This window comes from Micropterus salmoides, unplaced genomic scaffold (genome assembly GCF_014851395.1).
Source record: "Micropterus salmoides isolate LMB-PRFRI ecotype aquatic unplaced genomic scaffold, ASM1485139v1 Ms_hic_scaffold_20, whole genome shotgun sequence".
Classification (NCBI taxonomy): domain Eukaryota; kingdom Metazoa; phylum Chordata; class Actinopteri; order Centrarchiformes; family Centrarchidae; genus Micropterus; species Micropterus salmoides.
In genome coordinates, this window is record NW_024041151.1 from 28732231 (window position 1) to 28792810 (window position 60580).

General features: G+C 41.2%; 3 protein-coding genes across 5 annotated transcripts in view; all 3 read left to right on the forward strand.

The window, feature by feature from the left end:
* The window catches only part of LOC119915094 (histone H3.3), an 11131-nt gene extending 7457 nt beyond the window's left edge, over positions 1-3674 (forward strand). The window contains exons 4-5 of the mRNA XM_038734673.1: positions 1110-1184; positions 3250-3674. Coding sequence (XP_038590601.1) covers positions 1110-1184; positions 3250-3378 — 204 coding nt within the window. The 3' untranslated portion in view covers positions 3379-3674. The remainder of the gene's footprint in view (positions 1-1109; positions 1185-3249) is intronic.
* Positions 3675-6688: 3014 nt separating this feature from the next.
* Positions 6689-23094, forward strand: dcp2 (decapping mRNA 2). Of its 2 annotated transcripts, none has more exons than XM_038733936.1 (11): positions 6689-6957; positions 7185-7336; positions 7499-7626; positions 11201-11299; positions 11383-11535; positions 11634-11746; positions 12592-12696; positions 14152-14260; positions 18979-19068; positions 19202-19253; positions 21149-23094. In XM_038733936.1, exons 1-11 carry the CDS (start codon positions 6890-6892, stop codon positions 21277-21279), a joined length of 1200 nt encoding a protein of 399 aa, XP_038589864.1. In that variant the 5' UTR covers positions 6689-6889; the 3' UTR covers positions 21280-23094. The 2 variants fall into 2 exon arrangements, with proteins under 2 accessions (XP_038589864.1, XP_038589863.1); XM_038733935.1 differs by having other exon boundaries at positions 6691-6957; positions 18979-19083.
* A 689-nt stretch (positions 23095-23783) lies between these two features.
* On the forward strand, positions 23784-59839 carry LOC119914323 (3'-5' RNA helicase YTHDC2). Of its 2 annotated transcripts, none has more exons than XM_038733557.1 (32): positions 23784-24134; positions 24213-24312; positions 25021-25186; positions 25368-25458; positions 29481-29677; positions 30343-30545; positions 30967-31133; positions 32424-32526; positions 32700-32856; positions 33009-33116; positions 33237-33364; positions 35632-35767; positions 37200-37326; positions 37692-37757; positions 38825-39003; positions 39180-39276; positions 39416-39503; positions 40325-40405; positions 40499-40581; positions 40890-40995; positions 41705-41824; positions 41980-42252; positions 43259-43385; positions 44064-44269; positions 44794-44983; positions 46696-46784; positions 48381-48500; positions 49066-49208; positions 52242-52416; positions 52660-52869; positions 52993-53175; positions 59106-59839. In XM_038733557.1, the coding sequence occupies exons 3-32, from the start codon at positions 25027-25029 to the stop codon at positions 59175-59177; spliced, it is 4185 nt and encodes a 1394-aa protein (XP_038589485.1). In that variant the 5' UTR covers positions 23784-24134; positions 24213-24312; positions 25021-25026; the 3' UTR covers positions 59178-59839. The 2 variants fall into 2 exon arrangements, with proteins under 2 accessions (XP_038589485.1, XP_038589486.1); XM_038733558.1 differs by having other exon boundaries at positions 52663-52869.
* The last annotated feature ends 741 nt before the right edge of the window (positions 59840-60580 follow it).

The window sequence follows — 60580 nt, forward strand, 5'->3', positions numbered from 1 at the left end:
TATCACGGAAAATGCACAAAATAGTGACATTTTAAAATGTGTATTTCTCAACTTGAACAAAGTTAATCAATAAACTATTTATAACAGTAACTAGTAAAACAGATGTAAAACAGAACAAGGGGAGCGTGTTGTTCTTCGGAGGAGGCGGCACACTGGCACCAGCTCAATGTACATCTGTCTAATGCAGAGTCTCTATCCACAACCTGGAGGAGGAAATGTACATGATTGTATTAAATAAAGAGTAGAATGTTTAGTTAATAGTACACTGTTAGTATAACAATAATATTTTAAGTAGTACATTCATTAGAATTTCATATAATAATTTACTTTTTTTTTTTTTCAGTAGTTGAATATTATATCCAGTTACAGCTGTTTCATTTCTGTGGGTTGTTTTTATTCATTAAAAGGCTCTACATTGGTCTCTAGTTTGTTAATGCTAAGTACTAACTTCTCAATAATCAAATTGTTCAACATTAAATGATTTGCTGTAGCACATGAAACTTTTTTTTACCGTCCCGCCCCATCCAGGCTGTGATTGGTCGGTTGACAAAAAGTGACCCACAAGCACGTCGGCTCTGTGAGAAGTTGAACATGTTGAACAACAAAAAGGCACAGATACAGCTAACGTTAAGTGGACCGCAAGCCAAACCCAAACCTTCCTTATCTTCTGACCGCTTCAGCTGCTGACGATGTCTCTCTGTCACAGAGCGACCGGAGCACCTGCGGCGAGTCCGACTATGTTTTGAACTATTAGTGGCGCGGCAGGGAGGGGGGGGGGGGGTTATAGCAGGTTGTTGTCTTAGTTACTGGCACACTGCTCATAAAACATTTTTCTCAACTCTTTTTAGGGCCCCATGTGAGAGCCCGGTGTGGGCGGAGATAATGAGCATACTGCAGCGCACACACAGAAGAGAGTGTCACACACACTTTCTCAAGAGTAGGAATTTAACAGGGCTTATGTGCAGTTTTGCAAATGAAATCTGTTCCATAATCTTCAGTGGTACTGGGAAAGCAAAGTCTGAAAAGTAACATTTTCTGCTGCTACGTGTTTTCTGTGCAAACGCAGCCTTGGTTGATTTAAAAAATCTTGGTTCCTCCTCATGGTTCAGGTTCGTGAGGTATGCCAGAGTTTTTCCAGAGAGGCTCTCCGGTGGCAGGTCTACGCACTTCTGGCCCTGCAGGAGGTAAGTGGCTGCCTCCACCAACAAGCTAACATGCCGTCACTCATGCAGTGTTTACTTCTGGTCTGCATACTCATAACACCTCAGACATATTTCAGATTGATGATTGCACTCAAGGACAAAAGTATGAATGATTGTGTGGAGCATTTTGTATTTTGCATTTTGTGTGTTTCTCTCTCTCTCTCTCTCTCTCTCTTTCTCTTTCTCTTTCTCTCTCTCTCTTTCTCTCTTTCTCTCTTTCTCTCTCTCTCTCTCTTTCTCTCTCTCTCACCCCAACCGGTCGAGGCAGATGGCTGCCCACCCTGAGCCATGGTTCTGCTGGAGGTTTCTGCCTCTTAAAAGGAAGTTTTTCCTTGCCTCTGTCGCCTAGTGCTGCTCTTGGTGGGAACTGTTGGGCTTCTGTAAATATCATCACAGAGTACGGTCTAGACCTGCTCTTTTATGAAAAGCGCTGTGAGATAACTGTTGTTGTGATTTGGCGCTATATAAATAAAATTGAATTGAATTGAATTGAATAATTTGGCAGTTGCCTGTTGACACACTTAGCACACAGAGCAACATCAGCATTCATTTGGAGTGGTGTTTGTGTCACCTGATGGAAGCAATATTCACTCTTTTAGCTCTGTTTTTGGTCTCCACCACCTGAGAGAAATCTGTCTCTATAGCAGCTAAATGCTTATTATTTGACCATTGTCAATATTAAACACTGGTGTCAAAGGGTGAGTTGAGATGATCATTCATGCTTTTATTTCCTCTCATTTAGATTACTGTAACTGTCTTTTTACTTGTTTGAGCAAGAAGGAGCCTTTACCGTCTCCAGGCTGTTCAGAACTCCGCTGCAAGGCTTTTAACTCCCAGTAACAAGAGCGCACACATCACACCTGTTTTAGCATCACTTCACTGGTTACCAGTCCAGTATAGAATTCAATTTAAAATCCTGGTCCTTACTTTAAGAGCCCTGCACGGTCAGGTTCCTCCCTACATCTCTGAGTTGATACAGCTTCATACTCCCACCTGTAGTCTGAGGTCATCGGGTCTGTTAGTGGTTCCCCCACTCATTTTAAAACCAGAGGGGATCGATCATTCCAAGCAGTGGCACCTAGGCTGTAGAATACATCACCTCCTTTTCTACAATGTGTGAATTCTGTCGATTCTTTTAAAAAGCAACTGAAGACACTATGATTCAAGCAGGCTCTTAGTTAGACGTGGGGTTTTATGGTTGGTTGTTCTGTTTTCCATTTGTATTTAAATTTCCTTATGCATTGTATTTTACTTTGTTGTATTGTATCGCATTTTATTGTGAAGCACTTTGTGATGTAGAAGAGAAAGACAGAGAGGTGTTGTGCGGACGTTCAAATCAACCCCCCCGACGTAAATTCTTAGTCACCTAGTTTTTAGTGGAGCCTGACACTGATTTTTATAAGGGGAAAATTGATAAATTACCAACATGGTGGCTGATATAGTGAGTTTTTAGCTGGAATGAAAATAGACCTTTTCAATACGATTTTGTACTGACATGAGTATCCAAAGGAACTCCGAAGACTGGGGACGTTGTTTATTTACTTTGTAGCACTGTCTCTCACCAACTAGGTTAGAACATAGTGTGAAGTCAACACTGAACAAACTCAATCCACAACCACGCTGTCGTCTCTTAAGCTGCAGAATGAATGGGAAGAGATGCTCTGATGCTTACCTTTCAATCTTCTATGTTACTGACCAGCTGTAGCTGGCTAACATAGCAAACATATGGCTGTTGTCATTGACAGGGTTAACGTTATATTAGTTATACTGAAAGGGAACATTTGCATCTTTTAATGTTGATGGACTCTATTTAATAGCATTTTATAACTCAATCACAATAGCATTTAATATACAGATTATGCATTTATAAGGACATTGAGAGAAAAGATGAACAAAAACACTTTCAGTGTCACCACATGAAGCAGAGGAATGATTTTTAGCTCCTTGCGGCCACTTGCTTCCCCTGAAACATTACACTGGATTTGGTCTTTTAATAAAAAATGTTTCTTTGAGCTTATTTCACCTGCTTTCCTCCTTGTCCTCCCAGGCTGCAGAGGCGTTTCTCGTCATGCTATTCTCAGACGCAAATCTGTGTGCCATCCACGCCAAGCGGGTCACCGTGTTCCCCCGTGATATTCAGCTGGCCAGGAGGATCCGCGGCGTTGATAACCTGTGACAGCAACACAGAACAGGGTGGGCGAGCGAATACAAGCAACAGGAATGACTGACATTATTCCGCTGTAGTTTGTTCTGGCACTCTGATACTGCCTTTAATCAGTTCAAATGGCTTTATACCTAGTTTTAATGTTTTCTGAAGATGAAGCTGTATTTTAATACATTTTTAAATAATTTTATATGTTGTGGTAATGTGATCACTGCTCTGTGCTCTTTGATATATATCTGATGTGTACATATTGTTCCCCATTCAAGTAACCTTATTTTGTTAATAAACAGTAATTTTTTTCTATTATGTACCTGATGTCTTATTTTGGTTTGGAAACAAGTCAAGATTTAATCTGTTCATGATGTTGCCAGTAATGTTTTTTTAGCTAAACAAGTCACCTAGAGGAATCCAGTTTGATGCAAATGGAGAAAGGGATTTAGGAGAATATTACTTTTTTTTATGCTGGAGTTTTTAAGCCAGATGTCCTATTTTAAACACTCTTTGTTTTTGTAATTGGTCCCCGGGGGTGCAGATCAGTGGCCAATCGGATATGTTCTTACCTGCACCCTGAGAAACATTAGACACTGTCAGTTTTCTATTTATTTATTCATAAGGACAATGCAAATAAATCGAAATTTCTGTAAATGTGCCAGTGTTAGCCCGCTGGCAAATTTTCAACTGCAGTCCTTTGGCATATTTTGAAAGAGGTGATGGTTTAAATTTACAGACGGAGGAAAACAAGATGCCATAAAGTCAGCAACAAAATAAGCATTCTCAAAACTGTGCACAATTAGTACAATTTAGCAACAATATCCATTATTTGGTACACATAGCCACGTAAGCAGCACAAAGCAACAAAACTTAGCCAAGCAATACTGATAACCAATTTAGGTGTTAATGTTAGTTGTATGCAGGTGAGAGATCTGACCAATGACCATTTACCAGTTTATTCAGTAGGCCACTTGAAAAGCTTCCTATAAAACACCTTCATGTGTTTGCGCTAAGTGTAGGGAAGTATATACATTTAAATACAGACTACTTTCTCACAAAAATTATATATTTTAATATTGTAACAAATAACAATGTAGTTGAGTTAATTTGATGTAATCTAACCTTTTTTAAACTGTTAAACAATAAATGTTTGAAAATTGTACAAACAACATACATTAAAAAGCCATGAAATTAGCGGATTGTCTACCTGTCAGAGCATAAGCATAAAATATCAACAAATGTGACAACATTATATTCATATACACTGTGTGGCCTGTTAAAGTGGGACAGATAGGCTATGTTAGAAGCAGAGAAAATGGGCAAGCATGAGGATTTGAGTGACTTTGACAAGGACCAAATTATGATGGCTAGAAGACTGGGTCACAGCATCTCCAAAACTGTAGCTCTTGTAGGGTGTTCCCGGTCTGCAGCGGTCAGTACCTATCAAAAGTGAAAACCGGGGAACCGGCGGACGTAGGGAGCAAAGGCTGGCCCGTGTGGTAAGATCCAACAGATGAGACACTGTAGGTCAAACTGTTGTTCTGATAGAAAGGAGTCAGTGCATCACAGTTTGTTGTGTATTGGGCTGCGTAGACCCAGACCAGTCAGGGTGCCCATGCTGACCCTGGTCCAGCTTTTTCTTTTGCATCACATGGATGGCTGGGTGCACTTACCTGGAGAACACATGGAATCAGGATGCACGATGGGAAGAAGGCAAGTTGGCAGAGGCAGTGTGATGCTTTGGGCAATGTTCTACTGGGAAACCTTGGGTTCTACCATCCATGTGGGTTTTACTTTAACATGTACAACCTATCTAAGCATTGTTGCAGACCACGGACACTGTTTCATGGAAACAGTATTCCCTGATGGCAGTGGCCCCTTTTCAAGATAATGCGACCTGCCACAAAGAAAACTGTTCAGGAATGGTTTGAGGAACACAACAAGTTCAAGGTGTTGACTTGGCCTCCAAAGATCTCAATCCAGTCAAGCATCTGTGGGATGTGCTGAACAAACGTCCGATCCATGGAGGCCCCACCTCGCAACTTCAAGGATCTACCAACCTACTGCTGCCAACATCTTGGTGCCAGACACCACAACACACTTTCAGAGGTCTAGTTGAGTCCATGCCTTGACAGGTCAGGGCTGTTTTGGTGGCAAAAGGGTGACTTACACAATATTAGGCAGGTGGTCATAATGTTATGGCTGACCAGTGTATAGTATTGATCATGTGGTTAAGTTTGGATTAAGTGAAAAACATAGACAGAAACAGTTTATTAGTCCTTAGACCTCCCTCAAAGGGGGACTCAAAATTTGTGTTGGCTTCCATGTTTTCTCCGTTGTCCAATGAGATTAGGTGCGTTACCAAACACTGACATATTTTATCCCGTAACCCTTAAATAGACCATATTTTAAATATTTACTTATCTTTGCCGATCAGCACTCACACATTACAAACTGAGAGTCCAAGGGTAATTGTTTTGTAATTGTATTTATTTGATTTATTTTTCTATTTTAACCTCACATTGCCCTTCCTGCTGTTCTGAGTACACTGATGATGGCTCTCTCTCTCTCTCTCTCTCTCTCTCTCTCTCTCTATATATATATATATATATATATATATATATATATATATATATATATATATATATATTTTAAATGTGTGTGTGCTGGTTTTCTGTTCGTTTGGATATGATATTTCCAAAACAGGATTTTACACAGTGATTAATTATGTGTTTGGTGTATAATATTGAAGCAAAACCATCTGTATTTGGATAAATTATTTGGTTTAGGCAACAAAAATGACATGAGACATTTGTTCAAAATACTTTTAGCCAGCTGTTTTAAATAACTGCCATTTATTTCTAAGCATTTTCTGCGAACGTCTTTTACTGTGGGACAGACACCTCAAACAAACTTGCTAGATATCGCTCCTCATTAACTGACAGACATGAAGATCAACCAATAGTGTTTCGTCTTATTTACTCGCGCCCTCATCCCAAGCTTTTGATTGGATGGTTTATTTCCGGTTGTGAACTAATGCCGCGTTCAGGTCATCTCGTAATTATGATATTCAACCGTGAAATTGATCTTTCCGAAAGCTCCGATTCATCCGACTTGGCACTTAGTGGTACGGAAGTGCCTCAAAACTAAAAATGCATCACATCAGCCAAAAATCCCTCCAATGTGATTAAACGTGCATGGTGTTATAATGTCAACGCGCCGTATTTGAATCCTCACACAACTCAACTTTTCTTTCATCACACGACCAACTCTGTAACCATCATGAAAACGGTTGATGCGGTGAACGCTCGGAATCCCTCCGTCCGTATGACCTGAACGCAGCATGAAACAACAGTCCGGTTTCGGTGGCGGAGTGAGAGCTGTTACTAGTTGATACCTGTGGTTGATACTAGCTAAATTACTTGTCTGTAGCCAGTATAAAGCTTTGGTCCACTGACTTGAAAATGCGGGTGTAGCTTGCTGCTCTTATGGCTTTTGCGTTTGCGCCTGAATGCTCTGAGATAGAGTCGGGATGTTTTCAACCAACATGGAAACAAAAAGAGTGGAGATCCCCTCCGGAGTACTGGACGACCTCTGCAGGTACGTTAACTGGACGCTTTACCGACCTTTACCGTCGTCGTTTGGTTGCCATTCCACTTTCAAGTGCTGTCATAAAGACTGTGACTTCACTGTGTTTACTAGTAAGCGAAAACTGTTCGTCGAAGATCAAAACTAGCACGATGCGCGTAGTTATGTTGTTGTTGTCGTCGTCAACGTTAGCTGATGTTGGACCTGGTCCTGATCCAGCCTCTCCTGTGTTTCTCCAGCCGGTTCATCCTGCACATCCCCAGTGAGGAGAGGGACAACGCTATCCGGGTGTGCTTCCAGATCGAGCTGGCCCACTGGTTCTACCTTGACTTCTGCATGCAGAACACTCCAGGGGCCCCTCACTGTGGGATAAGAGACTTCGCCAAAGCAGATATCCTTACGTGTGAATGATGACGTTAAATGACCTAATAGCTTTTTTTAAATGTATCTTTTACATTAGTTGCACGCTGATATTCATATGCTCTGTACTGTACTGCACACAATGCAAAGCATGCCATAAGTGCCTATGTTAGTTTCCTTGACAGCTGCAAACTCTTCCATCACTGTCCTTTTCTGTTGCCTCATGGAGAGGATGTGCAGAAAGTTCTGGAACAGTGGAAGGAGTACAAGATGGGTGTACCTACTTATGGAGCAATCATTCTCGATGAGTCGCTAGAAAACGTGAGTTCTTTTTGCACTCATACACCACAGCAATATCTGACAAAGCTTTTATTAAATCATTTAAAGGATATTTCTGGTTTATGAATTTCATCATTTTAATAAGTGATATAAACATTGTACTCACCAAGTTAATTGCTGAGATCTATCAGGCACCTGATAGAACCTTTCGCCCCACCAGACTCCAGCACACACAGACACACACATGCTAAGGCCCACCTTAATCAGGCTATTTGAATTTCCAGCCAAGCTGACATGTCAAATCACACACATATTGGTGAAATATTGAATGACTAGTCCAGCTGAGCAGGCAGCAAGTATTCCTGTCCAGTTCAATAAACCAAGTACTGCCATCTCACTCACAAATCACAATACAATGATACAATGAATTAAATCATCCCAAGGCAGTGTGTGGCTCAATACTATGGCAAAATAGTGTTCACTGAAATCACCCAAGCAGAAAGTACACTAGTAATCCTGAAACATGACTGACTGAAGATACAACAATGTCATAACACAACACTGCTGAGTGCAGTTTTTCAAAATAACAGTCACTAAGTGAGCTGGGCAACTTCACACACTCCAAAAGCCAACATATACTCGACTGACAAACTAACTCTCACACAGGTTTTATAGCAGCATCACACCATAATGATGCAAGACACATGCTATGCAAACAGCATATAAACTAAGAAAAAAAAATGAATTATCTGGTCACACAATCAGATGACTTCACAAAGTAGCTGATCAATCCTCAAAGTCCAGCTAGCAACAAGCAAAGCAAGATATGTTTCTGGTGGACGGTGACTTTGTAATAATAATATAATAGCGTGTCTTTTCCCGTTCTTGTTCTTTTCTCGTTCCCCCTCCGTGATACCGGATAGTTAGCCGCCAGAGACTGAAAGGCTGAAATCCTTTTGAGAAGAATTTCCTCCAGGACGCTCTCTGTAATCAATCCCCATAGTGCAGGCTCTTAAGAGATGATGGTACCTGCCACTGCCGATGAGCTTGAGGTGGAGTTACCTCGTTCAGTGTGCGGACCGGTGTCTTTTTCCGTTTCTTTCCTAAAGTTAGCTGCAGTTATTCTGAATGTGCAGAAAGTTTTGAACATGAGCAGTAAACCGACTGAAACACAGGAGCTATTGAAGTCCAAGAGTTTATAACTGAATTAATTTATCATTGAGGTGAAGAGGTGCTACCTATTTAAAGAGGTTACTGCTTTACACCACTGCATCCGACGCTTTGCGTTGCACTTGGTGATGTAAGCCTTGGATGCACCTGCTCGGCCATGGAAACCCATTCCAGGAAGCTCTCTACACACTGTTCTTGAGCTAATCCGAGGGCCACAAGACGTTTAGAGGTCTGTAGCTTTTGACTCTGTAGAAAGTTCTCTGTGATTTTATGTGTCCTACCGCTTCGTGGCTGTTGTTTCTGTTGTTCCAAATCGCTTCCACTTTGTGATAATACCACTAACAGTTGACCGTGGAATATTCAGTAGTGAGGAAATTTCACAAATGGACTTATTGCACATGTTGCAACTTATCATGGTACCACGCTTGAATTCACTGAGATCCTGAGAGCGACCCGTTCTTTCACAAATGTTTGTAGAAGCAGTCTGCATGCATAGGTGCTTTATTTTATACACTTGTGGCCTTGGACAGGGCTGGATTGGTAATCTGGCATACCAGGCAAATGCCCGGTGGGCCGACGCACCTTTGGGGCCTGTGAAACGTAAATTATTTATTTATTTAACATTTTTTTTAAAAACTAGGCCAATGACTGGCCCACAAAGCATGGACAGCAGCCCATTGGGTAATTTTCTTTACTGACATTGGACTGGCCCAATCATATCTCTTACTAGTCTTAGAATAAGTTACAAGTCTTACAAGTCTTGATGAAGTCAGATGGCTGCTGCCAAATGCGCAAAATAACTGATATGTTTGCTACGGAGGCTGCAGTAGCGTCAACATCAGCTGCAGTACCCTACTTAGTGCAAGCACAGGCACTAGAGGAGTAAAGGAGAGCCGTGGCCACTGCCAGGCACAGGAGGAGGCGTGTGTTAGCAGAGCAGGTTGACAAAGTGACAGGGCCGAGGGGGAGAGAGAGCTGGAGGAGAGTGGAGGTGAAGCGGTAAGCATGGAGTAGCTCAGTCTGCATATATACAGTAATGTTAATTATTATAATAACAATAATAACCGTAGGACTAGTAAGTGAAACAGCCCTCTGGCCTCTTTCGGACTGGTTTGTTTGGTTTGACAGATATTTCCTAAGCTGACTGCTTTAATCTTGGGTGTCATATGACCAGAGTGCCTTTGCGATTAGAAAAAATGCAATGCAAATCGCAAATGCAATTAATTGTTCAGCCCTAATTTCCAGTGAATCAACACTCACTGTTGTGCCAATACTATAAATTGCCAAAATATCTGCTAGTGCAATCTCTCCAGGAGCTCCACCCTAATATTGCAGTTGTCAGTCGTATCTCCTACAGAGAGTAGAAAATGTTTACAAGAGTTGATCCTGGGAACATCTGAGCTGGTTTACTTTTGCAGAAGTGTAGTCTCTGTTGACCTAATTCTTGAAACTGCTGACTGCCAGACTTGGTCAGTAATTTCAATACCAAAGTCTTTTGCCCATTGCTCCCTAAGGTGATTCTAAGAAGGAGAGACCATTTCTTGAATAGAACTGTATAATCTAGATATCAGTCGCCTCGAACTTAATCCTGTTTGATCAGGTTCTGTTATAAAGTTTACAACCTTATCAAGCCTGGCTGCAAGGACCTTGTTTAGAATTATATAGCCAATTGAAAGCAGACTTGCAGGTCTATATGATTCACACCTCAGACGGTCCTTTCCCTTTTTATGTAGAACTGGAATTTCAGCTTTTGTCATGGTTGGCAGCAGTGACTTGCCCTCACGTATTGCTGCAAACAATTTTTGTGATGATTGGTTTCATTAAAAAGGCTTAAGGCCCCATCCACACAACTGCGTTTTGGTTTTAAAACGGAGACCTTTTGCTACGTTTGCACCTCCCGTCCAGACTAAAACGGAGAAATTTGAAAACGCAGCCAACCCCGTTTTTTGTTTTGAAACACCAGAGAGCTAATTGAAGATAAATTGGTAACAGCATATAAAGGACTATTTAAAAACAAAACAGAGAGAAGGAAGACGGATCCTTCAGTCATGTTATGAGTGTTGTCGTAGCATAGTTTCGTTGCATAGTTTATCCACAAAAGGCCACTCTGTGACTCCCCATTTTGGCAACACAGTTTGGCTGATATATCGTTTTTTTTAAATCCTCAATTATCAGAATCGGTCTTTAAAGTCCCATATCAACCGGGCTCTACTATGGATACACAAACACACAAAATACTTGTTAGCTGGATACATTCATTGTTTGGTCTCTTTGTGGGATTTGTCAACAAGAAAGGAAAACATAGAAAATAACCTTAACCTTTGAATTTTCACACTAATAATATTGTTGATATGAAGCATGCCATGACACACCCTTCATCAGTGTACACCTGTTATGAAAAACCACATCACTTGCTGCAACTAACCGGTGCATCTTTTCTCCTCAGGTACTGCTTGTTCAGGGCTACCTTGCAAAGTCAGGTTGGGGCTTTCCAAAGGGGAAGGTTAATGAGGATGAAGCTCCTCATGACTGCGCAGTTCGTGAAGTGAGTTTGTTTTTCAACTTTGACCAGCGGGAAGCATTAAGAGCCGTGTATATGTGTGTATCAAAATACTGGGTGTTTTCTAGGTGTTGGAGGAGACGGGCTTTGACATCAAGAATCGCATCTGCAAAGACAAGTACATAGAGCAGAAAATCACTGACCAGCTGGTGCGGCTCTACATTATACCAGGGGTGTCAAAGGATACCAAGTTCAACCCCAAAACAAGGAAAGAGATCAGGGTAGGAATTCATTTTTTATACATTTTCTCCTCAGATTGATTTCCAGCTTTTAGTAGCTGACAGAAACATTTTATGATCTTGTTCTTCTTTTCTTTTAGAACATTGAATGGTTTCCTATTGAGAAGTTGCCTTGTCACAGGAATGACATGACCCCAAAGTCTAAACTTGGACTTGCCCCCAACAGGTTTTTCATGGCCATCCCATTCATAAGGTGCGTGTGTCGAAGGTTGCAATTCATTATTTCCATTATTGAAATATCTGTTCATATTTTCCATTAAAGGAATATGCACATACACACTTTCCTTCTGAGAGATCTCATATCAGGACGTGGCACATGGCACATTTGCAAAGTGCCTACACAGGGGATTAGGACCCAAACGCAAGACACCTAGCCAGAGCAGGTTCTGTTTCTCATAATATATTAATATAACACAAAAGGTGAAAACACTTTCAAAGGGAAGAGGCAACCAGGGGTCCAGAACAGGAGAGCAGTCCACATCAAATCCACAATCCTAAAAATAATCCAACAACACAGGTATGGTAAGCAGGCAAAATCCAAAAAAGAAATCCACAATACAGGCACAGAATACAGTCAGGGACCCTTGGCAAGGAATGAAGACGACGCACTGAAAATAGGCAGAGCAAACACCAAGACTAATGTACAAAAGGGAGGGCAGGATGATTAGACACAAGTGAAACACATTAGGGCAGTCAACACAATCAGACAGGCATACATACATAAACTTCACACAAACTTCAGACACCTGAGGCAGAATATTTTCAAAGTAAAACAGGAACTACCAATTCTCAAAACCATGACAGGTTAACCATTTAGCTAGGTAAATGAAGCAGGGCAGAGAGCCTGGCTCTGTTCAGAGTTCAACAATACAACTATCAACGCCTGTTGTTGCTCGTTTGCTTAATCTGTTCATACGTGTAAACACATCTAGATGAGGTTTCCTCAGTGATGTTGAACTTTTATGTGCTCGACTTGATAAATGTGATTTAGTTTCATTCGCTGGTATTGATGGCGCACTTCCTGCTCCACCTGTACAGACCGCTGCGAGAATGGATCAGCAAGCTGAAAGGCGAGTCAACAGACAGCGATGAGGACTTCGCAAACAACGGCAACACTCCATGCAAGTCTTCAGACAATACTCGGTAAAAACACCTTATCAGTGCTTGGTAGAATGTACCGTTATTTCTTAAATAAAAGCTTTGTGATACCGGAATACCTGAGTTAAGCCCAATAATCTCACTTTGTGGTACAGGCTCCAGGTCACTTGTTGCTAACCAAGCAGCAATCTTTGGGGCTAAAAATTTAAGCCAGCCTAGAAGTGTCAAAAACATTTGATTGAATGGCCACTTGAGGCGAGCTAGTCCATCCCCATAGACACCCAAATAAACATGTTAACAACCTGGTACAAAAAACAATTTTTGTCTCTATAGCTAATTTCCTGAACAAGGGGGTGATTTTTATAACTTGCCTGTTTAAATGATATTAAAGCTTAAAGTTATGCATAATTGGCTGCTTTGCGTGACGGATGGTTGCTGACACAGCAACCAGGCTTCATTGGTCCCACATCAGCTCCACCTCTTTACCCATTTTTGGATTAGCCGGAGTCAGGCTCTGCCAAGATGGCAACTGCCGGGATCGAGCCACACTGAGCTTTACAGTGGCTCCTTAGAAGCCTGTGGGTGACGTCAGACGTAACTACGTCCATGTATTTTACAGACTGTGGCGTAGACCCACTTTTTTTGCAATTCACTCCTCCTTACAAACTCTAAATTCTTGCAAAATCGCATCACGTTTGGTGTAAAGATGTTTAGTGCATCTAATTTTTCTGTGAAATTTTGGGTCATTTATCTGCATCGTACTTGGTGTGTAAAGGCGGTAAATGGGACACTGCATTTTAGCTTTAGGTGGTTACTATGGTGTGTTCGGAGGTGGGAATGACGTCACACCCGAGTTGACGGCGTTCCAGTTAACAAGTCGGAAAAACACACTCAGCCAGCTGTTGTTAACAACTAGCCAGTTTAGCTATTGTTACGCCGGTTGATATAAAAAAACGCATTGTGCAGTATTTACTCATACTAAACACTGTAACAACACGTTCACAGACAGCAGTTGGATATCAGCGCTAATAAACAGCATAAACTACAGCTTTCACTAACTGTTGATACTCAGAGCCGCCATCTTGGATCACAAAGTCGGGGTAGTGCAGTTCTCCCGACTTTCCAAGTCAGAAATCCGACTTAAAGAGGCGTTCCCTTTAAAATTTCTGACTATGAACTTGGAAATTCCGACTTCCCATGTCAAATGGAATGCACCACTAGATTCCACTGTAGGCTGTCTGTCTTTTCAACAGTCTGGCAACCTTTGTTGCTCTGTAAAAGAATGGGGAATTTTGAGTGCTTGTTGGGATTTCACTTTGGAAAAAAAAAAATTGTTTTTCTCTGATTATTATTTGGACAAACACTGCACATAATAACCACTGTTGCTAATTTGTTATTTATAAGAATAACAGCTGGGTATTGGGTATGATTTTTTTTTAATGAATGTGTTGATCATCCACCTTTTACAGTAGAAAATATCCACTTTCTTCCATCTCTTAGGTCAAAATCCCGCCGCCTCACAGGTACTGATGCATTTCCAGGAGACAGCTGGTCAAAGCACAAGCAGCAGAAGGCTCTGGGCCAGCTGAGCCAGTATGAGCTGAACCAGGTTAGAAAAGATTACTCTGCTACAGTTAATCATTATGTTACAGTTGTAGTTGCTGTTACCAAGAGTAAATAGATGCATGTTTGCTAGACAGGAAAACAATGGCGGAATTCTTCCTAGTTTGAAGCTTCCAGAAGCACTATACAAATAAAAAAAAATTTGAACAGGGGAACCAGCACCCCAGTCTGCCACTCCTTGGGCACTGTACCCGACTTCCACGCAATGTTAAAGAGACGTGTCATCCAAGACAGCCCCTCCACACCCAAAGCTTTTAGCATTTCTCTCATCAATCTCTGGGGCTTTGCCACTGTGGAGTTGTTTGACTACCCTAGACAGCAAATCCCGGAAGGCCTCCTTCTTCAGACGGCTTCCCTGACCACCGGTGTCCACCACGGTGTTCGAGGGTTACCATCCCTTGAGGCACCTAAGACCTTGAGACCACAGCCTTCCGCTGGGGCTTCAGCAATAGACTCCCCAACCTCCACAGGGATGCCAGAAGATCTCTGTCGGAGGTTTGAGTTTCAAGATCTTACGGACAGGGGCCTCCTCCAGACGTTCCCAGTTCACCCGCACTACCCGTTTGGGCTTACCGGGTCTGTCCAGAGTCTTCCCCCACCCCCAACTCACCACCAGATGGTGATCAGTTGACAGCTCCGCCCCTCTCATGCGGCCTCAAAACAAAATTGATCATCGATCTTCAGCCTAGGGTGCTCTGGTGCTCTGGTGCACGTACACTTGTGAGCATCCTTATGTTCAAACATGGTGTTCGTTATAGAATCCATGACTAGCACAAAAGTCTAACAACAAACACCCACTCCACCTGTTTGGTGCATATGTAAATGCTCTGTACTTGTATAGCGCCTTTCTAGTCTTTTCGACCACCAAAGCGCTTTTACACTACATCTGCATTCACCAGATACGCATTCATACACTGAGCCTAAGTGCTCAAACGGAAATTGCCCGAATTGGCTATTCCGCCCCTACGCGGGGTTCAGTATCTTGCCCAAGGACACTTCGACACGCAACCAGGTGGAGCCAGGGATTGAACCGCCGACCTTCCGATTAACGGCCAACCCGCTCTACCTCCTGAGCCACAGCCGCCCGCACAAACAACAGTCAGAGTCGTCCCCCCCCCCCCCCCCACTACCCGAAGGCGCAGGGAGGCGACCCTCTCGTTCACCGGAGTAAACTCCAACGTAGCGGCGCTTAGCCGGGGACTTGTGAGCATCCCCACACCCGCCTGGCGCCTCACACCTTGAGCAACTCCAGAGAAGAATAGGGTCCATCCCCTATCCAGGTGTACGCTTCCAGAACCGAGACTGTGCGTGGAGGTCAGCCCCACCAGATCTGACTGGTAGCGCTCCCATCTCCCACACAAGTTCTCCTTGCCCCTCAGAGAGGTGATGTTCCACGTCCCCAGAGCCAGCCTCTGCCGCCCAGGTCTGGTTCGTCGAGGCCCCTGACCTTCACTGCCACCCTTGTGGCAGCGCACCCGACCCCTACGGATCTTCTGAAGGATGGTGGGGCCAAAGGATGGAGAGGGGGGTGCCGTGTTGCTTTTTCGGGCTGTCCCCGGCAGGGCTACGTGGCAAACCCAGCCACCAGGCGCTCCCCGGCGAGCCCTCCCTCTGGGCCTAGCTCCAGACAGGGCAGGGTCTCTCCTCCTCTTCCTCGTAGTTTCATCAGGGGTCTTTGTGAACCATTCTCTGGCCCCCCACCTGGAACCACTTTCCCTTGGGAGACCCTACCAGGAGCACTAGGCTCCAGACAACACAGCCTCCAGGTCCCCGGGGCACACAAACCTCTCCACCACGATAAGGTGATGGTTCCCGGAGAGGTAATTAATATTACTTTGTTCCTAATTTAGCGAACGTTACATAAATAAACAAATATTTTTAGCGCCTTTCGCGGGATAAGGACGGTTTACACATACAGTGACAGAACAACAAAGTCATTCAGGATTGAATGCCTTGGTAAAGAGATGGGTTTTAGTAGATTTTTTAAGTGTCCAGACAGGGAGCATTTCGGATGTCTGTGGGGATGAGCTCCAGAGGGTGGGGGCTGTGAAGCTGAAGGCTCTGTCCCCAAAAGTCCAGAGTCTGGTGTGGGGGACAGAGAGCAAACCCTTGTACAGGGGAGATGTTAGCTAGCACTAACAGCCTTCACTTATCCAGCAGTTGGGGAAACTACAGACTTTTATTAACGGACACACAGTGACCTACGCTGCATGTTTACTACCAGACTGAAACTTACTGCTAATATATTTCTCCGCTAACTTTCACCGTCATGTTTTGCCGCCCGCTCTCTCATTCACTCGGCCTCACACACAAGATACATAGAGAGCTGCCGAGCATCGAGTGTTACCATGCCCACAGTGTGCGAGTTAAAATCATTACTTGTGCACTGATATTAATGATTGTGTGACATTTTAGAAGGGTGATTATTGATTCCACAGCGATGGTGTGCCGAATACAGGGGAACACTGCTGGTCTCTGTTGTGTGCTCTCCACAGATGGTCAGGGCACTGTACATCCGCAAGTTCTGCCTTTTGCGTTCCGTCAACATTACGTTATAAATTACCATTTCAATAATCGATTTTTAAACATTTATTAATCGATTCATAATCGTCCACGTCTGCATCGCAATGCATCTAAGAATCGATTATTTCTCCCACCCCTACATGTCACTGTGTTGGAAAGTCAGTGAGCCTTTGAGTGTTCACGCTGCAGTTAACATAATCTTTGGCGTTGCATTTTCTCTCAAAGTACTGGTGGACCTGTACCATCAAAAGCCATTTAGTTTTAATGACTAACAACATATAAATATGACCATTGTAGTTTGGGCTGAAACTAACGACTATTTCGATCGTCGATTATTCAAAACGAATAATTGACTCGGGTGTGACTATTTTGAATCACAAAATTACACAATGGCTCTTTTTTATCTATCAGCTTTTAAATTAAACTAGAGGTTGTTTTAGGCATGTGTTAATTAACAGTCAATGCAATAAAATGAATACTGCTTTCAAAAATACATCTTTTAATGAACATTTCTGCTGCAGCAACAGACAGTTCTGCTGAAATCCAGTCCTGTCATGGACCAAACAGGTATACAGTAAGAAAGCACTGGTCTGAACAGCTGATCTGCTATCTAGTGACGGAGCAGCTTACATGCCTGTACTGCAACACACCGGGACAAACTGACACTATATTTAGACAAAGAAAGGAATAACTTCATGCAAGACCAATAATAACAATTTTGGAGTAGACAGCATTTCACAATGCTTATATATACTGAACCAAATTATAAATGCAACACTTTTGTTTTTGCCCCCATTTGACATGAGCTGAACTCAAAGATCTAAGACTTTATGTAGGCACATTTTGGAGTGGCCTTTTATTGTGGCCAGCCTAAGGCACACCTGTGCAAATCCCATGCTGTCTGATCAGCATCTTGATATGCCACACCTGTGAGGTGGATGGATTATCTCGGCAAAGGAGAAGTACACAGATTTTGACAGATTTGTGAACAATATTTGAAAGAAATAGGCCTTTTGTGTACATAGAGAAAGTTTTAGATCTTTGAGTTCAGCTCATGATGAATGGGGGCAAAAACAAAAGTGTTGCGTTTATAATTTTGTTCAGTGTAGTTTTCCCTAACTCAACAATTCACAAAACTCTTTTTTTAAGGGACTCTGGGCGGATGATTTTGCATCAAATATTTGCTATTGCAGTTTAACAAACAATTTATCATAATTTGGTCAAAAGCTTTGGATGTATCCAGGAAACAGAAATATTATAGTGTTATTTATTCTATAATACTAACAGCTTCCTTCAGTGCATATAGTAGACACAGATCTTTGCCATGTTTAAAAAACCAAAACCAATTTGATTGTAAATTTGTAATACGTATTCTTGATGCCTATCCAAGAGAATTCCTTTGGAAAGTATGCTAGCCAGGGAAATTGATCTGGTTTTGTTTTTGACTGCTGGTACTTAATTGATTGCCATGTAGATCTCTGGTTATTTTCCCTGCAAATGAGGCATTAAGGGAATATTTTTGGTTAAGGTTTTTAAAACACTGATTTCAATATTTATGGCTAATTTCAGCTGACATGTTTTAAAACATAATACAGTAAATGTAGTCATTAGTGGGTGAAATGTACAGTAAAAAAGAAAATTATGAAATTGTAGCACCCCTGGCCAGTCCTTAAGGTGCCCCAGGGAACCACTGCCAATCATTAGCTGATAAAATAAATCTAAACTTTATTTATTTTACTATTAGATCTATCCAGCTCATTTAATTTTTTCTTCACCTTAGTTGAGATATTTTTCTTAGCATGCATTTAATCACTTAACTGTTCCCTGTTTCCCTTTTTTCCTCCCTCACCAAATTTCCGATTTTGCTATGCAAACTTTTTTATGATAATGAGGTGCAAACGCACGGGTATCATGGAATTTGCAAAATCTTTCCAAAGGAATTGACCTCTCACTACTTCTTGGTTGTAAATTTGTCAAAATTGTGAGTTGATGATGACCGTCTTAACACACTCTTAGATTTGGTTTTTGTGAGACAAGAGACAAGAACTGCTGATTACATCTAATTTTGGATTTCATGCAGGTTCAGTCTGCTTTACTGATACAGTCTGTGTTATGAGATCTACAATGTTATATAATATTAAGACGGAGTTGACCTCATCACTTCTGTTCTTTTTCCTGCAGAACCCAAATTTGAAAGGCAATGGGAAGAAATGTCAGGACTCACCTTATGTGAAGAAAGGAGCCAATGACAATGGAGCCAGCAGCCAGCAGGTGAAAAATACATTAGTAAGTACAAAATCATATTTGTTTTAGATTTATTACTATTTAGATCAGATGTGATTCTGGCATTTTTTATTTAAAAAAAAGTTCAAACTTCAGTACCACTCTTATACTCTCTTTACAGAAAGAAGATAAAAGACTTCAACCCAGAAGACTGCAAGACAGTTTTGAGAAAGGTATGGTTTGTACAGTTACCATGTCTAACTTTGAAACCACACCCACTCTGCTAAGCTAACTTAAGAAACTAATTTCATTGCCGCACCATATCATATCATAACCTTGAAAAGTGCATGATGTGTTACTGAGTCCTGAGTTGGCAGATACTTTACTGAACAACTACTTTTCAAACATGAGACTGACATGTAAAGGTACCACAACATTTACAGAGTGACAACCCGGCAATGTTTGGCAAGAGGCTACCCACTGGCAAAATAAATAATAATTTGATTGCGGCTAGTGCTGAAATACATCTTTCATGACAGCAACAGTTACTCACATAATCGCTTGCTCTTAAGTGATTGTGCCCACAAAAAATTACTTTGAAAAGTTCTGAAAGACATACAAAAAAGTCTATGGCATTCTTGACACACCTCTTTAAAAAGCCTCAGGAAACGTGAGATTGGATTCCCCTGAAAAAGAAGCGCGGTATTTCCTCTTCCTGGAGATGCTGGGGAAATGAAAATAAGCGTCCATAGGTTGATGGATGTGGATCAGTTGTCAGGATGCACACGCTCCAGCACATGCTTTATTGTGAGCATATGAAACAGTGTCTTCATTGTTAATTTGTTGAAGAGGGAAAAAAATATATATCAGCGCAAGGGGGGACCGAACACACAACCCTCCAAAGGCCTATTCACTGCTGACGGAGCTAACTGGGAACCCAACAATTGTTTTTGAATTATCAAACTAATGTGCCGACCCCTGACCTACAGCAGTAATAGCACTGACACAACACGACAATGGCGGAGATACTGCTAGATATTCAGCGCTTCCTTAGAACTTAACATAAAACATTTAGGTCTTACAACTCCGTTTCAACACATTTGTTTCTAACATATATCAAACCTGTGTGATGACTAAAACTCTGTTTACACAATTCACTACCACATCAAAGGGTACAAGCCCCGTCCCCATGAGTGTACCTCGTCTTGCTGTTTCAAAGGTGAGCAGCATAATCCCCGCATGAGCAGCTCCACTTTGCCCCATGAGTGCTCCCTGCCGTTGCTGTGCAGAGATCCGCTCAGCGCTGTTCTCTATTGTATTTATTAATTCTGAACGTGCCGTGTGTTCAAATCGCATCTAACGCAACACTGCACTCCCTTGGGTCTGCAGCAACACACACGCCACGTTTGAAGTCGATCGGATGGATGGATCCCGACAAAATCGAAATACAAACACACACACACACACACACACACACACACAGATTCCCCTCTTTATTAGAGAGATCTACAGTTACAGAGTCTGATCTGATACTTTTACCTAAATGTTGAATAAATGTGTATCTGTATCTGTAATTATTTTTCACTAGGTGTTTGATCCAAATACCGGTCTTACAAGGCTTACAAGCTTAAGTTTATAAGCCTAAATTATTGATATGATATGAATGATGGTTTCACTGGGAGAACGTGACGCCTGAAACTTACTTGATGCGATCCGCTATATGAATCACTGAACTGGATTTTTTAGAAATACAGAAACACTAAATCCACTTGTATACATACAGTGGTTTTACAAAGTAATGATCTTAGTACAGACACTTTAATGAAATAACAGACAGATAAGTTTAATTTTATTCTGTCAACCTAGGGCACTCAGGAGCCCCTGAAGGAGTTGTCTGCTTTGCCCATTTGGTAATCCAGCCCTGACCCCCAGGGGGCTCTGTAATGATTAGCGTGTGTGTCAGGTGCAAAGTTGTGGTCCAGAAAGAGCACACTGAACACTGGGACAACAGCAAAACAAATGAGGAATAAACATCTTCCTCATATCATAGGTTCAAACCTCCCTAAGATTAAAAGCTAAGTGAACATCCTCCATACATGAAACATGTAATTAGCTTTTCTTTTCACAGATGTGGCTCCATGCAGCTCCAACGGTCACCAGACAGTCCACAGCAGAGTCTGTGAGCACCTGCTGTCCTCCAAGGCTTTCCTCAATTTCAAATTTGACAGGGACGCCATCATGAAATGTTTTGACTACTGACATGGCTGTTGAAGCGCTGTGCCTCTCCTGTAACAACATCAAACTATGGCCTTTTTACCTTATAGTCCAGGCAAGGATGTTACTGAACATTTTTTTCTTTCCTTGCTTGTCATGAACACACATTTGTAGTGGGGAGGTGCCAGTTTGTCATAGAACATATCAAGTAAGCTTCACTGGAATTCTTGGCCTTTGTTGCCCAAATTTTTAGACCTTATAAAATGGGTGGTAACCTAACAGCACTGTCTTCAATCTGTCTATGGCGGAATCCTAACTTTAGTTTTAGTTCTTCATAGCTGAATACCTAAATTCATCATTTTCTCTGCAGGAGACAGCTCACAGACCAATAGGAGCGAACTGCTCAGGTGAACTATTAGACTTTTAAAGGCAAAAGATCAAAGGTTTTGGGAATATAATGAATTTTAAGCACATGTGAGGTGACCTTGAAATGTTATAAATTCAGCTGTGATATCGTAGTGAATTTGTCCAATGTTACATTTATCATGTTATATATTGATTTTAAGAGGTAACAATTTAGACATCAGTCATTTCCTCCATTCTTCCAACTAAGCACCAAAAATGTTTTGAATGCTGAAAGGTGGGTATTAACACTATTATTGGCTTCATGTATTTACTGTGTTGTTGGCTTTATTACCAAAATCACTTAGGTTTTTATCCAGGAATATAGATGTAATGGAATATTGACTTGGGAAAGGAAGGTACAAGTGGCAAGTTGAATGTCATTAAATACATGTTACTCTGTTGTATGGAAGTAAATGGCTGCCAATATTAAAATTAAATAATTAAATCAAATTGATGTATTGAAAATCAATAATTAAGGCCAGAAAAATTACAAATTAAAATGAAGATGCCATTGACAGATAGTTTTCAGTGTACTGCACCGCATTTCACTTTATAATAATAACTGAATGAATGAAAGTGGTTGACTGTGAAATGATGTCCTGTTCTTAGCTTGTGTCAAATGAAGATGAAAATGCCCATATTGGTAAGAATCTTGACGCCTCTTTATTGAAAACAGTCTTGAGTCAACTGAAAAAGGCCCAAGTCCAATTTAATTATACGTTTTGTTTTGACCGTAGTTGGGTATTTTCCATTATATGTGTGAAACTTGGATTTTAACATTTTTATTGTGTCACACACCATGGACATGCAAAAGGATAAATACATTTCAGTTTGTTTTCAGCCACAGACCTCCATACACTATTGTTGCTATTTGCCTTAAACTGACCCACATCCCACTTGTGTTTGTCTGTCTATTTTTCAGCAGTCTTGTAATCCAAGACTGTTCTGTTCTGCGGATTGTAGGGTTTACAGGTTCGAATTCCGGTTGAGATTTCTCAGACCAGAAGTTCTCAATCACATTCTTCGTGATCCAGTAGTTAACTGCTATAGTGTTGGGTTGCCACAAAAACTTGCAGAATCATGGGCTATGGGATGGAGGAAAACTGCATTAGACTAACTGTGAACATAAGTTATTCTCAAAAATATTGCATATGACTCCCCTGAAGGGCCACATTAAGGGATTTCATGCCACTAGAGCTGAAAACTTAAGCAAAGGCAGTTTTCATAGAATGAGAAACTTTTTTAGAAGTCTTTAAAGTTCAACAATATATTTTTTTCTCAAAGATTATCATACATTCATATGATGACTAAATCTGGATGTGAGATCTCTTGTGATGGTTTTCACTGGCAGTTCTTTGTTATTGATTGTACATAAGGTGATCTCAAGTTGACCTTTGGCTTCAATGCTGTTTTGACAAAAATGTGAATATTAATAAAGTCTGTTTTTCACTCTCAGTTGTTGACTTGTTGTAATACATGAGTTATAAATATGCACTAGATTAAACATTTCAAAGTTTCTCCTGGAGAAGGGCTGATATTCTGTGGCTAATTGTACATCATGTATATGCTTAGTCTAGTAGGTTTTATAAATTTTCTACAGTGTATTTCCAACATTATACACCAAACATAGAAAAAGTGCTACTTTAGTGAAATGTCGTAACAGTTATGTGTCTCCCCCCAAGGAAGGCTCAAATTTAAAGGAAAACTCTAAGAAAAAGACCAACAAAGGAACATGTCTCTGTCTGGAGAAAGTTATTTTAACTACTGAAATTTTCAGATACGTGACTTGACGACTCATAACTATACTTGGAGGATATAAAGTGTAGCATTGATGCTATAGTAATTACGTAATGACGGGTAATGTTATCAGAAATTTTATGTGCAGTCAGTGACAATGAAAGGCCCTTTTTTAATTAATTAAATTTTTAAATGCCATTTCTGAGTTTCATGGGCTTTAACTGTTCAATACCAATTTCTTTAATCAAATATTAGAAACAATGTACGTCATTGTTTTGTGAGTAAAATGCATAGAGCGTATATGTATATAAAAAGGTAAAGTGATTCTTTCAGGTCCACGTTAGGTTTGTTGTAACGACATTTATTCTGAAGGAGTTCGACCGGATGTACAGTCGTTGTTGGCGGCACAGGCAAAACAACGTTTTACACCCGAGGGCGAAACATTTCAATGGAGTCCGTCCCACTGTCTGACGGGGTGCTGTCCGTTTGAGAATACTGTCGACTCTCTTCACTTATCAAGGCACAGTATCCGCGTTAAGTCGTTTTATGACAAGCCCAGATGTATAGCCAACCACAGTTTTGTTTACACGCCGTGTCTCTCAGCTAACGTTAACTTAGCTAACGTTAAGTTAAGCTAGTTCTGCGTTTCGATACCGGTGAAATGAAACACACGAGCCTCTTGTGGAGAGGCTTCTTGAAAGAAACTTAGCTGAGGCTCCACCACAACAGAGGTTCTGCGTGTAGCTGATTTAACCCAAGTACGTAGACACCTCACCTTACTATGACGTAACGCAGAAATTCAGTAAATGCTAACTTTGTTTTTATCGTCCGTCAAGCCTCAAGTCTACACCTCTGCCAGCAGCCGAAAGATTTAAAAACACAGCAGCCTTGTGCTCTGACCCTCTTCAGCTCGAGCCTTAAAGTCCATACATTCTGGTAAGAGTTAACGTTATGTGGTTAAGCAGAAATGTAACTTAAGTTAGTAAGTTATAGAAGACTTGGTTAGCACGGTACGTAACGTTATTGTGCTGCAGCATGAGGCCAAAATGTTATTGTGAAAAATTTTTCACATGGCTAATTAATTACTACTCCGTGTTTGAAGCTAACAGGCTGAGTAACGTTAAGTTACTCCACCTAACGACTGGTGAACTGACCTTTGTGTGGATAATAGGTAGTTTTCCCCTTTTATAAAACAAGCCTCCATCTCCACATTACATCTCCATGACACATATACAATATACATTTGTCAACAGTGAGAGATTTTGAACCATGACAGCTCTCCCTTAAACATATCGGGGCGTATTAGGCTAATGTGGAAGATGTTGTAAATCAATAATCAGAACTGAATTATGGCAAATTAAAGTGCCTTGTTAGGTTTTTAATTTGCTGCAATATGCAAAAGCAGACCACCTTCTGTTTTATTCATAGTTAATTTATTGTCTAGATGTTTTTCTGAATGTACTGTGTGATATACTAATATCACAATATAAAACAGACACGTGTTTATCCATTTCAAGACATGACAAAAGTGTTCAAGGCTTCCATCAATTCATTTTAGTTTATCTCTGTGTGTTTTGACCTCACTTTGTTAACACAAGAATTCCTACAGTCTCTGTGGTAAGATAAACTGTTGTTATTTTGCAGTGCAATATGTCGAATGCCGGTACAACGTCGCGGAAACCGTCCAGGAGCCAGCACACACCACCCCGTGGTTCCATCTCAAACGGCCTCAAAGACATTCACATCGATGAAGAAGTCAAAATAGCAGTGAACCTCTCTCTGGAGAGGTTTCGCTACAGTGACCAGAAAGGTATCTGCTGTATTTATTGTTTTATCTCAGAATATCAAAATAAAATCAAAACACTTAAGTTTGTTCAGCCTTAGTAAAATTATACATATTGTTATATTACACCAGTGTGAGCAGGAAGGTATGATAGTCAATTCTTGTACTGTGTCTTAATATTTACCCTTTCCTTTCCCTGACTGACCAGAGATGGAATTTCCCTCCTCCTTGGGCAGTACCGAGAGGGCTTTTATTCATCGAATGGCACAGTCCCTTGGTTACATTTCTAAGAGCAAAGGGTAAGTTCCTCCACCAGGACCTGTGTTCATCAAGTATCTGAGTATCTCACTCCAAGGAATCTTGCTCAGACTAAAACTAGGACTGGCAATGACAAGAACATTTTACAAAGTTATGAACACACACTCACAAAAGGGTAGAATGTTGTTTATAAAAAGCTGGATTTATTCGTGTGTGTTAAGGATCCCGTGTAGCTTCAGAGCTTACGCACATATCTGCTGTGGGCTACAATGTAGCTGACCTTCTCAAAGTGTACAGTGGCTACAGTGATACCACAAGCGTAAAGTAATCGTTAATTCGTACTTTATTAGTCTATTATTATTGTGGCATCCCGCAAAACCACGCTGTAGTCCAATGAAGAGGTGCAAACTTTCCTCAATTTGGTCGAAACGTAGTGGGCCATGAGTGTGTGTCGAATTAAATATTACGTCACGGCAGTTTCATGCAGCTTAGCTATGACAACCACATTGAAGGGGTACTACATCTACAGTGGAAAACGGAGGACGGGGAACCAAAGGCTAGTCCAGGCGAGGCGAGCAGAGCTTGTACCTGCAGACTGGTTTACTCTCGCATGTCATGTGACCAGAGCGTAATCGCAGCCTTTGTGATTAGAAAGTCTCACTTTATCATATCATATTTATCATAATGCAGTTAATCGTTCAGCCCCAGCGCCAAATGTAAATAAAAGAACTTCAACACAGTTACAGTGTGGAACATTATTGGCCCTTTGCTAAGCCATGCGCCGAATATGCAGCTGGCCAATCACAGTGCAGTGTAGGACTCGCTCTAACTGAAGTCCGACACTTTCGTGGCTGCGCTCCATTGACTCTAATGCAAAATGAGTCGTTTTCTAGTTTTCTTTTGCTGTATTTTTCCAAGATCTGGTCAAACGCTGTTCCTGGGGCACTTGTAATAGTTACAGTCGCTACCCAGAGAGGTTAAAAGGAGAAGTACAATTTTTTTCTCTTTCCAAAACCTAAAACAAATCCAGAAAACTGTAGGCTGTGGATTGTTCCTAATGTCATGTTAGTTAGCTAACACTAGCTAACTTACTACTGAATGTAACATTTTAAAGTCCTACTGTTCTGCTTTTTAATGATTGTAAAAGTGAACAGAGACCTAACGTTACCCAGCTGTACAGGAACGGTGTTGATCCTTAATGTCGTTGTCCTCTTTCTCAATAGTCAGCTAATACGGTGGTTCACTTTTACTCTGTGATCGGTAACTGTTAGGCTTTAGCTTCTCTCTTTGTTTTTTCACGTCAGTTTGACAGCCTGAATACAATCTTCAAATGTCTGTCTGCTTCTTTCTGAGATCGCTTTTTCCAAAAATTAGACAATTTTTCTCCAAGGAGTGAAGTAACAGACAGTGGCAGTACCGTGATAAAAGTCTGACAGGTCGGACTTAGCAACAGTAACTAAGGGGGGCGAGGCTTAGCAAAGGGTCAATTAGAGCTTGATACCACCTGATGAAAACATAAGCTGTAGGTACTTTATGGACAGGACTGTTTGCATAGAGTATAGATTCATCTTGGCTGACTCATTTGTGCTTACAATTTACCCACAAACCACCCATGACAGTGAAATGTGGTATTGACTCACTTTGAATTCATCCTAGACAACCTTTGAAGCAGTGAGGCCTTCTGTGTGTGAGCTGATTGTGACACTAACAAAACAGGAGTTATAGAACATACATGGGATTGTTGATTTGATATGAAATAAACTCTATCACAGATGTGAAAGACTTAATATTTGCCACACTTGACCACTTGGGTCTTATTTCCATATTTTTGACCTGTTCATAATAATATTGCAACGTTAGCTGTATCGGTGCCTTTTGTTGTTCAATGTGTTCAGCTTTTCACAGAGGCGACATGCTTGTCAATCACTTTTCATTTCATGTACTACAGCAAATCATTAAATGTTGAACAATATGATTATTGAGAAGTTAGTACTTAGCATTAACAAATTAGAGACTGATGTAGAGCCTTTTGCTTGCACAAGGATATAATGAATAAAAACAACCCACAGAAATGAAACAGCTGTAACTGGATATAATATTCAACTACTGGTAAAAAATTTTTTTAAAAGTATACTATTATATGAAAGTGTAATGAATGTAAATGCTCCGTATTTGTATAGCGCCTTTCTAGTCTTTTCGACCACTCAAAGCGCTTTTACACTACATCTGCATTCACCAGTCACACACATTCATACACTGAGCCTAAGTGCTCAAACAGAAACTAACATTCACACTCACTCATACACTGGCGGAACAGCCGCCAGGGGCAAACCGGGGTTCAGTATCTTGCCCAAGGACACTTCGACACGCAACCAGGGGGAGCCAAGGATTTAACCGCCGACCTTCCGATTAACGGCCAACCCGCTCTACCTCCTGAGCCACAGCCGCCCCAAATGAATGTAGTATTTATTATATTATTGTTATACTAATAGTGTACTATTAACTAAACATTATACTCCTTATTTAATACACTCATGTACATTTGTGGATAGAGACTCTGCTGACTCAGCCGGTGCCAGTGTGCCAATCAGCGCTCCAGACTAACTTTTACTCGCCTCCGTCCCGGAACCGTCCTGAAAAACAATTTGAACCGTCCTGAAGTTAACGTATAGTGTCCCAAAATCAAAATGTAGTTTCTTTACTTTATTATCCTCTATAGATGTTAGTGACATAAATAATGATTGTAAATTGATGATATATATATTTATTTTGATTGATTCAAACATAAAGATTTATAAACAAAACTGAAAAGTTATCTGTTGGGGCACCTTTTTACCTCCATGATAAATTATTTAATTTCAATTCAGTTATAAACTCCTGGACTTTGTTTCAGCAGCTTTTCTGCTCATGTACAAAGCTTTCTGCTCATTCAGAATCTCACATATCTGTGTTCTCTGACATGTCCAGAAGAAAATCGTTACATTATTATTTAATGAGAATTCATAATACTTTTTAAAGGTCTACCTGACCCACAGCATCTACACTCTGCTGTGCTCGCCTTCAGACTGTACAGAATGAGACCACTGCACTGCACTTCATCGGAGGAAGAAACTGAAACCAACACTGCCAATCAGGCAGACATCTCAGCGCAAATCCTCATGTTAACATCTGCAGCTCTGATAAGTGCAGCTCACGGTCCCAACCAGAGCCAGATTGTGCTTCAGGTTTTAGATAGAAAGATCTCTGGGTCTGCTGGCAGAGCCTCAGCGTGATGCCGAGTTGCATCAGCTGGGTGGAGATGATTCTCGTCGACGTTATCAGAATATTGATTTGTGGCGCTTAACGCTAGCCTACACAGCGCGACTGAGAGGTCAACAAGCCGTGTGTGACTGAGAGGACAGATGGACCTGTACCGCGGGAACAGGTGAGCAGCCAGCCTCCTGTGAGTCCGGCGAGACTGTAGTAACAGCGTGAGAAGACTGTCTCCGTTGTCGTCAGCTCTCGGTCGGTTCAGTTTGTCATTTGCTAAGCGGAATAAATAAACACATAGACCTACACAATCCCTTTCGTCCTAAAGGCGTCCTGCAGAATATTTCTCTTTGTCCCAAACACATTTTCAGTCGTCCCCAGGACGACAGGACGCCGTTAGTCTCGAGCCCTGGTGCCAATATTTGCTGCTTCTAGCTGCCTCCTCTGTAGAGCAACACACTCCCCTTGTTCTGTTTTACATATGTTTTACATCTGTTTTACTTGTTATTAATATTGTTTATTTAACTTTGTTCAAGTTGAGAAATACACATTTTAAAATGTCACTATTTTCTGCATTTACCTTGATAATCAAGCAAGTTGACTCAGAGTACCATTTATTCCATTATAATCGAATCGCAGTCACAATATTCGCAATATCATTTTTCTCCAAATCGTGCAGCCGTAGACCAAATGTAAAAGTAGACCAGATTTTTGGACCATCTACAGCAATGGCCTTTTGCACTCAATAAACACAAGCCCAGTTATTACAAATATGTTAATGTAATGTAATGAAATTCCTCTCCTCCTTTTTCAGGAAAGGACCAAATCGCTTCCTCACAATCAAGAAGAGGGACGGTTCAGACAAACCTCGTCCTACCATGCCCCTCACGCTGTCCCACAATTCCTTATATTTAATCCGCAGCCTGCTTCAGAGGTTCCCCGTCAGCAATAAGGAACGCATAGACCTGCAGCCCAACAGCAAAAGTGGCATGTCTATGGCTGCAGAGCCTGGTGAGTGTCTGTGTATGTGTTTAAACTAGTACTGTGCACTGTTACACTGATGTGGGTGGGCCAGGTGATTAAGCCACTCTATGAGAGGAAACATGGTAAAACTCATGTAATAGTGCTTACATGAGGGCGTCTTCAAGTGGTTGTTTGATCATGTTTCCAGATACCCAAGTCACTTACAGCTACAGTTATAGTTGAACAGAGTCAGCGCACATTTTCTGTCTGTTCCCCTCCGTGTCTGTCGCCACGCAACACTTTCAAAAGATAGATCTAAATGATATTGCACACTCTTCCAGCTCTGAATTCTCATTTGTGTTCATCATCCCGACTGTGTGATATTTTACACACACTAGGAGAGTGTGACCTAATTAGACAGCATTAAGCTGTCTTAACAGTAATTATTGGATTTTAACAGAAGAAAGTTGCATGGTATACAGATGGCCTGGACTGTTCAATTGAAAGAAAATAAATAAATAAAAACCTCTTCATTATCTACATAGTGTTCAGTAGTGGTGAAATGTACACATTCCAGTGTATACAGTAATGTCAGGACACCATCCAACCCAAGCCTTCATACCATGCAACTATGCCTTTACATTTCAAGATGGAATAAGCATCGGAGTCAACCTGTGTGAGTGTCTCATAATGTTCTTCAACTCTTCCCTCAGACAACAGTTGTGACAGGAACAGGGCAAGCGGGCGCTTAAACAACGGCATACCCATGGTGCCTCGTAGGAGGAGTCCATCAGAGCTGGACAGTTTTCGACGCTCTCTGCCTGTGCATGAACGCCAGGAGGAGATCATCCAGCTCATCAGAGAAAACAAGGTGGTGCTGGTGGTGGGAGAGACCGGCTCCGGAAAAACTACACAGGTGGGTCTGTCTAACAAAAAGACTGTCCAACACTTTGGTCCTGACTGAAATATCTTAAGGTCCTCTGACTTTCCCTCTAGCACCACCATCAGGTTGACATTTGAATTTCTTTGTGAAATATCAACCTTTAGATTACCATGAAATTTGGTTCACATATTCATGTTCCCCTCAGGATGAAGATCTTAAGTGATCCTCTGACTTTTCATATAGCACTTTTAATCATTAAATTTCCAGTTTTCTGTGATACGACCATTTTCTTTACAGATGTAGTGACACTACATATTTGCAAGGTCTTTGTGCAGGGATTGGGTTTACAAAATGTAACATTTTTGGAGGGAAGTATACTGTAGCACATGTGTTAAATATGTAGACTTACTGTAAGATCTGCAAAGGTAATCCAGTGTCACTGTGTGTTGTCCAGATCCCCCAGTTCCTGCTGGATGAGTGCAGCAGGAATGGAGAGCCCTGCAGGATCTTCTGCACTCAGCCCAGACGCCTGGCTGCCATCGCTGTGGCTGAGAGAGTGGCAGCTGAGAGAGGAGAGAGTGTGGGCCAGACTGTTGGTTATCACATCAGACTAGAGAGCAGGTAGATCACAACATCAGAGCCTTTTATCTTTTGATAGAATCTACATTTCCTGTTTAATAATATACATATACAGCAACTAGTTCAATTCAAGGGGACACTGCTTTCTGAGACAAACCCAAGCAGTTCTTACTCACCCATATCAAGAGTATTTGGCAGTATGCACTTTAACATTAAACCAATTGTATTACTCAATAAAAATAATTGTTATACAGATGCAAAAATAAATATATATTTCATATGCCTTGGGTGAGCAAGTTATGTTTAAATTAAATTTAAATTTAGACACTGCAATAACAATGACAATTTAAACATACATTCAGTAAATCTGAATTATGAAATTTGGATTTAAAGAAGCCAGTTGGGAATTTGTTGTGCCACAGCAGCAGCATTTCCACCTGAAGAGTTTAAGATTATTATTTTTTATTATTTAATATTCCTTTTCTCAGATGCTTGTCAAATTCATTAACAGCTGTCAGAAATTCAGGTTTACTTTTATGTTGAAAATTTTGCATCTGAAAGATTTCCTTGAATATGTTTACAAATAAAAGTCATTTCCTAGACTCCACAACTCAATGCTACTCAATTATCAGAGATGTTGTCAGAGTTTAAGCAGCTAATGGCACAGTGTCTGACACACATTATCATTTTTCGCACACAGACTGGCAGGGGAACAGGCTTTAATTTAAACATTGGCATGTTACTTGCATGCAGCATGGCAGATACTTGAAGATGTTAACCTTCCTGTGAACTGCATCGCCTTCTCTCCACCTGCAGCTGATGCTAAGCCTCATGAAGCAACTTATTGAAAGCTGGGGAGAAGGAGACTCAGTGAGGGGGGCCTGTTTCAAGGGTTGTTCCCCATCTATTAAAAAGAAATATGAGACAAACAGGACAGGATGGGTTAACCAGGTTCAAGTAGGCTTAGCCCCTTTCACAAATGCAGTATACATTTATTTGATGGCAATTTAACCATGTTGGTCTCATATCTGAATAAGCACCCTGGTTACTTTTACATAAAAGTCCAGACAGCAGTCTTACCAGGTTAGGCCTGTAACATTTCCATATCACTTTCAACACAACACAAGTCTGAATTGAATGCCACTAGAGTGATGTATAGGGTGAGATGCAAATCTGAAACTGTATGTATTTTAATGTATTTGTCATTCTGACCCATTCATTTTGCAAAATTAGTTTTTCTGACAAACCTTTCTATCTAACATTCATGAGCTTGTGCAAAACACTTGTTTAATATGGCAGCGACTCATGTAACTGTTGACTTTGAAACTTCAGGGTCTCCCCCAAGACACTGCTGACCTTCTGCACCAGTGGAGTCTTCCTCAGAACGTTGATGGCTGGAGATGCCAGCTTAACAACTGTCACACATGTCATTGTGGTGAGCATCAAGACTACAAATATTCAGCACACACAGTCCTGGAAAGATAAAACTTAAATCCCTTGAGGTCGGGGGGGGGGGGGTTTCACCTCAAACCTTTATCAGCTCCCAGTTTGACTTTTCTTTTGAACTCACTGAGAAAACATGTTAAGTGACTTGCTGTGCTTTAACAGGACGAGGTACATGAGCGTGATGGTCTGACTGACTTCCTGCTCACTAAGATGCGGGATGTGCTTCAGAAGATCCCCACACTGAAACTGATTCTTGCCAGTGCAGCGCTGGATATAGACCTGTTCCTTCAGTACTTTGGCTCTTGCCCTGTTATCCACCGTAAGTCCTACTAGCTCTGTGTTCATTAAATGAATGCTCATTCCACACGCAATTCTGTTTTTACAGCAACAGGTGTGCTGCTTATGGGGGAGACTTGTTAACCATGTAGGCATATTTATCTTTTTCTTATATATTTTTTTAAATGTTTGTAGTCAAAGGAAGACAGTTTGAAGTGAAGGAGCTCTTTCTGGAGGATATTCTGAGGCTGACGGGCTTTAACAATAAGGACATGAGGAAATACAAAGAAGAAACACAGAGAAGTATGAAGCTTTTATTAATTGGTCCACTGAGTCAGACTGAATGGAAAAACAAGGCATCACAGCCTTCTATCAGGCTTTGTCTTAATGTTCTCTGTGTGTATCACATGCTCTGGTTCTCAGAGGAGAAGAAGCAGAAACGTTTGACGGAGTGGTGTAAGGCAGTGGAGAACAATTCTGTTGAGGAGGAACAGAGAACCCCTGTGTCTGCCCCACGTTTCCTCCAGGACAGCAGCTCCCTGGACAGAGGGGTAAGCAGCTTCAACAAGCTGGTAAACCAGCAGATGCGTGCACACACACAAACAATATGCAAGCCACTCTCTGCACTGCTCTGGTGGGTCTGGTCAAGTCAAGTCCTGATCTAGTTGTTAATGTAGTTACGAGATGGCGGTTATGTAGCCTTTGCCATCTGATGTAGCGCCACTGCTGCTGTTTTCCCTGAAGCCTACATAATATTGTATTTCATATAAATTTAATTATTTCTTCTTTCATTAGTGGAGCCAGCATACTAAAACACTGCAGGAAGTACTGGCTGTGTTTGTTATCACTCCGCATTTACTATGTAAGGCACTCACTGCAGGGCTTAAATTTCTCTGACACTGCAAGAGGCCATTTTAGAAAATAGATCATTTTATGTCTATGGAAAATATTCTTGAAGATTTCTTTTAAAGGAGCTGATGTGAAATTCACTGACAATAAAAGCCGACACTATAGCACCAACATCTCGGACCAAAACATATGGGCGCTCCGGCCAAACAGACTGCATTGAGGAAAAATAATAATTTTACCTTGCACATCTTCTGTAAACACACTTTATTCAAACTTGACAGAAACAAAATAAAAACTCAACAAAACCGCCAATGGCTGCAACGTAATCTTCGACATGAAAGAAGTTTGGACTGCAGTGTGGCAACTTTCCTCTGAACGCTAGCTCTGAATCCCCCCCCTTCAGAGACACCTTTTCTCTGTGTGCAACTGTCTCTTTGATTCAGGATGATTCCAACAAAAGTGTCTGGGAGCTGCACTTGAAGATGTTAACATGTGCGACGATGAGATTTTTGCCTGAACAGAAGCATTTTCAGTTTGTTTAGGTTTTCCACCTCTGATGAGGAGTAGCGCACTTTTCTCATCCAGGACTGTCCCCAACCCAGTCTGAAAGGATACTACCATATCAGTAGAGCAATAACGTGGGCTAATGCACAGCATTGTCAAATTAAAACTTCATTCTTGTAATATTACAACTTTATTCTGGACACAAAAGAGGAGGGAAGACTATATCAAGCCCAGAATAAACCAGAATACAGGAAATGTTGTGTTTTAAGTGTTTAATGCTCAAAGTTTTATGGGCACGGACCACCACCCCGTTTAATGTGTCCCCTCCAACGATGAAACGAAACCTACACGCTTGAAGAAAATATAGGCTTATCTCAATAAATACAGCTGAGTTGACAACCGTGTGAAGTATCTCCTGATCAGATGAAATCATCTCATCTGGCTGGCTCTACGGTTTCAGCCCTGCTGCTGATGAAAACTTGATGAGGTTTTTTTCCCCTTGTAGTTTGTTGTAAAGTCAGAAGATGAAGACTGAAGAAGAGATGAGCGTAAATGATTTCCTTGGCTCTGGTGAACTCTGTTAAATAAGCAGATTGTATTTTACAGTCTCTCATGTCATTAAGGGTGACAGAAGCCTTCCATTCCTCTGTAAATTGTTAGTTTGAATCAGTTTGAATAATGTGACTGCGTCAAATACCTGAGAAAGCAGCCAGAGCATATTCATCAGATATTTGACTTTGAGAAAGTCAACAGACCTCATATACAGGACGTGGCAGACCGCACTACTCTCTTCCATCATTATTATTCATATTTTAACATATTCATTTGTAATAGATGTATCGTTACATCTACACTCAGTGGCCACTTAATTAGGCGCGCCTTTTTTATGGGTAGGATCCCTGTTTGTCCCCAGAACAGCCTGTAGTATTTGTGGCATTGATTGAACAAGGTGCTGGAAACATTACGAGATCCCTATGATTTCTGCGTGCTGGAAAACATGGAAGGAATTGCGGGGATCTGATAATAAAAAATGGAATAGTTTATAAACTGCGAAATATTGTGGAATTTACCAAAATTTGGATGCAATTTATAAAAATGGGTGTTTTCCCAAGCATTATAAGCATTTATTTCATAACACATAAGCCAAATGAACAGAGAAAACTATACATCTGTATTTTGTGTCATTTATGTGATTTTTTTTATGAAATGTCCCGTAAATTATTGCACATACATTTAAAAATGTGTCTATGCATATCTGCATGATACATCGAAGTCATTGACATTGATTAAATTTATTATAATTTCTTATTGACCAACCTACAGTTCTGATGGAGTATACTGCTGCCTTCAAGCAGCTAGGGATGATTGTACTTACATTATAGTGCCAGCCTCTGGTGCTTAGACATTCTGTTAAACATACACCAGCAGTGACCAGGCTGAGTCACTGTTTGATTTTGTGTCACAGAATGAGGATGGCACAGAACAGCTGGAGCCGTGGCTGGTGAAGGAGATGGACTCCTGCATTTCCAACATTTTCCTCTATGAAGACCAGGATGCTTTCATTCAGATCTTCAACCTCATCCTCTATGAAGGCGTTAACGGTATGACTCTCTTATTCTTAATCCTTTTCTGGAGTCATTACATGATTTTGTTTCTTGAGAGGTTGTACACAAATCTTAAAATGTGGCATTTAAACACTATTAGAATGGTAAAAATCCCATGTGCTGCAGAATATCTATGATTTCATTCATCAATATGACGATGTACTGTAGATAGACAGTTGTGGCTGAAAATATTGGTACACTTGCATTTCTTTTAAATGTGTATTTATTTGGTTCACAGAGGGGGAAAAAGTTTAAACTTTAAAAACTTTAAAAATTCTGAATCCTAGCTTTTTCCACGCAGAAATCCAAAAAGGACGTGTACAATATTATTGCCACCTTTTTAGAACTTGAAATAATTTGCAACTACGACGTTGCAATAATCAGATTTCAAGCAGGTGATTCACATTGAATTCACCTGTTGTGAGTCAGAGGTGCCTACAATCTAATATTCACGCATCAAACCAGTTTATATGAAGCAAAGGACCTATTGTGCTGTTTTGTGTCACTGTGTGTACTACATGGAGAAGGGGGGGGGGGAAGAAAAATAAGCGAGTTGTCTGAGGAGGTCAGACAGCAGAAGATTGTACTCAGACATGGACAATTTCAAGGCTACAAGTTAGTCTCTGGAGAACTTGATGTCCCTGTGTCCACCGTGTACAAAGAAGTTTAAGGCCAGTGGTACTATAGCCAATTGCAAGAGAAAAGTTGATCAAAGATTTCAGCAAATGATGTTTAAATGGTAGAGAAAGGAAATCTGCTAAACACATTCAAGATGACCTTCCGACACAAGCTACACAGTATGCAGCCCTATATTGTAGAATGACAAAATAATAGTAATGATAAATGTAGAAAGTACAACCGTTTCAACTCGCAGCATCCATCGCCAACTCCGTCAAAGGGGTTTTACAGTAGGACACCCTGGAGGATCCCACTGCTGAGAAAGAGACGTAACAAGGCCCAGCTGGACGTAAAATTACATATATTGTCATAATTTACATCACAAGGATTTTATCCATATTTCCCATACTTTTAACTGCTAGTTGCACATAACTCGCCACAAAACAACAACTTGTTGTTTTTACACTTTTGGCTTTTGTACAAACTAAACTAACTAGAGACAGTGTGTTATATGTGTTGAATAGTAAACTTCAGAGGTGTTAGTATGTATATTTTTGAACTTACGACAGAGCCAGACTAGCTGTTTCCCCCAGCTTCCAGTCTTTATGGTAAGCTAGTCTCCTGGTTCTAGCTTCATATTACCCGTACAGACATGAGAGTGATATTGATCTTCTTATCTTACTCTCTGCAAACAGGTGTATTCCCCAAAATGTCAAACTGTTCCTTAATATTTTATTTTAGGGGTGGCCCTTTGCTTTTCTGAACATAAAAAGTGGTTGTGGAAAATGAATTGCTGTATTCTTTTACCTAGTGGACTACAGGCACAGTGAGACAGGGGCCACGCCTCTGATGGTGGCAGCAGGTCGAGGTTTCCTCACACAGATGGAGCAGCTGCTCAACATGGGGGCTGACATCAACGTGAAGGCATGCAATGGATGGTAGGACATCGATCATGTTGTAATACCAAGCTGATGACGCTCCATTACAGTACAGTGAATTAAAAAGTTAACTGTAATTCACTACCATTTATGTTCCTTTCTTTGTCCCTGGATATGTAGAAGGCCTGTAATATTACAGAATTTTGTACGTCTTCCTATATGACCAATAATGTAGCTGCACGAAATGCAAACTTTAATCTCAAGCTCTAGGGCACATTTAAATTCAATTCAACGTTTTAAGTATTGCAACAAATAATAACAGAAGTTATCTCAGGGCAATTTTCAGTTAGAGCAGGTCTAGACCGTACTTAGTTATATTAGATGCTTTGAACGCATTGAACAACTGTGTTTTCATCTCATTTCAGGACAGCCTTAGACTTTGCCAAAGACTTCCAGCAGACAGATGCTATGGATCTCCTCAAATCCTCCATGTAAGTGTAACGTGTTCAAAACATTAATGTGAACTGAAACACACATCTCTTAAACCCATATTGTGCTCATTCTGAGTTTCTGTTAGTGTTTTAACATTTTTGAGTCTGAATGGTAGCTCTTGCTCTACACAATAGAGTCATAAGCGGAGCGGCTGTGGCTCAGGAGGTAGAGCGGGTTTAATTGGAAGGTCGGCGGTTCAATCCCTGGCTCCTCCAGACTGCGTGTCAAAGTGTCCTTGGGCAAGATACTGAACCCCGAATTGCCCCTGGCGGCTGTTCCGCCAGTGTATGAATGTGTGTAAATGTTAGTTTCTGTTTGAGCACTTAGGCTCAGTGAATGAATGTGAGTGAAAGCCGATGTAGTGTAAAAGCACTTTGAGTGGTCGAAAAGACTAGAAAGGCGCTATACAAATACGGAGCATTTACATTTACATTCATAAATACGAGTAGCACCCTGATGATTTTATGCACAACTTTGTTTAAACAGAAAACTGATTCTGATCCTCCCTTTCTCTCCTGATGGCAATTACACTGCCAGTCAGCCTGACCTGAATCAAGGAGTGGACCTCAGAGGAAAAACCCCCCTCTAGGTTTAAACATACATACACACGATTAATCAAAGTACTGTATCTCTTAATAAAAAATTACCACTAAATTTACTTAAATGAAAATAAAAATACCAAACGCTGATTGTGAGGGACTGTATGAAAATGGTTGTTCGGGAGGGATCAAAGAGCGAGTTATCTGTTCGTGTTTTTTGCTAAAAAGAGGCAGCATTATTAACCATTTATTCACTCTCATTGACTCTCGTGTCAACAAAGAGTGCGTGGAAGGTTTAGTGAAGAGAGGCGTGATTCTCTTATGTTTACCATAAATTTGGAATTGGATTTGAATTTTCCTTTTTCTGTCATTTTAAAACTACCTCCCCACCAACAATATGTTCTGTACAGACTCTAAAGAAACATGAGTGAAGGTTTGTCCACATTGAAATACTGTAGAAGGTTTACAAACTGATAAATTTCTTGGACTTCTGATCAGCTTACACCTACATTCCTGTGACTGTGCAGCCCTTTGGGAGACGTGAGCAGTCTAGGTGAGTCCACTCTGGTGCAGTGTGGCGGTGTAGAGCTGAGCGCTGAAGAGCAGGAGCTGCTCAAACTGTACCACCACAGCTTTGATGATGAGTATGTGGACCTGGACCTCATCATGGATCTGCTGCACAACATCTGCTCCACCAGCAGTGATGGTGAGCCTCAGCACTTGGATTTTAAAAACACAACTGCTTATTGAACAGTGTATTTCATGGCTACAGAAACAGAAGATTGTCTAGAAACCATGGCTATGAATCACAGGCAGATTTCAGTGAATATTCATGATATTTCAGGATTATTACAGTGTGAACCTTAATCTGTTGGTCTCCAGGTGCTGTCCTGATTTTTCTTCCTGGATACGATGAGATAGTGGCACTCAGGGACCGCATCTTGTACGACGATAAGAGATTCTCCACCCACTCTGAGAGGTGAAGTGTATCTTAGATCTTTGAGTTCAGTTCATGATGAATGGGGCAAAAACAAAAGTGTGGCATTTATAATTATGTTTTTACTATGATGAGCACTCAAGCAAAGGTTATATTCATTTAAAGTCATTGTGTCTCTCAGGTACCAGGTGTTCACTCTACATTCAGACATGCAGACTCTGGATCAGAAGAAAGCCATGAAGACCTCTCCACCTGGTGTCAGGAAGATAGTGAGTCTCTGATGTCACTGACTTTTTAATGTGTCATCTCAATCCACTGCACTCATAATGACTTTCAGCAAAGCTTTACTTAGGTATATTTAGAAAAGTTTTATTTCTCAAAATATGTTTTTGCTATTTAAGGGAAACACACACTAGCAATGTAATCTTTTATTGATTTCCCCATAGGGGAACTTCGAGTGTTACAGCAAGCACAGGACAGAAATTAGTAACGATAAATAGAGAAACTATTAAAAAAAGGTATATATAAAATAGGCATAGAATAAAATAGAAACTATACAAGAGCAGTTCAGCTCAAAATTACAGGCAATGGCAGTACACGCAACTATTACACAGTGTCGTACTTGAACTAATGCACTGCAATAACGTCTCCAAGCTAAGTGACAGTAGGCTTTCTGTAAAGCCCTTGATCTCTTTATTAATCCACGCTTTATTGTTTTTAGAAGCAACAGACCTTTTTGGGGGGGTACAATGGTGTTCCTCCCAGAAACAGATGTAGTCAGTTGACACCCCCATAGTCCTCCTGGAACAGTTTCCAGTCTGTGACAAGGATACAGGACCAGTCTTTGTGCTGGCCACCTGTTGCTTCACCAGTGACTTGTAGGTGGCTTCAAGATGTATCAGGTGGTGGTCTGATTGACGAGATTCCTAACTGGTTAACTGTCCTTTTTCCCAGCAGAGTCCTCTAAGCTGCACACAGCTAGCTACTGTACACTACTTTTCCAGCCCTATGAAATGTTTTTTTACAGGAACTTTGAAGGAAATTCACTGACCATCAAACTAGATTTTAACTGGTCATTTTTCCCTTTCAGATTCTTTCTACTAACATTGCTGAGACGAGCATCACCATCAACGATGTGGTCTTCGTCATTGATTCAGGAAAGGTCAAAGAGGTACAGTTACCCCGGATGAGTTGGATGGAAAAGTAACATGAAGTCCAACAATTGTGTTCAGTAATAACTGATACATGTCTCTTCCTTTTGTAGAAGTCCTTTGATACCCTCAGTCATGTGTCCATGTTAAAGACAGTTTGGATCTCAAAAGCCAGCGCTCTGCAACGGAAGGGAAGGTAACATTAACCATTCAATTCAATTTTATTTATATAGCACTTATTTATATAACAGTTATCTCAGAGCGCTTTTCATAAAAGAGCAGGTCTAAACCGTACTCTATGATGTTATTTACAGAAGCCCAACAATTGTCCATATTCTGACTTTTTGATTGCCTCAAAAAATGTTCAGTCTTACATCTCACCAGATATTCTACGCTTGTGACTAAATGTGAAAGCTGTTGCTTTTAATATTAGTTTTTATCCACTGATATAAAGCTACGTTTGAATTATCTGAAGAATCTACTGAACGTGTGACGTGTCCACAGAGCTGGGCGCTGCAGACCAGGGATTTGCTTCCACCTCTTCAGTCGACTCAGGTTTAAAAACATGCTGGAATTCCAGGTTCCACAGCTGCTGCGGATGCCACTGCAGGTAGCGACACAAACAAACACACACCTTTTTTTCTTATTTTTTTTATTAACACTGACTTTACAGGTTACCCCGGATGGTGATGAATTACGTCTGTATTTTTTTTATCTCCTATAGTAGACATTCCCTGGAACTTGTTTAACACAATAATAATAACCTAAAAAATCATATTAACTTAATACAGTCAAAATAAAATTCACAGATGTGTTTTCTATCTTGCATATAAAGTAACAGGTCTACAAATATGTCTTCTGTTTTACCCACATACCGAGTTTACATACTCATGTGTACTACAACACTACATACTCATTCTGGTTACTGACTGGCATCTCTAAGAGTAGAACACAAGAACAACACGCTTCTGATTTAACTCCGTTTCACTTTGTAATGTTATGAGAACAGTGGTGTGATTGACTGAGAGTGTATTTAATAATCACTGCACCCTCTGATTTATATTCCACTTCCCCCAGCTCTTTTGCAGTTTGCGCTTCTCCACCTACATGAACCAACCACAGTAAAATATAGCCTAAAGTGTCATATAGAGAGAGAGCAATGGCTGCTATCACTGTCTGATTAGTATGTATTTTTAGAGTATTCAAATAGAATTGAGTAAATCTTGATGAGCACAGACACAGCACTACTTGTGCGGCATTATGCAGTAACCTTAGTAATAGCCTGCAGCAGTGATAATGTCTCCTGTTGTGTGTCTAAGGAACTGTGTCTCCAGACCAAACTTCTGGCTCCTTCATCCTGTCCGGTAGCAGAGTTCTTGTCCAAAGCTCCACAGCCTCCTCCTGCACATGTCATCAGGAACGCTGTGCAGATGCTAAAGGTAACAAGTGCCAACAAATACTACTATATACCTCACTTAATTCTGATCTCTGACACAAGGCACTACACACACACAGACAAGCCTACACATCCACTTACAGTATTCCAGCATTAAGTCATTGAGTTAGTATTGACTCCCTCCACTTTTCTCTTCAGACAATAGATGCTATGGACCAGAATGAAGACCTGACTGATCTGGGCTACCACCTGGCTGATCTACCTGTGGAGCCCCACCTGGGCAAGATGGTGCTCTGCGCTGTGGTGCTAAAGTGTCTGGACCCCATTCTAACCATTGCCTGTACACTGGCCTATCGTGACCCCTTTGTCCTTCCCGCCCAGGGCTCTCAGAAAAGAGCTGCTCTACACTGCCGCAAACGTTTCACTTCCAGCTCCTTCAGCGACCACATGGCCCTGCTTAGAGTCTTCCAGGTAGGCGGGGGTCCATATCAGATGTGTATTTTGGGATGAATGTAGGAAGTGCTTGATTTGAGGGGAGATGGAAGTGGATGCTCCCGTCCTGGGTATTAGGACCCCAAGTGGTGACAATTTATTGAAGAAGTCATAAAATGATTAACTAGTTAGGAAAGAAGAAAAACATGTGTAAGCCATCTAAAATGACAGCAGATGTTGTGTCCCTGCTCTGCACTTGGTTGGTGTGTGATCGCCCCTTCATGACATAGGGAATGCAGCGCTACTTTGTAACGCCTCTAATCACCATGTGTGGAAACCTGTAGCAATGCTTTATCTAACCACCAGAAAGACCTGTGGTTATGGAAGCTGAAATGGTTTACTGTGATTAGACTGCTGCGAGCATTTTACTGCAAGTTTGCTGCTGGAAATTTTCATTGACCCAGTGTGCCTTAAATAATCTGTTATCATATTTGATGTGTATGAGGGAGTGTGCTTCCCACACAGAGCATATTTTTAGTGAAGCACTGTGTTATCACAAGGTCATGAAAATATGCTGAAGCTTGTTTGAAAACACTGACAGATTTTTGTTTGTTGACAGTTTGAATCAAAGCATCGAATCTTCAACTATTCTGGGTCAGCCCTAATAGAGACTACTTATTTACAGATAAATGATAATAATAATTTTATTAATTTAGATATGAATGAAGTTAAAACAATAGAAGTTGTTCTTGTTTTTTAAGGCGCACCAATTTTCTGCTCTGTTCCTGCTTACAGCCATACAACACTGACAACTGTAGTATTCTCATCCCTTTTTCATGGTGGACCCGCGTCGCATTTTATGACATGTCTCTTTGTAACTGTTTGCAAGTTAGCAGAGAATTTCAGATAATGTAGGTATCATTTTATTGTTTATCAATGTAATGTGTGACAGTTTATCATATTACAGATATGCAGCCACATTCCTAAGCCCTAGTTCAAAGTTAGCATAGGATGTTTTCCTTAATGTTTGTTCTGTGTGGTTCAGGCATGGCAGAAGGCCCGCAGTGATGGTTGGGAGAGGTCCTTCTGTGAGAAGAATTTCCTGTCCCAGGCCACCATGGACATGATTCTTGGCATGAGGACACAGCTGCTGGGACAGCTTCGTGCTATTGGTCAGTACCACGTTCGTTCCTTTATATTGTGTGGGGTATGACCCAACATCACCAAACTGCCTATTTAGGGCTGACCCCCAATAGTCGAAGATTCGATGCTTCCATGGGCAGAGCCTGATTCGACTGTCAATCTCACAGTCTAATCAGCGATATGGGGGTGCTCAACGTCTGATTTTACATAGAACTACCAGTTTTCTCCCAATAAGTTAATATACAGCCTACTACAATACACATTTCAATGTTTAATGCTGTAAATAAACATGTAAAAAGAATAAAACTTCCAATAAATGTTTTTAAAGTGCATAAATAAATAAAGTTGAATGAATAGAGACTGCAGCTCTGCAACTTCTCAAGATTAAAGCAATCGCCGCACACAAAAACACACATGATTCGACTATCTGTCGACTATAGGCAGGACTTGACGATTCTGATTCGACTATGTAAATCCTTAGTTGGGGACAGCCCTATAACTATTATTGGCCTTTTGGTTTTCTTGGTGTCATTATTACATTAACTATGCTGCAACAAAGTCATTGAATCTCTCATCAAAGTCCTGTCATACAAAAATACAAATATGGAAGTCTGTATCGGTTGAAGACTTGGACCAGGGACAAAACAATTGATTCAAATTTTTATAGTTTGAAGAGTAGAATTTGAAGTGGCCTGTTTGTCCCTCAGGTTTTGTGCGGGCCCGTGGGGGCAGTGACATCCGTGATGTGAATCTGAACTCTGAAAACTGGGCCATGGTGAAGGCAGCCCTGATGGCTGGCATGTATCCAAACCTGGTCCATGTCAACCAGGAGACCTCTCTGCTTTCTAGTAACAGGGAAAAGAAGGTCCATTTCCATCCCACATCTATCCTGAGCCAGTCCCAGTGCAAGGAGGTAGGATAACATATCTTTTCAGTAATATGTAATTCTGTCCTTGCATTGTGGTCTTATAACAAAAAAGGACCTTAACTCACCTTCGCTCCGCTGAGCAGTGCCCAGAGGGGTCAGGTGACCTTTACAGCAGTACAGGATCCATTTCTACACCCATGACTACCCATCACAAATATTATGAACCTCTATGTTGTAAAATCTTTTTCTGTGCAGGAGGAAAGGACACAAATATATAAATTTCAGCATATTTGTTTCTTTTATTTAGCTTTTTGGAAGTTACACGTGTTTGTCCACCTCCTACATGGAGATAGAAAGGTGGGCGAAGTCACATAGGTTGAGCAGCTTGTTTGGTGTCTGTTGCTTTTGCAAATGACTTCTGGAAGCAAACACAACACTTCAATTTGCAGTCCATGATAAAATCCTTACTCTTATTGAGAGATTCTTTGTACAGACTGAAGTTAGAAAAACAGAAGCTGTGCAAATCAAAGGGTTTTCGTTGGATGACTGTGTGTGTTTTTGTGGTTTAGAACGGCCCAGCCAAATCGGCCCAGGCCCTTCCCACAGACTGGTTGATCTACGATGAGATGAGCCGAGGCCAAAGGATGGCCAGTGTCCGCTGTTGCTCCATGGTGACTCCAATCACTGTGGCCATATTTGGAGGTTGTGCCAAACTACCAAGCTCTGCTCTGCAAGAACCTGCTGCACAGAAAGCTACTGGTAAATGAAAAGTCAAAACAAGTTCTGTAACAGTTATGTGAGCCAAGTTAGTCATCAATGCACATTTTGTTTACTGAAAAGCATGTTGTTAGTAAAATCTCATGCACGTTTTTAACATTCTAGCAATACATGTCCTCCTGTAAGACCAATACCCTTGTCCACAGCACTATTTTTGATTGTTAGCCAGAATGCAATGAATTTGCTATGATTCTTAATGATACTGACCCCTTGACCTTGACTAACCCTTCGTCTAACACAGCTAGACTGCGTGAACTCAATACATAATTTGCAAAAAGCTCTCCATCTAAAGCTCTACATAGAGATTCTGTCCACAAGCTAATTAATGACAAGGTACAACCCAGGTAGAACTAAAGACATATAGAGAATATGCTATGAGCCCCGTTATCAGCTGCAGCATCCCCCTATTGTGGAAATGCCAACAAAATACTCTGAGGGACATGGTCACAAACCTACTCCAGTCCAAATATCAGATGCAGACTGGATGAGCAAACTCCCATGACGTCTCCAGAATCTCTGCAAGAGTAAAGGTGCTCCACTCTTCTGTGAATCTGTGGTGTTCCTCCTAAATCTGAGTTCCAGCATCTGGGAATAAGTTTTCCCAGGAAGGCTGAACATACTCTGATAACTGAACTGCCTGTAAACCAGGTCATCCCAGTATAATCCAGATACTTGAGCATTTTCTCCCATCAAGATGGGTCTGCCTTCCCTTTTAGTCTTCCAACATTGCCTCCATTCCTAGTGATGTAATGACACCATCCGACAGGTCTCTGAGGCCAACCGAAATGAAAAATGGACCTCCCAATTTCCTCAAGTCTCGACTATTGTTAAAATCACTTTTCACAACATATTTCATGTTGGTGAAAGTAAAGCTGGGCATACACTGTACAATTTGAGCCTGTTTCTGACCTAATTTACGCGCTACACGGCTCACTTTAGAGTCAGGCCAAATTTCAGCTTCATCCGGCATTGTTTGCTGTTCAGTGTCAGAGGGGATGAGGACCGATCAACTTCTCTCAAGCGGCCATCAGATGTTTGACACGTCAGAAATTTTGGTCAGCCATAGAAAGTTTGAATTGAAGCAGTCACAAGTGGATTCCCCACCACCAGTGTCTTTTTTTCTAACCGTACCTGCACAAGGTGGTGAACAGCGTCTGAAAGTGCCATGACAACGCTAGCTATTAAGTTAATAATGTAGCTTACCTCCAATTATTTCTGCAAAATTGCCATGCTATGCTGTCCACATCTACCCAGCCACCTAGTCCAAATACACCGGTGACTCTTTTTTTGATTTGTTTGACATTTCAGCACACCGATGATGATGGCAGCACTTTGCTGCCCTGCAAAAAAGCAATGCCTCAGAGTTTTCAAACAAATCTTTGACTATTGGCTATATCTTGAACGGTCCGCAGGGAGTGACAGGCCCATTTATACACGTACAGTGTGAGCACTCAGGTAGTTGCTGGCCATCGCACTGTACAGTGTTGGCATGTAAATTGTTAGCTTTGGCTTTACGTGTCAGAGGATTTACTCGTACAGTTTGAGCTGGAATTAAACAACAAGATTTCTAATATTGTATTTTTAATTGTATGCCCAGCCATTTAAGCTTTTGGATTTCATGGTATTTTACAAAGCACTCTTTCCTGATGTGTGTTTTATGACAGACGTCTTTGCCACTGTGTTCTCTCCTTCAGACTCACTGGATGACATCAGTGACAGTGAGACAGAGGACCTAGCTGAAATGAGGATTGATGACTGGCTCGTCTTTCAATTGGACGTAGAGGTGAGGGAACATTACTGTACACATTGACCTTTCAAACTTTTAGTTTTTACTCAATCAATTTGAATGTGTTTTTCCCTCATATGACACCTGTATTGTGTTCAGTGTCAGTGGTTCCCAACCTTTTTGGCCTGTGGCCCCTTAAAACAAACAATGTCTACTTGTTACCCAGCAGTGTACAGTGAGGAAAATAAGTATTTGAACACCCTGCTATTTTGCAAGTTCTCCCACTTAGAAATCATGGAGGGGTCTGAAATTGTCATCGTAGCTGCATGTCCACTGTGAGAGACATAATCTAAAATAAAAATCCAGAAATCACAATGTATGATTTTTTAACTATTAGTACTATTACTAGTATTTGAACACCTGTCTATCAGCTAGAATTCTGACTCTCAAAGACCTGTTAGTCTGCCTTCTAAATGTCCACCTCCACTCCATTTATTATCCTAAATTAGATGCACCTGTTTGAGGTCGTTAGCTGCATAAAGACACCTGTCCACCCCATACAATCAGTAAGAATCCAATTACTAACATGGCCAAGACCAAAGAGCTGTCCAAAGACACCAGAGACAAAATTGTACACCTCCACAAGGCTGGAAAGGGCTACGGGGAAATTGCCAAGCAGCTTGGTGAAAAAAGGTCCACTGTTGGAGCAATCATTAGAAAATGGAAGAAGCTAAACATGACTGTCAATCTCCCTCGGACTGGGGCTCCATGCAAGATCTCACCTCGTGGGGTCTCAATGATCCTAAGAAAGGTGAGAAATCAGCCCAGAACTACACGGGAGGAGCTGGTCAAGGAGTGGCTCTGTAAGAAGCATATCAAGGTTCTGGTGTGGCCTAGCCAGTCTCCAGACCTAAGCCCAATAGAGAATCTTTGGAGGGAGCTCAAACTCGGTGTTTCTCAGCGACAGCCCAGAAACCAGACAGATCTAGAGAAGATCTGTGTGGAGGAGTGGGCCAAAATCCCTCCTGCAGTGTGTGCAAACCTGGTGAAAAACTACAGGAAATGTTTGACCTCTGTAATTGCAAACAAAGGCTACTGTACTGAATATTAACATTGATTTTCCCAGGTGTTCAAATACTTATTTGCAGCTGTATCATACAAATAAATAGTTAAAAAATCATACATTGTGATTTCTGGATATTTTTTTTTTTTTTTTAGACTATGTCTCTCACAGTGGACATGCACCTACGATGACAATTTCAGACCCCTCCATGATTTCTAAGTGGGAGAACTTGCAAAATAGCAGGGTGTTCAAATACCTATTTTCCTTACTGTATAGTCACGGTTGTACAGTAGTCATTGGGAAGAGGATCCAGATTTCTTTTACATAATCTGTCCTGTGCACTACTGTCAAGATATAGTGACCTTACTGCTGCTTTTAGAATAGTTTACCTCCCAACTCAAGATGATCCAAATCAATGTAAATAAAAACTCAAGACTCCCTTATCCTTCCCTCGCTTTGTTTAACTGTTTGTTACTTATTTCTGTTCTGTTGCTCGTGTGTTTGTTTCCATACTACCTCTGTGATATTTCTTACTAAATCTTATCTTACATAAAAGCAGTTTTATCTCATGTTGTGCATCTTGTTGTCAGGCTGCAGGACTGGTGTTTGAACTGAGGCAGAAGTGGCAAAATTTGTTCATCAAGAGGATCCGTTGTCCTTCGAAGCCCTGGTCTCAACAAGACGAGGCCATCATCCGGACCCTGGTTTCTGTATGTCATACTGTCTTTTCTTCCTCTTAAGTTTCACTTGGTTTTTGTTTTGCAGCTTCAGATGAGTTGTCCTCTTCTTCCTCACACCTACCTCCATCACAAGGGGTAGAACACGCATTTTTATGTGCACTTCTGTTACAGCCGTGTGTATAATTTTACTTCATTCATTTGTTGATGTAGATTATATTAAAATGCAGCCAAATGTAAAAAGTAGGGGTTTGAGTTTGAATTCATGTTAGGACTTGGCATGAGAATGTATCTTTGAATGTATTGTATAGGTAACAATGTTTGTTACCAGCTGAGGAGACTTTCACTGTTGTGGTTTGTGTCCCCTGCCTTGTTTCATCCATGTGCTTAAGTTTGCACAATATTTCCATGATGCTACATTTACACTTTAATACATGCACTTCTTTTCTTTAGCACCGTGGAGGTGGTTTGGGTGGTCTGATCTCTATCTGTATCCTTTGTGTACTGACATGTGGATATATTGTTTTTGGCTCTGTTGTTTGCAATATGGACACCAGCATACAGTTTAATGACCGGAGCTCAAACTGATGTCCCACAGGTGCTTGCGGCCGAGGAGCAGGGGGCAGGACTGCAGCAGCCCACGGGGATTGGCCAGCGGCCCCGGCCCATGTCATCAGAGGAGGGGCCCCAGGCTTCTGTGAAGAACTTCAAGAAGAGCCCCCAACTACCCACCAATGACAAGTAGTCTCAAAAACATTTCCATTGTAGTGTGATGTATTGTGATGATTTTGGCTATTTTTGAAAACGTTGGATTTTGCCTTTCTTATACCACATTAAAACATGTTTACCATGCCAATGGTAAGCCACTCTATAGACACAATTAGACAGAGAGCTCCATTACAGTCCATGCATTCCCAGAGTGTGGGGAGTGGGATTCCTCAAAACTGCAAATTAGGTTTGGTCGATGTCGATCACGATGCCGGCAAACATTTTGATGTCGGTCAGCCATCACTGATGGACGATGGCATCATCGATCGGCCCAACCCTACTGCATATATAACACATAAAAGGGAAAATCTATAAACAATTATTTACAATAAAAAGTGGCCATAGGTTTGGGGGGGGCGATGGCACAGAGGGCTACATCACAGGCCTTGCATTTCTACAGTAAGAGGTTCCGTTTTTTTGGTAAACTTGGTGGTGGCGTTGGCAGGTCCTGCGGCCTTGTGTGACTTTCTTTCTGGCATCTGTAGCCATGGCAACAGGAACAGGGTCAGTGCAGGGTCCACGTTCTTGTTACAGGCAATGATGGGGTGGGGCAGGGAATGCCTCTCACTGCCCAGTGTCTTCATGCTGGCCAAGTCAAGGAACAGTTTGGGACTGGTGTAGAAGTGGTTCTGTTTCCAATAGTTTTGGAGACACCAACGCTGTGTCTATGAGTTGGGATGCACCGAATGTTGAGCCACCGAAATTAATCGGCCGAAAATAGCAGAAAAAAGAAACAGACCAGAGCGAGCTGACAGGCAGGTTAGAGACTTTATCCTGTCAGTTTCTCTCTTTACAAAGACAAGTGCTGCAGTATGAGAGTCCTACCTGAAGAGGCTGTGAAGTCTTCATGTTACACGATACGAGAACCACATACAACATTCTACATCAAATTGGGTCGGACTTCATGAATTTAGTGTGAGTATACACGTGTGACTAGTGCTGAAACAATTCATCAATTAAATCAATTACTAAAATGCACTGACGCAAATTCTTTGCATTGAGGCTTTGTTTAATCCATATACAGCTAACTATACAGCACAGTGTTTCGCAGGGACATTTATTACTGTCGCACATCGCGCTTACGCTGTGAACATGAGGTGATTATGATGGCGCTGTTTGCAAAGTTGAGGAAGAGACAAAATAGCGAGGGTCGAAGAAGAAAGTGTCCAAAGCATGGGATTATTTCAAGATAAAGAAAACAACAACTCTGTAATGTCACAGTCTGTCCACCGTAAAACGAAACTTATGTGGCCTACCAACAGCACGACGGCACCTGATCAGAAAGCAGTCGGTGTTCTGCCAGCGGACCACAGACAAGGTACCAGTAACAGCAACTTTAGCATTTAACTGAAATCATGATTGACTGTTGAGTTGAAGCCAAAGTAAGGCGCAGACCTCAGCTGTAAATGTGCACACGTGCGTTTGTTGTTCTTCTGGTTTGCCATGAGTTTGGGTTGTAACGTCACTGTCATGAGTTAACTGGGTGTCAGGAGCTGCACCTCAGTATAACTTGTATAGCACTCGGGTGATGTTTGTGTGTCTGGTTGTTTGTCTGTTGATGTTGTTGGTCTGATGTTTGCTGTATGACACACTATGAATTTCCGAAAGGACTAATAAATGTCATCATCTATCAACGTACACAGCTGATCCCCAAAAGTACTTCTTAAACATTCTAAAACAGCACATTTTGACTATTTAATTTATCCAAAGGTAAAAAATGGCAAAATAAATAGAATTAAAAAAAAAAAAACTTGTTCGGTATTTGGGAAAGTTATTCATTATGTTCGGTTTCAGCTTCAGCCATAAATTTCCTTTCTGTGCATCCCTATATATGACGAGACCAAAGAATTTGTGTTGAGTTCCTCACTATCGTCAGCACATTTGTACTTCTTAACCCTGTTTTTTGCTGCTTGCTTGTTTATATTGAGTGTCCTCATGGTATCCGTGGTGTTCGCAAGATGGTTATCTTGAGTGCAAACGAAGCCGTAACGTAAAAGGATTTTTAGCCTCTATTGTGTATAGGATAGAGAAAGATGGAAGAAATGAGGGAAGAGTGAGGGGACGACATGCAGCAAAGGAATTGGACCGGGGCTGATGTGATAAGGACTTGTACAAGGGTTGCTACCAACTGAGCTAGACGGTGCCCCACTTTTTACATCATTTAAGTTGGGTTTAATTTACATTACATTTACATATTTAACTGACTCTTTTATCCAAAGCGACTTACAATTGCTATGTATGTCAGTGGCATGCCACTGGAGCAACTAGGGGTTGAGTCTCTTACACAGGGACACAGTAGGAATCTAACCCGGGTCTCTCACACCAGAGGCATGTGTCTTATTTGACAGACAAATTGCAGCAAAAGTCTCTACAGCTTTTAGAGCTGATCCAGCTGTGATCAGCTGCTGCCCGCATCACAAACGAACATTGCTTCATGTGGCACTTGAAATAAAACACATTTCTTCATTTCATCTCTCCTCGCATTGTTTCCATGCATCTCTCTATACACAATGAAAATGCAAATAAGGGAAAAATGGATGTAATCAAGAGACCTAAGATGCACCAATGGAAACTAGAAGTGTTCAGTTTCATTGATGGAGGCTTAAAAGTACTCAAAAGAATGGCAAAGTTGAAGCGATAGGAATTAATAAGGGAATAAAAACAGGATTTGTGGCAAAAATAGAAACTCTGTTGTGAGTTTGATGTGACTGTTGTTCCACTGCTGGAATTACTGCTGTTCAAGTAAACAGATGCTGATTGCATCAAGGCCACAGGTAAACACGGAGGACATGTTTGCATCAACAGGAGCAGATCAGAAATCAGGAAGACATCTTACTACTATATAAAATATAATTAAAATGGAAATAAAGTCTTGACTCTCTGTGCAGCTGAGGTAAATAATGGCCCAGGCTGGTGTTTGAGAATTTAGGATAATCAGTCATGTTATATTTTCATGTTTCACTTCATGCTCATACTGTTGTAACATTTCACCACTTCCCCCCTCAGGTCTTGCAGGATACCTGCAGCCTCAGACCTGCTTCAGATGAAAGCCCACAGCAGAGATGAGGCCTCAGTTCCCATAAATCAGCTCTCGGATGACCTTCACTCCTCCAGTAATTCTTCCTGCTCTGTGAGCTTGGACAGTCCCTCTGACAGCCCCTGTCCCTCCTCTTCAGGAAAGGTACTCACTGTCTTTCCAGGATCCTCATGGAACATTTCTGAATGTACCACTTCATTAACTACTTTGTCGGCTGTCCTATAAAGCTCCTCATTTGGGCCGCAGGTGCAGGTCCCCCTGAGAGCCTTCAGTGTTTGGGATTGACATATTTCATTTAGCTACTTACTGTCTCATAAATAAATAATTAAAGTGAAAGACTTTTTCGTCAGTTTAGCTATGCTGTTGTTTTCCTCCCTTTGTTACCAGCAGGTCTCGAAGCCAGTGTCCCCACAGCTGGCCTTTTCATCAGTGCGGTACTTCATCATGAAGAGCAGCAACATCAGGAACATTGACATTTCTCAGCAGAAAGGTATCTGGTCCACCACACCAAGCAATGAAGCCAAACTCACCAAGGCCTTCCTGGAGGACAACCTCATCATCCTCATCTTCTCGGTTCAGGGCTCTGGACACTTCCAGGTAACACTGCGACAGGCGGAAAAACAAATCTATGACCATAAGTAGGACTATATGTGCCAGAACATTGGTGCCACTGTAAAAGCAATATAAATAAGGTTCTGGTGTATTTTGTCTTTTTCACAGGGCTATGCTCGCATGACTTCAGTCAACAGTCGGGAGAGCTGCCAGGACTGGGGCTTCATGGGACTAGGAGGAGTTTTCAGTGTAGAGTGGATCCACAAGGAGAGTCTTCCCTTCCAGTGCACCCAACACATCCTCAACCCATGGAACGACAACAAGAAGGTCCAGATCAGCAGGGACGGACAGGTGAGATCTGAGTCTGCTTCATACCAAGAGGCTATTTCACTTCATGATACAAGCAGCTACACGATGACAGACCAGCTGCATGAATTGTTTGAGTACCAGTGGCTCCCTGCTCCCAGCAGGTTAGGGAACAGTTGATGACTAAAATAATTACAAGAAATAACTGAAATACAGGAAAAAACATAAGAAATGTCTATAAATTGCACGCCACTAACAAGCTTTTATTTCATAGATAGATATGTTTTATTGTCACCAAGGGGAAATTTGTTCCCACAGAATGTGCATTATTATTAACAAGAGCCTGAATAACTCTTTGAAGAAGAAGATGGCGTTTGGCTTGGCCGCTGCCGCATCGCATCTGTGTCAACTTTCTACGTTTGTACTCGTGTGTTTTATTATCTCATCAGCTCTATCGTCTAATGATTGTTCGGACTTATGATCGACGCTCGTTTATGAAATGTGGCAAAGGGAAAATGAGTTTGTTCACTTAAATGAGCTCTGTCCTGTCGGCTGCTCTTTTACTGGGACCTTATTAGAGCTATAAACTCTTTTGAATCACAGATGCTCAAAGTTGGTTCTTTTAATGCATTTTACTGTTACTTTACCATTCTCCTGGCCCTGCAGGCGTCTTTCTTACTGATTTTACTGACTTTTTATCGTCTATCATCAAACTAGAGAAGGTCCTAATTATTGGGGATTTTAACCTGCATATTGATGACATCACATGCAACACAGCTGCAGAATCTCCTACCTCTCACAGACTCTTTTAATTTTACTCAGCATGTTACTGGACCCACACACATTAAGGGTCACACCCTGGACCTTGTTTTCTCACTTGGTCTTCTTATAGTAAATGGAAGATGTTCATGGGAGTGATCATAGCTGTGTGTTCTTTGACATTAACTTTCCTCTGGATCCTCCACCCCTGAGAATTAGGGCCCAAAGGCCGATAATTATTAATCATCATGCTGTTGAGAGGTTCTCTGCCTTGTTTGACCCATGTTCACTGATGGGATGCAGTGATGCAGGTGTTTTTATCCAGTCTTTTAATAGTCAGTGCAATTTTAGTGGAACCAGTGAAATCAAGCATCGTCTCCCATAAAAAACCTTGTCCTTGGATAGATGAAACAATCCAGAGCTTTAGGAGAAATTGTAGAAAAGTTGAACATCTGTGGAAATCTTTTAAACTCGAGGCTTCATCTGAGAGAGCTAAGGGTTACCTTAAACGACATCCTCGAATATCTTATATCTCTAATATCTTATATCCTCGAACAAGCACAATTCCAAAATCTTGTTGGACACCATTAATGCAATAGTTTCTCATTCTGGCCCTCAAGCTACTGTGTCTGACTGCAATGAATTCCTTACTTCTTTGTAAATAAGACCAAAGATGTCAGGGCAAACTTCTTACCATCACTTACTCAGAACTCTGCATGTGACCTGTCTCCTGCTCACTCTGATGATACACGGTGCAACTTTTTGAGCAGTGTTGCTGGGCAATCTTGCTAGTGGCAAGTCCGACTATGTTTTGAACGGATTGCGGCGGTGCGGGGAGGGTGGGGGAAGGGGATTACGGTAGTAATCTTTACTCATTACCATTGACAGCAAAGTTGCCCTGCACGATTGCTCTAAAAGTTGCTCTGTGTATCATCAGCTTAAGAGCTACAGGCCAATATCCAAACTTACATTCATGTCAAAAATTCTAGAAAAAGTTGTAGCAGAGCAACTCACCCTTTTCTTAGAGAATCATGAGTTGTTTGACAAATTCCAGTCTGGTTTCCATAAAAAGCATTTCATGGAAACTGCATTCATTAAAGTTTCTAGTGACATTATGATGTCAACTGACTCCAAGGAATACGCAGTTTTGGTCCTATTCAAAGTTTTCACGGGATGTCACATTCCAAGGAAAACGCTCCCTTGGAGGGCAAAAAGACGTGATTTTCCGCTGCCTGCCAACTGGGGTTGGGCCGATAGACGATGCCATCATTTACTTGTTTGAGCAAGAAGGAGCCTTTACCGTCTGGCTGTTCAGAACTCCGCTGCAAGGCTTTTAACTCCCAGTAACAAGAGCGCACACATCACACCTGTTTTAGCATCACTTCACTGGTTACCAGTCCAGTATAGAATTCAATTTAAAATCCTGGTCCTTACTTTTAGAGCCCTGCACGGTCAGGTTCCTCCCTACATCTCTGAGTTGATACAGCTTCATACTCCCACCTGTAGTCTGAGGTCATCGGGTCTGTTAGTGGTTCCCCCACTCATTTTAAAACCAGAGGGGATCGATCATTCCAAGCAGTGGCACCTAGGCTGTAGAATACATCGCCTCCCTTTCTACAATGTGTGAATTCTGTCGATTCTTTTAAAAAGCAACTGAAGACTCTGTGATTCAAGCAGGCTCTTAGTTAGACGTGGGGTTTTATGGTTGGTTGTTCTGTTTTCCATTAGTATTTAAATTGTCTTATTGTATTTTACCGCATTTTATTGTGAAGCACTTTGATTTTTTTATCTGTGAAAGGTGCCATACAAATAAACTTTACTTACTTATTATTTGTGCTGCCGGAACAAAGACACATTGTCACACTTAGGATAGGTCCTTAAATGCAGACACACAGGCAGAGCAGATCTGTGAAATGGTTTTAATAATAAAAATCAAAAGGTACACTGGCCTATGCTTCAGGTTGAACGCAGGTACAAGTCAGAACAGGAGGGCAGGTCCATAAACATAAAGCCACAGCGAAGAAGGCAAAATCCAAACAGGCACATGGGATACCGCGCTAAATTCATCAAGTCTGAGCCAATTTGATAAATTACCAGATAAAAGCACAGAACGTACAGTTATTTGTGTACAGCAAGCTCTAACTGTTGTGTACTGCCTCCAGGGAAAATGGCACTCTTGCCAGGGCAAGCTTCTCAATTCCTGTCTTAATAAGTAATAGAAAAAGAAAGGCAAATGTGTTAAGAAACAGGAAGTACTCAACATATGCTGCAAATTTAGCGTCAATTTCTCGTCAGCCACAGCCTGTTGCAAAAAGTGGGGCAGATAACAAACTAAATTTAGCATAACATCAGGTCTTTGGCAGGAAAAACATATTTAATCAATGATTATAATCTTGCGCAATCTTTTTTCATTTCATGTTTTTAACTGAAACTTGGTTGGACCAAGATAACAGTGCAGCTGTCCTTATTGAGTCTACCCCCCCAACTTCAGTTTATGAGTGAAGCTAGAGTGCATAAGAGAGGAGGTGGAGTTGGAATGGAGTTGCCATTTTGTTTAATGACTCCCTCCAATGCAAAAAGATGTCTTATAGGAATTTTGCTTCTTCTGAATATGTGGCTCTTATGTTAAATTCTTCTTCTCAAGCTATTTTTCTAAATATCTACAGGCCCACTAAATATTGTGCCACCTTTTTTGATGACTTTGGTGAACTGCTGTCTATAATCTGTATTGACTTTGACTGAGTGGTTATTGTTGGTGATTTTAACATCCATGTTGACAACCCCCAGGACAGAGGGACTAAATAACTGTGTTGTGTTCTTGATAATTATGGACTGACCCAACATGTGATGAGGCCCACGCACAATAAGGGGCACACTTTGGACTTGTTCATCTCCAAGTGTCTGGACATTTCTAAGGTTGTGGTGACTGATGTTGCTCTCTCTGATCATTCCTAATCACAAAAAGCCATATCACTGAAAACACCTGTGAAATATTTATTGTCAGGCTTTCTCTTCCACACCCGCTCTCTCACGGGTCTCAGTCAATGAGCTTGTAGTTAATTTCAGTTCTAAAATTTCAAATGTTATTGATGCCATTGCACCAGCCAAGGAGGTGGTCTCCGGTAAGAAAAGATTTCCATGGAGAAATGCCACGCTGGTTATCCAACGAAGGTTGAGGTCAAGGGCAACTGGACTTTGTAGAAAAAACTGGAGGACGATTCGTCCCTCATCCAAGAGACTTCTTCAGTTGTGACTCACTGGTAAGGAAACTCAGCTGATTAACCTCTGTGGGATCGTTAGCTACGATTGTCGATAGCGCTGGTTCGTTAGTACTCCTGGCTGTGGAAACGACAGTTGTCATGGGCGTTAGAACCACCACACTGAAGCAGGACCCAACCAGCGGGTGCAAGAAAAAAGCCATAGAATTGTCTACAACAACTTCAGAAAGAAAACTCCATCACCCGGGAACAGTATTACCGTTTGTATCCTGGAGAAGCCATTCCCTGTATATATGGACTACCCAAAATACACAACCCAAAATACACAAAGGAGGAGCCCCACTCAGGCCTATTATAAGTAGGGCTGCAAATAATGACGATTTTGATAGTCGATTAATCTATCAATTATTGGATTATGAATCGCAAAATGACACAATGCCTCTCATTTGGCTATTAGCCTTTAGATTAAACCTGAGGTCGTTTTAGGCATGTGCTAATTAACAGTCAAGACAATAAAATAAATACTGCTTTCAAAAATGCATCTTTTAATGAACGTTTGTGCCGCAGCAACAGAAAGTTCCACTGAAATCACGTCCTGATAAGCAGCTGATCTGCGGTTTAGTGACGGAGAAGCTTTCACGCCAGTACTGCAAATTTGCAGCATATGTTGAGTACTTTTACCTGTTTCTTAACACATTCACCATTCAACATTCTTTTTCTATTACTTTATTAAGACGTTATTATTTATTTATGTTTGTCCCAGTGTATTGCACCACACCCAACAGAGCTGCAACAAACGGGAGACTCCTGACTTTCAGTGAAACCATGACCCTGTGGGTCAGTTTCATCAGTTTAGTGTGTTAAAGGCAGTGAGGGTGAGGACGAGTGTTTGTCATACACTCATCATCTGTGTGGAGCTTCTGCTTCAGCTTCTCCATCTTCTTGTCGTCTCTCAGCAGAGTCTTGTCTCTCTTCAGGGTGCCGGTGGTCTCCTCCTTCTTCTCCTCACCAATGTCTCGCACAAGCGAGTACTCATCGTAGTTTGTAATGCCTGGCACACAAACACACTCGGGTTACTACACTTACTTTCAAGCACCAAACAGTGATTATTCACCAGCAGTGTCAGTATATCTGGTGACGTTCAGGTGGACAGACATTATTTTCAGTTGTCCAGGTGACCTGACCTATTCTAGCACAGATGGTCATGAGCATGTCGCTGACAATCTTGGCGTCGTCCACCATGACGGTCTTCACCGTGCCGTCCAGCATGCGGATCTTCAGAGGCCTCTGCTTCTTCTTGTAGTCCAGAGTGTCCTGACAGACAGAGGAGACACATCAGGAGCTCTGTGTTACTAGATGAGACAGATCTACAGATCTTTCAGGCTTGATTATCCATGAGACTCTAAATCCCCTGAACAAAGCAGAACTGATTCAGATATTCACAGATATCACCTTCAAAAAAAGTTTTTTTTAAGGGGTCGTATTCATGGTTGTGCAACGACCAGCTGGAGCAGCCCTCTGAACGTTTGGTATTTCTCTGACCTCGAAATTCTCCTTGCCTTGTTTTGGTGCCTACGTGAGGGTGCACAGGTAGAGAGGAACACGTTCTGCTGTGCCACATTTTGTGAACTGCCACTTTGTGCAGGTCCCAGCAATTATGTGATTGCAATGGAGCTCTACATGTATTGTAGGACTGTAACAACTTTATTTCAGATTCATCTATCAGTTATTTTTACTATTAGTTTTTCCATTGATTAAAGTCACAGAATGAGAGGAAATGATTGTAACATTTAGAATCCACGTGATGTTTTTTGACCAAGAGACCTTTCATTTCAAATGAGATAAATCCTCTTGATAACTGACCTAAAGAATTTATTGATTATCAAATGTTTTGCTAATTAATTTTCTCTCTTGTCAGCGTTCTGTTTCTCTCTATCTTTAGAGCTAGTGGAGTTACAGCATTTTAAACTTTTTCCTATCTCTTTTTCTTTTGTCTAGGAGTTGGAGCCCCAGGCAGGCAGCCAGCTGCTGTTACTGTGGGGGAGAAACTCTGGGAGTCAGGTTCAATAAGAGGAAGCAGCAGAGAGCTCTCACTAGGTTTTGTTCTTACTCAACCAAATCTGGCTCCAACACACATGCACACGTTGTACATGGATGGAAACATGTATTTTTCTATCAATTAGGGGCTGGATCGTTTAGATATTACATGTTTGGACTGCACTGCCTGTTAAGGCAAGATGGCAGGACAGTGGAAGAGGCACTGATTCATTTGAAAGCACACATTCAGTTCCAAACTCAAGTTTGCTCCTGTTTCTCTTTTATCTGTTGAATAAGTTTTCATTCCGTTTTTATGCCTTGTATTCAAAATGGTACTTGTGTTTTTATCAATCAGCATGACCATAAAATGTCTGCGATTTAAAGAAGAATCTGACATGAATTAGAAGGGATGAAACACATGTGTCTCTGTTTTACTAATATAACTATAGACACGATTAGAGTTCTTTCAGAGTGTTGCATTGTTGGACTTATTTGAACACATTTGTGCAAATATTTCCTGAATGGAGACCGAAACATCGTACAAAATGTAATATATGTTGTTAGAATTTGAAGCTTGTTCACTGTATGCTGCTGCATGAGGAGAGGTGAAAAGTGAACATTTGACTGTTGACTGACCTCATGATTGTGTTAATGGAATGATGAAAAATAAATAGTGATTTCACCCTAAAACCCTGTTACCAGTGTGATGTCCTCACTCACTATCAGTGTCCTCTGTCTGTCCAGCTGCCAGATCCCCCACAAAACAAGACAAGAGCTGATAAACCTGTTGATACTTTCATCTAGGTTGCCTGTGGTTATTACTGTAAGCTCACAGCAATAAGCTAATAATTTATCCTGGATGTTACCTCGCCAGCTGTACTAGACAGACAAGGAGCTCTGAAGACACTAATAAATGCTGAATAAAATCAACTGTGCTGGCTTTAGATCTTTTTGCAAAAATCAATAATTTAATCTGCATTTTGATTGACAGGTGACAATGTAATCATTCTCCTCACTGAACATCCATCAAAGATAATTCAATAAGGAACAATTTGTAAAGATGCAAATACATGATTATCAGTTCAGTTCAACATCAGAGACCGCTGAAGCTAACTGATGTAATGGTCTTTCCTCAACTCCGCCTTAGTTTAACTCTCCTTTAATTAAAGACACATAGATCATCCTCTCAATGAGTAAACAGCCTTCTGCAGATTTGTTGTGAGGCATGACCGACCGTCAGCATTTATTTTTAAGCAGAGAGCAAAATGAACTTTTTTTGTCGACAGGCCAAGTGGCTAGTGAATGTTCAAAGTGTACCGGCCACTCAATGGATGTCAGTTGTTGTTTTGGCTGGTAAGTGAACTAAAGTCATTTGCAGTGTACCAGCATTTTGCTGATGCTTATTTTACACCCTGCCGTTAAATATTCAGAATATT

Excerpts from the sequence above, each read along its gene's own strand:
- LOC119914323 (XM_038733557.1), top strand. The coding sequence starts at position 25,027 with ATGTCGAATGCCGGTACAACGTCGCGGAAACCGTCCAGGAGCCAGCAC. Across the intron at positions 29,678-30,342 it reads GTCTATGGCTGCAGAGCCTG|ACAACAGTTGTGACAGGAAC; the intron begins GTGAGTGTCTGT and ends CTCTTCCCTCAG. Across the intron at positions 35,768-37,199 it reads CCTCTATGAAGGCGTTAACG|TGGACTACAGGCACAGTGAG; the intron begins GTATGACTCTCT and ends TCTTTTACCTAG.
- dcp2 (XM_038733935.1), top strand. The coding sequence starts at position 6,890 with ATGTTTTCAACCAACATGGAAACAAAAAGAGTGGAGATCCCCTCCGGA. Across the intron at positions 12,697-14,151 it reads AAGTCTTCAGACAATACTCG|GTCAAAATCCCGCCGCCTCA; the intron begins GTAAAAACACCT and ends TCCATCTCTTAG. Across the intron at positions 19,084-19,201 it reads AGCAGGTGAAAAATACATTA|AAAGAAGATAAAAGACTTCA; the intron begins GTAAGTACAAAA and ends CTCTCTTTACAG.